A 72089-nucleotide genomic window follows, 5' to 3' on the forward strand; every position below is an offset into this window, starting at 1 on the left:
CCATCCCCACCATCAGGGGCCCTGGTGAAAAAGCAGACTTGGGCTTAGACTCTGCGCCCTGGGGAATCCTGTCCTGTAGACTGCTAGAGGCCGCGCTAGGTGGTTACTAACAGTCCAGCTCCACTGGAGCTCAAAAGAACAGAAGAGGCCAATAGTGCAGTATTTCAGGGATGTTTATTCTAGAAAGTAAGGCAAGTGAACATGGTAAAGAAATGTAGCAATACTGACCGAATCAAGATGGCCACCGGGGCCCCTCGTGGTGCCGGCGGCGTGGCGGAAACCTGCTGTAGCGATGCCCTGATGCGTTTCGAGCAATGGCTCGTAGTCATAGGGGTGCAGCTTACAACTGTTGATGCTACTCTATCCTTTAAATAAGGGAAATGGCGCATGCGTCGTTATTGCGCGCCATTTTCCCAATGCCGGATGTCTCCATCTTGGACTTATCTGTATCGAGTCAGATACGGTTTATGTATTAGCCTGCACATTTGTGAGGCGCCTGTTTTTTGCACATTATCACTCTATTATGTAATATATATGTATGTTTCATTGTATTTACTAGTGCTGCACCCTCTCTGTTAGTTATCTGTTCAAAGGTCTTATATGGTGCCTCTTTGGTGCATAGCTGCTTTTTATATTGTTCTAGCGCTCACTTATTACATTTTTTCACTTGTCTATACATTACCTATTTTTGTTGAGCAGATTTTTTCTTATATAGCCATAATGGTTGGCATATTTGAAATGAGGTCCACGAGACCTGTAATATCTGATGATGTATTTTTCATAGATCAAGAAGTCAATGATATAAAATGACTGTTTATGCAGCTCTGAAATTTGACCTCAACGGAAGTTAGAACCCTTTGGGACATCTCCTTTTTAGACAGATACACTAAAGAGAAGATGGTCCCTCGCTCTTTAAGATGGGATATTCCCCCGGAAACAGGGGATGTTAATAGCGCATCTGAATGGTTTCAGTACTTTAACCTAGCTGGTTTGGCCCTACTCAGATTTCTTATTACACGAAAAAGAAAGAAACTTACCCATTTAAATGCAGAGATTAACAAAATAAGAGAAAAACTTACCCCGTTTAAAGAGAAAGATAAATATAGGTTAGAATCTAACAAATTGAAAACCTTTTTGGAACATATAGAAAAAGAATAAAAACTTAAGAAACGGAAAAAATATACACGTGATCACAAGGACTATGCTGACAATAAAGTTTTTAAATGGCAAACAAATATAGAGGATACTATTGGTACTTCCTCCATATCTATGGATGCCACTCCATTTACACCCAAACCTTTTAAGAAACAGCACGGCTGGCAGAGCCGTAAGCAACGCCGTCCTAAGAATCAAAGCCATTTTCAGTCATCGGTAGGAACACAATCCAACCGTTTAGCTAATGTACATACTTCTAATTGGTTTGAATCATTACAGACCATGCCAGAAAATAATATTGGGTCCAGGAACTATGAATGGTACCTTAATCAGCGTTATAGGAATAACCAATTTAAGAAACCTTTCCAACATTATAACAATAGACCCCCCAATAATAACGATCAAGCTTATAACAATTATGATTCCCCTAGAAATAACCAAAGGGCACCACCGAGACAAGAATTTTGGAGGACACAAGGACCAAAAGTATCTTTTTTTTTTTTTTTTTTTAATAAATGTTTATTAATTTATCAACCAAATACAAATCACAATCACATTTCCTATTAAAAATACATCCAAACAATATCTTCCTATTAGCATAAATTATTTAAATCCCACACCTCATCCCTCCCTCCCCCCCTTTCCTCCCCCTCCCAGCCCCGCCCCTCCCCCCCACTCTGCGTTTTCTCTCTTCTCCTTTTCTATTATTTCTGAAGTCCATTTCAAGGGGTGTTACATCCTCATATATTTCACTTTTTCTCTATACTCTTCCCATTTTTTCCAGTTTGTGTTACACATCTCCATCTTATCTATATGCATATAATACAATCTTTCTGTCCCACAGATCTGATTCATTCTGCCCATCCAATCCTCCTCTGTTGGCACCTCCAGAACCTAGGTATCAAACTCTTCGCTGCACTCAAATAGTGCCATATCCCCAAAACCTTATATAATCTCACTGGAAGCTCTGTGATATGGAGAAGACATAACTCTGGGTCTAATCCAATATTAATTTTAGTAATTTTCCTTACCAAATAAACTATTTTCGCCAAAACACCTGTATTCTTGGACACTCCCACCATATATGATACCACGTGCCCACCTCTCCACAACCTCTCCAACACAATAGTGAAATCTCCCCATTCAGTTTATGCTCTATATTCGGTGTAATGTGCCATCTTACCAAACACTTATAATTTATTTCCACCTCCCGCATACTGGTATTTTCATGAATTAATCTAAACATTTTCCTTTGCTCCTTCTCGTCTATTTCCCTTCCCATATCTCTTTCCCATTTTTCTATATATATTAATTTTGTGTCAGTGTCTAATTCCATAAATATCTTATATATTTTTGCAATTCCGTGCTTCCCATCCCCCCATGCTTCTAACAATCTTTCCAATGGATTCCACTCTTTTCTGGTTCTCATAGGCTTTGGGAGACACCCAAAGAAATGTTTCAGTTGGTAGCATTGTAATCCGTCCATTCTATTGAAAAGTTCTCCCTTTGGGTGCGGGGCGCGTGTCCAAGATGGCGCCGGGTGCAGCCGTCTCCTCCTGAGCTCCGGCACCCTGATCCTCCATCCGCTGCCATCCTGGGAGCGGGGGCCACCCGTGACGAATCCCGGGTTGCCCGGGCCCTGTCTGACATCCGAGGAGGGGTGTCGAGCATCTCTGCCCCTTCTCCGAGCATCTGGGGCGCGGGGAAGTTTGAGGCCTACCGCGGCGTGTGAAGCCGCGGCCTTTCCTGAATCCGCGGCCGGGGCGGATCGCCACCGCGGCCGGATCGCCGCACCTTCACCCTGCCCGTTCGGCTCTGGATTCAGGTCAGCTGTTGGGACGGGCTGAGTGGGTCCCCCTGATCCTCCTGGTGGCCCTGTGGATTACACCATATCCCTGCAGGATCACAGGGAGACACTGGTGATCTGATTTGCTGCAGGAATAGAGCTGGAGGAGGGAAGGAATTCTTCTTAATAACCCCCTTCCCCAGTGGACAAATCAGGGGTGCCTGAGCTATATATATATATTCTGACAGCCTTTACTCAGCCTGCATACCCGGCCTGGGTACCATAATCATCTACATTTTACTGGTTGTGGCATTATGTTGAACCTTCTGTGAACACCTCCCCGGTGGGGGACACGTACGCGAGCCAGGAGGAAAATGCCAACATGACCTCTCTGTGCCGTGCCACCGAGCTATTTCTTTCGGCCATTGAGCTTTTACACCCTAACGTTTCACTTCAATAGTCTGAAGGTGCTTTGGAAACCTGTGGAACACTCCCGGCAATGCATCGCACTCCCCGCACTAAACTAAAACATCGGGCCCGACAACAATCCCCTCCACAGGGCCACATCGCTAAGCTGATACCTAGCCCGCCTGAGCCTGACGACAACACCCAGCTTCCGGGTGATCCTGAGTCTGACGGAGATAGCCAGCGGCAATTCCCAGCAGGGATGGCTGATTCCCTTGAACACAATCCCGAAGCCTTGCTACACAAATTCCGTGCTATAGTGCGAGAGGAGATTACAGCTGCCTCGCGCAAATTATCTTCTGACCTGGCGAGAGGCCTAAAGGAGTTGGGCCTGCGCACCCATCAGTTGGAACAACGTATGGATCTGGCGACTACAGTCTTGGAGGGTCATGAACAAGAAGTGAAGGATCTGCATGCTGAGCTGGACATTTTGAAAGATAAGTTGGAGGATGCTGAGAATAGAGCTCGCAGGGATAATCTCCGCATCCGTGGAATCCCCGAGGCAATTACCGATTTGCAGGGCACTGCTACTGCTCTTTTCCAGGAGTTGGCCCCTGAGATTCCCATGGAACGTTTGGAGTTTGACCGTATCCATAGAGCTCTAGCACCTAAGCCTACGGAGGGCCCTCCCAGAGACATTATTATCAAATTTCACTTTTATCGCACTAAAGAGCGTCTACTGCAGGCGGCTCGGAACCGTTCGGTTCTGGAATTTCAAGGTCACTCTGTTCATCTGTTCGCGGATCTGTCCCCAGTCACGATTGCCAAACGTCGTACCTTAAAACCCTATCTTCAAATTCTTCAATCGGCTGACATCAAGTACAGATGGGGCTTCCCTTTCAAGCTTTTATTCTCCTTTCAGGGTCGTCGATTCCAAGCCTCTTTGCCTGCGGATCTTCGGCGTCACTTTCGGGAGCTTAAACTGGAACTGCCACAATCCCAGAGTGAGGAGACTCCAATCCCTACGCATCTTCGAAATTGTCAGGTTTCGCGTAAATCTCCTTCTAGTCAAAATGGTCCACAGGCCCTCCAATCCCTATGGGCCCAACGTTTTCAGGAAGTCTCCGCAATTTGATGTTTAGAAGCTGGCCATCAGTATATAGCTTAGTCCCATGTGGATTTTTGCTGCAACCTTCTGGACTTGAGTCTGGATCTGTTCGGGGATTATATATCTCCGTGTGTTTTATCTCTTCCAATCCAGAGTAAATGTTTCTTTTCTCTGCACTGATTGGCTGAGATCTTTATAGTCCTGCGAGTTTAGGATTGCTTATTTAAGGGTGTATTAGCCTCAGTTGTTTGAATAATATTCTTGTATTTTATATCTAAGCCGAGTTGTTCTGGTGGATGGTCGTGTCCCCCACCGAGCTGGCTAGCGGTCTGGTCTTCTGTCCCGCCCGCTACCTAGCCTTTATGTGGGTGTTTTACCCACAATTGATAACTACATTGTTTGAATCAACCTCCATGCTTCACAGATATCTTGCTTGTATATCAGATGTCTTCTTGTCTTCTCTTTTCTTTTTCGTCTCTTTGTCCTTTGTCATGTGTGTTTTGTGTTTTTGTAAATTTTTTCCAGGGCTCCTGGGGACCGCAGTGGATTTACTCTTCCTTTTTTTAGATCACCATGTCGTTGAACCTGTTATCACTGAATGTCCAGGGGATGAACTCTCCACAGAAACGGGTAAAGATATTTAAGTTTCTCCGGGCTCGCCAAGTTGACATTGCTTGTTTGCAAGAAACTCACTTTTCCACTAATTCTGCCCCAAAATATTTTGATGCACGTTACCCTCAGATATTTCAAGCTAATGGCCCCACTAAACAGAGAGGCGTATTGGTCGCCTTTCATAGTAGAACTCCATTTGTCTGTGTGAGGCGTATTGCTGATCCCAATGGCAGATACCTTCTGCTCCAGGGCACGATTAATGGAATAGATGTTACCATACTGTCCTACTACGCTCCTAACGTTAACCCTGGGCCTTTTCTGTCACACCTATGTTCTCTTCTAGCTACACACCAACGGGGTACGCTTTTGATGGCAGGGGATTCTAACTTAGTGCTAAACCCTGCATTAGATAAATATCCAGTAGAGCGCTCTGACCCTTCTGCATCAGCGAAGTCCTTTGTACGCATGTTAAATACCCATGATCTGGTAGATTTATGGCGTGAATTTCATCCTTGTGGGAAAGACTACACTTATTATTCACACCCTCATCATTCTCATTCCAGAATTGACCATGCATTCGTTTCACGTAAGCACCTCCCTTTGGTTCGCTCTATTTCTATTCTAACGATCCCTTGGTCAGATCATGAGCCTATCTTGGTAGTCTGCCGATCTCTCCTATGTAGGCCGGCCTCTTCTTCCTGGATAATGAACGACTCCTTGCTTTCGCTGAAGGAGATTCAGACAGAGCTTCATCGTAAGTCTCAGGAATATTTCCAATTAAATTCGGGTTCTGTCTCTTCTTCAGTAACATTATGGGAAGCATACAAGGCGGTTCTTAGGGGCCATATTATCCACATAGCGTCGAGGCGAAAGAAGGAAAGGCAGTTTAAACAACGTCAGTTGGAATCGAAGTTAGCTTCTGTGTCGGCCCAATTTAAACAGTCACCTTCCCCGTCGAATCGTAGACTGTTGGATCAGGCTCGTTTAGAATTGGATCTGTGCTTAACAGATGAGGCTGAGCGCTCCTTACGTGGGACTCGCCAGAAATGGTATAGCAAAGCAAACAAACCAGACTCTATGTTGGCCCGTAGATTGCGTTCTTTCGCACAACATCCCAAACCGATATCTTTACGTACTCGTCACAATACCCTTACGAGTAACCCTGTGGCGGTCTTGGAGGAGTTCCGGCATCGGCTAGCTAAACTTTACTCTGATCCCACTCGGGCTGACCCTCAGTCCATTTCTGACTTTTTAGCTCGTCTGCCCCTGCCTACTTTAACGCCGGCCCATAAGGATTTGATGGACCGTAGTATCCAAGTATCTGAGGTTTTGCAATGCATAGCAGACCGGAAAACGGGCAAACGCCCAGGTCCTGACGGCTATACGGCACTATATTATAAGAAATTAGCTGATGTGCTCGCTCCCCACCTTGCCGCTATGTTTAACGCGGTGAAGGGAGGTTCAAATTTTTCCCGGACTCCTTGACTGCTAATGTGGTTATGATCCCTAAACCGGATCGAGATCACTCTTCTTGGGCAAATTATAGGCCTATTTCTCTTATCAATATCGACATGAAGATTCTTACTAAGATCTTGGCTACTCGATTGAATTCCTTCCTTTCTCGTCTGATCAAAAAGGACCAGTTGGGATTTGTTCCCCACAGGCAGGCTGGAGATGCTATCAGACGTATTTTACAATTACAACATTTGGCCCATACTCGTAAACTCGATATGATGCTGTTATCCTTAGACATCAATAAGGCCTTCGACACTTTATCCTGGCCGTATCTCCTATCGGTCCTTCACCGATTTGGCTTTGGCCCTTCCTTCCTACGATGGATCTCTTCACTATACACATCCACTCAAGCAAACATTAGATACTACGGATTTGAGTCTTCTACGTTCTCGATTGCCAGAGGCACTAGACAGGGTTGCCCGCTTTCCCCTTTACTTTTTATCTTAGCCTTGGAACCGTTGGCTGAAGCCATCCGTTTACATCCTGATATTAAGGGGATTGATGTGGCGGGCTCCCAGCATAAATTGTCTTTGTTTGCGGATGATATATTATTGTCAATCTCGAACCCGGGGATTACTTTGCCCAATTTGCTCGCAGTTCTCGATTCCTTTGCAACCCTTTCAGGTTTACATGTCAATCCAGCAAAATCAAGAGCTATGTCAATTACCCTCTCACCATCACTTTTGGCTACTTTGAAGCAAACGTTCCCTTTTCAATGGCTTTTGGCATTACCATATTTAGGAATTAAGCTTACCCCGACCTATGATGGACTGTATCAGGCTAACTTTCCCACTGTTTTTCATGAGCTGACTGAGCTATTGTCCTCTTGGTCTCATTTCCCGCTTTCATGGTTCGGCAGAATTAATGCAATCCGTATGACCTATCTCCCAAAACTTCTTTACCTATTTCGTGTTTTGCCAGTTCCAGTACCTTCGCATATATTGCGGATCCAACAACGAAAACTCCTGTCCTTTATTTGGAGCTCCTCACGACCCAGAATTAGCAAACATATCTTATTCGCGCGACGGAGTGCAGGCGGGTTATCTGTTCCGAATCTCCAGTCTTATTATTTGGCGGCTAACATTGCCCCCTTGGCTCATGTTCATGCATCTCATCACTTCCCTCTGTGGGCTGTTGTAGATATGATGGACTCTCACCCGATACCGCTCTCCTCCTTGCCATGGCTTCCTATCTCTCAACGTCCATCTACTCTTAGCCCAACGCTGACGCTTTCGCTACGTCTTTGGGACTCTATCAAATATTCCGCTGGCCTTATCTCTCCTCACCTGCCGCTGTTACGTCTATTGCATAACCCATTGTTCCTTCCGGGTAAGGATAATCCTAGACAGTTTGCATGGTGGCAGGCGCATGGTTTTTATGATGTTCACTCACTCCTATCTCCCACTAGAATAATTACCTTTGACGCTCTGCGCTCTTCTTATAATATCCCTCTTCGAGAACATTTTGGTTATCTTCAACTTCGTCACTTCCTAAATACACTAATACGTACGCATCCGGGACCTTATCGTCTGTCCCCCTTTGAAAGCCAGTGCAGACATAGACCTCACGCCCCAGGTTTGATCTCTTTGATTTATTCTTCCATTATATCTTATAGAACCCCTCCGGTTTGTTCCTATCATCAGCGTTGGCAGTCTGAATTAGGGGGGAGCCTGGATCAACAGGACTGGCAGAACATGACCCAAACATTATCTAAATGCAATAGGAATGTCATTATCCTTGAGAATGCCTACAAAATTCTATACCGATGGTATTATACGCCTGCCCGTCTAGCTAGTTTTATCCCTACATATTCCCCGGTCTGTTTTCGGGGTTGCCAGCAATTGGGCACCATGGCTCACATCTGGTGGACTTGCCCTAAAGTAAGCAGATTATGGATTAGGGTGTATGCCCTCCTCCGCACTATCCTTCACACAGACATTAAGCGTAACCCGTATGAAGCGCTTCTATTTAAACCACTGGAGGGTCTTCTCCATTCTGAATGGCAGCTGGCATCACACTTATTTATGGCAACTAAATTGACAATTGCAAGGGCTTGGAAGACTCCTGTCCTTAGTTTTGAGGCTGTCAAAAACCGGATGAACTTCATAATGGTTAATGAAAAATTGACGGCCATATTGTTGGATACCCATACAAAATTTTTGCAGATCTGGCGTCCCTGGTTGGATATAGCTCAACCCTCGAGATTTGACCAGTCTCTTCTGTCGATATGAGGATGGATTTTGCTGTGATCCCCTTGGAGCCCCAACCCCCCCCCCTTTTTTTTTTTTTTTTTCTCTGTTGTTGTTTGTACTGTCCGTGTCTCTCTACTGTTTGTCTTTTCTTACTCTGCTGTTCAATCTGTCCTTAAACATATTTTACGGATTGTGCTTGCTGCTTTCTGCGCTACGTCCGCAATACTATTTACGCAATTTAGATTTCTTTATACACTCTAGGATATGATCAGGTACAATTTTTTTTTGGAGAGGCCTCTTCTCGTGCCTCTCCCGTTTTCTATAATGTTGATATAGCAAAAATTTTCTTTAGAGTTTACATTATTATTGACCCGCAAAGGTTTGTTAAACATTCCCTTCTAACCCCTTCCCCCATCCTTTCCTACAGGGCTTTTATGTAAACTTTTCAGCTTATGCCTTTATTGATGCATGCCTTGAACCAGATTTTCGTCATTTAATATGATTTATAATTGTTGGTCATTGAATTTATGCTCAGAATGTCTGTTTATCTTTGCTTAATATTCAATAAAGCTCTTTGTAAAAGAAAACTTCTCCCTTTTTTTTTTCAGCTCTCTATATGATCCCAATTCCTCACCGACCATTATATCTCTCAATTGTGCCTCCTGTTTTATAACCCATTTCCCTGCGGTATTTTCCTGCCAGGGGCAAAATATTCTGTGTTCCTTAGTGGCATTAACTGTGAATTAAAAACCCATCCCTTTTGTTTGTGTAACATTTCCCAAACTCTTAAAACGTTAAAAGTGTACATACTTTTGTTAGCATCTAGTCCCCTATATTGTGCAGGCACCCATATAATCTTACTTAAATTTGTTCCACTCAGTGTATTTTCAGTTCTGACCCACCTTTTCTCTGGATTATGAGTCCAATCAAAAATTCTCGCTATTATCACCGCTTTATAATATCTCTTAAAATCTGGTACGCCTACACCACCTCTTTCTTTGCTTCTAGTCAACATTTCATAGCGTATTCTAGGTTTTTTATTCCTCCATATGTATCTTATTATAATTTTTTTAAGTTCTTTAAAATATGCTTCTGGAAGTTTGATTGGAATCATTTGAAATTTATATAATACTTTGGGCACAATTACCATTTTTATCAAGTTTATACGACCTATCCAGGACGGGATTCCACTCCCCATTCTCTTCAACTCCTCCTTAAGCTCGTTTAGTAGTGAAATATAATTAACTTTATACAGATTTTTTATTGAGGCTGACAGTTTTATCCCTAGGTATTTTAATTCTTTATTTCTCCAAACAAAGGGGAATTCGTCTTGTATTTTTTCTTTTTCACTATTTATAAGGTTTATATTTAAGATTTCAGTTTTTGTCGGGTTAATTTTTAAATTTGATAATTCCCCATATTCCTTCAATATCTTCATTAGATTTGGAAGTGACATCCTAGGGTTTCTAACATAGAACATCAAATCATCCGCATAAGCCGCCACCTTATGTTCTTTATCTCCTATCCATATTCCTTTTATATCTATGTTCTTCCTTATCGTAGACAACAATGGCTCCAATGATAAAACATACAACAGTGGGGATAATGGGCATCCCTGTCTTGTACCATTTGACATCCCGAAAAGCTCCGATCTTCCTCCATTAACCATGACAGCGGCAGTAGGCCCTCTATATAACCTTCCAATCCACTTTCTCATTCTATCTCCTAGCCCCAGCACCTCCAAGGTATCCATCATAAATCTCCAGCTCACTCTATCAAATGCTTTCTTGGCGTCAATTGACATCAGTACCATTGGGGTTTTACCTTTTTTACCTTCCTGTATAAGCAACAGTGATCTCCATCCGTTGTCTCTACCCTCTCTCCCCGGGACAAACCCTACCTGATCCCCATGTATCCACTCCGGCATCAAATCCTTCAGTCTATTTGCCAAAACCTTTGCATACAATTTAGTATCTATATTCAGCAGTGCTATTGGTCTATAACTTGCACACTGCGAGGGGTCTTTATCTTCCTTATGAATTAAAACTATATTAGCCTGTAAGGATTCTCCCATTATTTCCATCTCATCTCCCAAAGCATTCATATATATCTTCAATTTGGGTATTAACAATTCTTTATATTTTTTATAATATTTTACCGTATACCCATCTGGACCCGGGCTTTTCCCCACCACGGTACCTTTTAACGCTGTTTTTATTTCCTCTAACGTAATTTCTGCTTCTAGGGAGTTCAGTTGTATTTCACTTAATTTTGGTAAACCTGCCTCTTTTAAGTATGTTCTTCTTTTTTCTCTATTTACTGTTTCAGTTTTATTTAATGTATCCTGGGGTGTGATATTATATAACTCATTATAGTAATCCTTAAATACTCTAGCGATATCTTTAGTTGAGTGCACTAGTTCACCCTTGGAATTTCTTATTTTTTCTATATAGTTCCTACTTTTCTTTTTCCTTAGAGTTCTCATTAAATACTTTCCCGGCCTATCTCCCCATCTATACCTTTCACTTATTACTTTATTAAAGACTCTTCTTTTTTCCTCCTCCATTACATTCTCTAGTTCTTCTTTCTTCTTTATTATTTTCTGCATTATCTCTTTAGATGTTTCCCTTTTATGTGCCTGTTCAAGATCATATATTTCACTTAGCAGTCCATTAATCTTTTCCCTCCTTTCTTTTTTGCCCCTATTGCAATGAGTAGTCCTCTAATATAGGCTTTGTGGGCCTCCCACACCGTTGCAACCGACACATCCTCTGTATCATTCTCCTCAAAAAATAATTTCATTTCCATCTCGATCTTCCAATCGATCTCTTCGTCCAGAAGAAGTGCCTCATTCATCCGCCATACAAAACCTCCTCTCTCCTCTCTACCCCATCTTGACTTCATTGCAACAGGGGCATGATCTGACAAAGTACTTCCTACAATTTTTACTTCTACTACGGACTCTATGAATCGGTGTTCTACCAATATATAATCCAATCTAGAGTAAGTCTCATGTACATGTGAGAAAAAAGTATAGTCTCTATCTTTCATATTCCTGATTCTCCATATATCCACTAGTTGACACTCATGCATCAGTTTCTTTATTGATCTCAAGGACCTACTCTCCTTCCTCCTCACATAGGAAGTAGTATCCATCCGCAGGTCCATACAGACATTAAAGTCTCCAGCTATTATCAAACAACCCCTTTTTAAGTCCATCAGTCTCTTCAATACTCCCCTCAAGAATATCTCCAGTTTCTTATTTGGGCAATATATACTAGCTATTGTACACTCAATTCCCTGCAATTTACCCCTCAAGAACAAAAACCTTCCCTTTGGATCCATTATTCTCTTCTCCACCTCAAACCTTATATTCTTTGGGAAGCCTATAGCAACCCCTTTTGCTCTTTTAATTCGTGAGTCCGCATAATACCATGTCGGGAAATATCTAGTCTTCAGCCTGACCTTTGACTCCATCTCTAAGTGTGTCTCCTGTAAAAATACCACCGAAGATGTTCTATGTTGTAATTCTTTAAATAACCTAAATCTCTTCCCAGGACAACACAACCCCTTTACATTATAGGTTATAAACTGGACTTCTTCCATCTTACCCTACTCCTCTTAACTCCTTCTTTCTCCTGCCCTTCCTCTTCCTTTCTTCTCTTATCCCGCAGAGTGTTGTTACCCCACTACTCTTTTCCCTAACCATATCCCCCCACCCCTCTCCCGATAACCCCCTCAACCCCCCCTCCCCCCTCCACCCCCACCCTCCCTCCTCCCATTCCCTCCCCCATCCCTACTAGGCTTACTATTTGCCTTCTAATCATTTGTGGCCCTAATGCCACATTTGATTTTTGACCCTGGGGTTGAGCTCTGTCCATGTACGGCTCACCTTCCCTCCATTTCCCCCAATGTCCCCCTAACTATCAATTCTCTGTTTCTCCTTCTAACTAGCTGCCATTCCTCTTTTCCCATAGCACATATCCCTCCTTCTTCCTCCTCCCATCCTGGGATCTCTATTCTCTGGATATTGAGTTTATCAAAAAAGTCTCTCAGTTCCTCAGGAAATCTCAGATATGCAGTGAATCCATTCTTCCATCCAATTAAGCACATCAAGCTACTCCATCTATATTGTATATTCTGTTTTTTCATGTGTTCTAGTAGTGGTTTCAATAATCTCTTTCTCCACAATGTCTCAGCTGTCAGGTCTGCAAAAACTTGTATATTTTTTCCTCCATATATAAAACAGGTTCTTCCTTTTATCTTCTTCCATACCTCTTCTCTGTCTCCATATTTGTCGAATTGTACAACTATATCTCTCGGTCTCTCTTCCACCCGATCCCGTTGGAACCTTCCTATCCTGTATACATTGTCCAATTCAAATGTCTTGGTACTGGGTTTATACATAATGGAGTTTAAAATTTTACATGTTGTCCCTCTTAGATCTTCTTCTTGTGTGAGCTCCGGGACTCCTTTTAACCTAAGATTATTTTTCCTATGCATATTACCTTGTATCTCCAACTTATACAGCAGTTTTTTTGTTCTTTCCTAATCTCCATTATCTGATTTTTTAATTCCGGAATAGCTTGAGCATGTTTTTTAATTTTTTCTTCCATTTCTTCTACTCTGGATAATAAATGTCCCAAATCATTCCGAATAATCCCCATCTCTTGTTTAATAGACTTTTCCAAATATTTAAACATTTCTGCCATCTCCTTTTTATTTGGGATTTGTAGTTCTCCTTCATTTTTTCTTAGCTCTGTTCCCTCTGGTGTTTGTTGGCTATTATTATCCATTTCCACAGAAGACCTGATGCTCTTATCCAAACTGTTTTACATTATACTCCTTTCACATACCCCCTGAGATCTTTCTGGGGTCACATTTCCCTGGGACGTATAATTCCTAATCGTTCCAGATTGGGAGTGCTTAGGACCACTCCCTTTACTATTTTTACTCTTCATATTTCCTATAGATCCAGTCCCTCCTCTTTAAACTCTAGGGAATGTGCTATGATTAGTCCCTTGGGAAAGTTCAAATTTCTTCCACCCCCTTGGGAATACTCCTTTTCCTCTATATATTCCTCCCCTGCTTCAACATTAAAAAATCAATATACAGGGTCAATATACAGTCCAGCCACTCTCACTCACCCTCCTTCCGACTGCTTTTTCAGTGAGGCAGTTTTTCAGGTTCCTTGTCCGATGTTCAGGATTCACTCCTGTCTTTATTCCCTCTCTAGGGGGATTCCTCCGGGTCCCACTCTTCTTCCTTTACCCGCTCTCCTTTACAGGTGGCAGGCAGGGTGCTTTTCTGTCGAGCCGGCGTCTCCCCGACTCCTTAAGACGCCGGGCGGCTTTTTCCTTTCCCCCTCTACAGGGACCTGTTCCTGAGTATCCGTGCTCGCAGCCCATCAGCGAGAGAGCCGGCGCCCCCCTCCGCTCGGGAACGCCGGCCTCTCCCCCCCCAGCACTCCCCCGCGGGAGGCCGTGCGACCGCCCCGAGTCCCCCGGGCCCCAAGGAGCCCGCCGCCCCGGATGAAAAGCTCCAGCCATCCCACTGCAGCGGCCCCCAGAAGCTCTGTCCCCCCCACCCCCCCGGCAGGATCCCCCCACCCACAGGCAGGGCCCAACAGCATCCTCAGCAGCGTTTACAGGGCACATTGAGGGGAAGGTGGCTGCCTTGCGGAGAGTGCTCATATCACTCTCTCCCTTGCCGCCATGATCAGGCTCCTCCCTTGTCAGGACCAAGAGTATCTAATGACATTAACGGGCGGCACCAGTGTGCCTCACCGTATAGAACTCATTACCCTCCAATAAATAATTCAACATATCAGAATGAAGGTCGAAATACTGCCCTGGTTCATTTTTTAGGAGAAGGAAGCTCACGCAAGAGAAGCGTTCGAACAGAGGAAAAAAGGGGAGGGAAAAGGGTTAATAAACCCAAAAAAGAGGAAACTCAAAAGGTAAAGGCATTTTTAACCTTAGTGGGAAGATATTAACCTCCCAAGAGTTAGAGCTTTTAGACAAAGGGTTAAAATATGCACCCAGTAATAAGTTGGATAAATTCCGCACATATATTGACCTACATAACTTTGCTAGATCAGTATCTCTAAAGAAATATTTCATTATGAACCCTATCACTAGGTGTTACGGATCCGCCAGGTGGTACCTCTGGCAGCCCACTAGGCGGAATCACCCGGAGCGTGGAGTCTAAGTCCCAGTCTGCATTTTCACCAGGGCCCCTGATGGTGGGGATGGACTTGGAGCAGAACCAGGACCAGGTCACGACCTCCGAGCATTACCACCAGTGGCAGAGGGAGCCTCCGGGGGATGAGAGTAAACCAGAAGAGAGCCAGATGTGAGGAGGCCGGCAGGACCAGGCAGGATAAACCGGCGGTTGTCACCGTGGGGAATGGCGAGGTACAGAGACGGCAGGCAGAGAGTGGTCAGGTCACACGCAGGGTCAGTATCGAAGTCAGTCCGCCGAACGGTCAAACATGCCGGGGGTTCGGGATAGGAGAAGGCAGCGTAGTCAGGGGCAATCCGGGTCTAATATCACAGGGCACAGGAAACTTCAGATAACAGGTCAGACCTTGCGGCGATTTATGACAGTGCAGGGCATCTGTAAATATTGCGCCCTGCACTGTCATTGGCCGCCCAGGGCGCGCCCCCGGGCTGTCATTGGCCGCCCGAGGCACGCCCGCGGCTCCTACTGTGCATGAGCGGCATCCTGTCAGCCGCGGCCCGCCGGGACCTGGTGCTTGTGTCCCGGCGTGAGCCGCCGCTAGTGCGCGTGCGCCGGGGATGGAGCCGCGGTGGTCCCTGACATTGCTCCCCCCTATGGGCACCCTCCGGGAGCCCCACTGATCTCTCCACCGCGGGTGGCTACGAAAGAACTCCCGGATGAGCCTGGGAGCGTGAACATTCTGGATGGGTTCCCATGAGTTCTCCTCAGGACCATAACCCTTCCATTTTATCAAAAACTGCGTCTGGCCTCCCCTCCTTCGGCAACTGAGAATCGTTTCAACCTCGTACTCTTCTTGCTCACCTATGGTGACAGCCTCAGGGGGTCTTGGATTCTCGATCCGGGAAGGGGTCCGGCGCAGCTGGTTTCAGAAGAGACACATGAAACACCGGGTGAATCCTGAAAGTCTCCGGCAGCTCGAGTTCGTAAGCCACCTCGTTGATGACTCGCTTGATTTGGAACGGGCCAACAAATTTCGGTCCCAATTTCCTTGATGGACACTGCATCTTCAAGTTGGCAGTAGCCAACCAAACCCGATCTCCAGGTTGAAGCATCAGTTCCCCCCTTCTCTTCTTGTCAAATGCCTTCTTGCTGTCCTCCTGGGCTTTCGTGATGGCCTTTTGAACGGTTTTGTTATTGGTCGAAAGGAAATTTAGGATGTCTTGAGATGCCGGTACTGAGCTTTCTGGCATGAGATCAGGAAGAAATGTTGGATGGTAACCATAGTTGGTGAAGAACGGGGATTGCACCGTAGCGGAGTGGTTCGAGTTGTTGTAGGCAAACTGACGGTAACAGCGTCAGCCAGTCGTCCTGTAGGTAGGACGTGTAGCATCTGAGGTATTGCTCCAATACTTGGTTGGTCCTCTCTGTTTGCCCATTGGTCTGGGGATGGTAAGCGGACGAGAGTGACAACTTGATTCCCAATGCTTCACACAAGGCCTTCCAAAACCTTGAAGTGAACTGAGCTCCCCGATCTGATACTATATCCTCGGGAACTCCATGTAGTCTTACTATCTCTTTAATAAAAATTTGTGCAGTTTCCGGCGCTGATGGTGTCCTTTCCAGGGGTACAAAATGGGCCATCTTAGAGAAGCGATCGACAATCACAAATATGGCAGTGTGGCCTTGAGATGGTGGGAGTTCGACAATGAAGTCCATGGCTATCATTTGCCAGGCCCTCTTTGGAATTGGCAACGGGCGCAACAATCCCCAGGCCTTGCTTCTGGAGGGTTTATTCCTCTGGAAGTTAGCACAAGTCTGAATGTAGCGCTCGCAGTCCTTGACCATGTTTGGCCACCAGAACGAGCGCTGCAGAAGTTCCAGGGTCTTCGTAATTCCGAAATGGCCCGCCATCGGATGGTCGTGGCAGTGGCCCAGGACCACGGTTTGGACTCCTTCGGGTACTACAATCCGACCCTCCTTCCACAATAACCCTTTGCGGTTCAGGAGAGGCGTCCCAGGCGGCGCTGGTAGTCCCACGGAAGCGTCAAGAAGTTTGGAGCGTAGTTCCGTCTGTAGGACGAGGAAGTTTCCGGATGGTAAGATCGTGTCAGGTCTTGGTGTATCGTAGGGGTCCTCAAACATGCGGGATAGCGCGTCCGGCTTCGTGTTCTTAGAGCCAGGTCGATACGTGATGTGGAAGGTAAACCGGCAAAAGAAAAGAGCCCATCTCGCCTGGCGTGGCTTCAGTCGTCTGGCCGTCCTCAAATACTCCAAGTTTTTGTGATCGGTATATATCAGGATGGGGTGTGTAGCTCCTTCCAGCAGGTACCGCCATTCTTCCAGGGCGGTCTTTATGGCCAGGAGCTCCCGATCTCCGATGTCGTAGTTTCGCTCGGCAGGTGTCAATTTCCTGGAGAAGAACGCTACAGGATGTAGTAGCTCCTTGGTGCCATTCCTTTGGGACAGGACCGCTCCCACAGCGTTTTCTGAGGCGTCTACTTCCAAAACGTATGGGAGAGAAGAATCGGGGTGACTGAGGATCGGAGCAGAGGTAAAAAGTTTATTGAGTATTTCAAAAGAGGTTTGTGCTTCGGTAGACCACTTAAAGCGGATCCCCTGTTTATTCAGTTGCGTGATTGGGGAGACCAGACCAGAGAAGTTCTTGATAAACTTTCTATAAAAGTTCGCAAACCCGATAAAACGCTGAACGCCCTTCTTATCGGTGGGTATCGGCCAATCCAGGATTGCCGTGACTTTCCGGGGGTCCATCGCGACCCCCGCGGGGGAGAAAACCAGTCCCAGGAACGTGATCTTATGCTGTTCAAAACAGCATTTGTCTGCTTTGGCGTATAGCCTGTGTTGGCGTAAACGTTCCAACACCCGCATCACGTGATTTCGATGAGCCTCCAGTGAGGGAGAGAAGATAAGGATGTCGTCCAGATAGACAACCATGAAGACATCAAGGAAATCATGAAACACGTCGTTTATAAAATGTTGGAAGGTGGCCGGAGCGTTACAGAGCCCGAACGGCATGACCAGGTACTCAAAGTGTCCGAATCGTGTACGGAAAGCCGTCTTCCATTCATCACCTTCCCTGATACGAACTAGATTGTAGGCCCCCCGTAAGTCTAGCTTAGTGAAAACCATAGTGGACCTTAATCTCTGGAGGAGCTCGGGAACCAGGGGTAACGGGTAGCGTTTTTTCACCGTGATCCTATTCAGGTCGCGGTAGTCTATGCAGGGCCGCAGTGTCTTGTCCTTCTTCTCTACAAAGAATAACCCAGCCCCGGCTGGGGACGTGGAAGGGCGAATAAACCCCTTCCGAAGATTTTCGTCTATATACTCCCTCAAAACTCCTGACTCAAGCTCCGATAAAGGGAAAATATGGCCGAACGAAATTTCAGATCCGGGTAGGAGGTCTATGGGACAGTCATAAGATCGGTGTGGGGGAAGTGTGTCTGCTCCTCGCTTACTAAACACATCTAGAAAGTCGTGATAGGCCGGGGGAATAACCTGGGACAGGTCTGTATCACCATCCATGCATAGGAGTAATTGGGGGGCCACGGACCCTGAGACGTGGCAACGTTTCAGACAATATGAGGACCGAAACTGAACGTTTCCCTTCTCCCAGTCAATCTGGGGATTATGGGCTCGCAGCCAAGGAATCCCCAGAATGACTGGGAAAAGGGGGGATGCGATGGCGTCCAGATGGAGGAATTCTTGGTGATGGTCAGCCATCAAGGTGAAAATAGGGGGTGTCTCCTGATCCACCACTCACGATTTTAAGCTAGACCCATCTGCCAGGAAGATGTTCAGCCCCCTTTCCTTGGTCTGGAGAGGGATCCCTTGCTGGTGAGCAAACGTGAGATCGATAAAGCAGCTACATGCCCCCGAATCTATGATAGCTGTCACCGTCAAGGTTCTTCCGGGGAGCTGAAAAGACACAGGTATTGCCAGATAACTTGACTGATCACCCCTTTCTGCAGATGAAGGAAAAAAACTAGAAGTGGACTTACACTTTTTTGCAGGACAGGAGTGCACCCGGTGGCCTGCTTCTCCTCAGTACAGACAGAGGTTCTGTGATCGTCTTCTCTGGCGTTCTTCGGCCGATAATGTGGACCGGGCCAGTCCCAGTTGCATGGGTTCCGAGGTGTCCCCAGGTTCCGAGCTCCAGGTAGTGCTTCCTGGGGGCGGGAATAATCCCCTCGATGGTACCCAAGCCGCCCTTTGACCCTGGTTGCTCCGTTCAAGCCGGCGTTCTCTCAGTCTGCGGTCAATTTGTATGGCCAGCTCGATTAGCTTCTCTAGGGAGTCAGGTAGACCTACCCATGCTAACTCGTCTTTGAGTGACTCAGAAAGCCGATGCGAAATTGGTGACATAATGCCGCATCGTTCCATCAAGTGTCCCCCATCCAGCGCCTGAATTCAGACACGTACTCCTCGGCTGCCCGGCGACCCTGCCGCAGAGTGTACAGGGTAGTCTCTGTGGAAGCAGCTCACTGAGGGTTGTCATATAGAATAGTTATGGCTCTAAAAAATTCAGTCACGGAATCAAGATGGGGGTCGCGATTCTCCATCAGACGATGAGCCCAATCCTGGGGCTCATCCTGAAGGAGAGAGACTATAAACCCCACCTTGACGGTCTCGGTGGTGAACGTGCGGGGCTGCAAGTCAAAGAACAAGATGCACGCATTCCGGGCCCTGAAGCGGCTTCGGTCTCCACGGAAGCGTTCTGGTAAGGGAACGCGGGGTTCGGGAGTAGGGGGTGCGGCCCCTGCTCCGGGAGCTGGGGTAGCAGGTGATTCCCCAGGAGAAGCTGCGGGACTCGGGCTCTGTGCCGGGGATGTAAGAGTGACTAACGTCTCCATGCGGTCCTCAAGATGGGTGCAACGAGTATGAAACGTCTGGACTGCTTGGGTTAGGGTTGCCAGATGCTGGCAGATATCCTCCAGGGAGGCCGGGCCTCTTCCTGACTCTGTCATGGCCGCAAGGTACTGTTACGGATCCGCCAGGTGGTACCTCTGGCAGCCCACTAGGCGGAATCACCCGGAGCGTGGAGTCTAAGTCCCGGTTTGCGTTTTCACCAGGGCCCCTGATGGTGGGGATGGACTTGGAGCAGAACCAGGACCAGGTCACGACCTCCGAGCATTACCACCAGTGGCAGAGGGAGCCTCCGGGGATGAGAGTAAACCAGAAGAGAGCCAGATGTGAGGAGGCCAGCAGGACCAGGCAGGATAAACCGGCGGTTGTCACCGTGGGGAATGGCGAGGTACAGAGACGGCAGGCAGAGAGTGGTCAGGTCACACGCAGGGTCAGTATCGAAGTCAGTCCGCAGAATGGTCAAACAAGCTGGGGGTCGGGATAGGAGAAGGCAGCGTAGTCAGGGGCAATCCGGGTCTAATATCACAGGGCACAGGAAACTTCAGATAACAGGTCAGACCTTGCGTCGATTTATGACAGTGCAGGGCATCTTTAAATATCGCGCCCTGCACTGTCATTGGCCGCCCAGGACGCGCCCCCGGGCTGTCATTGGCCGCCCGAGGCGCGCCCGCGGCTCCTACTGTGCATGTGCGGCATCCTGTCAGCCGCGGCCCGCCGGGACCTGGTGCTTGTGTCCAGGCGTGAGCCGCCGCTAGTGCGCGTGCGCCGGGGACGGAGCCGCGGCGGTCCCTGACACTAGGAATATATCAGATGGGACCACTCACTCTAATTTAAGAAATGCATCTTTATTCAATCTCCCTCCCCAATCACAAAGTTATATTAATGCCTTTAAGGAGACGACACTTAAAGACCTGGCGGCTGTTAAGATAAAAAATTACAGAGACCACCAAGGCTCCTCTAAGGCTATAGACTCCCTCTTGGAGCGAAAGGACTTAGTTATAAGGCCTGCAGACAAGGGGGGCGGAGAGGTGCTTTTGAGTAAAGATGATTATACCAAGGAGGTTCACAATATCCTTGGCGATAGAGATACATATTGTCCTCTACCCAAAAATCTTCTGATTGCTTATAAAAAATCCCTCAAAAGTATCTACTAAAGGTTACCATGACAACATAATAAATAAGAAAGAGAGAGAATTCTTATGCCCTTCGGCTCCTAGATTACCCATAATGTACACTCTCCCAAAAATACATAAAAATTCAGGGAACCCTGCTGGCAGACCTATCATTAGCGGGATTGGATCTCTGTGCTCAAGAGCCGGAGAATACATTGACTATTTCCTACAGCCATTAGTACAAAACACACCCTCTTACTTGAGGGATACCAAACAAGTGTTACAGGATATTAGAAGCCTTTCAACTGATGAGGACACTTTTTTAGTCACTGCCGATGTGGCATCTCTTTATACTAGTATTGATCACTTTGAGGGTATGCAGGTCATTAAATTTTATCTTAATGAATCCACTTTACCTGTTTTACATCAAAATTTTATCCTTACGCTTTTAGACTTTGCCATGACCAGAAATTATTTTTGGTTTGATGGCACTTTTTATTTACAAACAAGGGGCGTGGCTATGAGAGCTAAATTTGCTCCCAGTCTGGCCAACCTGTTTATGGCCAGATGGGAGGAGGATATTATTTACGCCAGGGAGTGGCCAGAACTGTATTTTTACAAACGGTATATAGATGATATTTTGCTTGTCTGGAAAGGTGATGAGCAAACATTAACTTTTTTGGGACTCTCAATAATAACACCCTAAACATTAAGCTAATGTTTGAATATAGCATAACCAGTGCAAATTTTTTAGATCTAACACTGATGAATTCAAATGGCACTGTTGCAACTTCATCCTTCTTTAAAGCAACAGACCGTAATAGTTACATTCCCATAGGAAGCTGCCATTATCCTTTATGGCTTTCTAATATACCCAAAGGCCAATTCCTCAGAATAAGAAGAAATTGTACCTCCCTGTATACTTACATAACCCAAGCCTCTGTCCTTAAAAAACGATTCATGGAAAAAGGTTATGAAGAATTGTATCTTACCCAGACCATGCAGGAGATAGCTAATATGGACAGAGAATCTTTATTGGCTGACAATACATCACAAAAGCCAGCTAAAATTTGTCCCTTTGTCACCACGTTCTCTAGACAGTGCAAAACGTTTTCCAGGATAATAAATCGGAATTGGAAAATCCTGAAAGCGGATCCAGTTTTAACTGAGATCCTACCGGATAAACCTGAGATCATTTACAAAAGAGCCCAATCTCTTAGAAACCTTATAGCCCCTAACATTACCGACCCACCTAAACAAGTCTCTTTCTTTGGCAATATGGTTGTTTTTTCCCATGCAATAAGTGCATCATATGCACATGCAATGGGAGAAGGAAAAAGAAAGTCGTAAACTTCATGTCGACTACCACTGGCAAGACTTTTAAGATTAAGAATTTTTTATCTTGCCACAGTAGACATGTTGTTTATCTTTTACAATGCCCTTGCAACAAGCAGTATATTGGACGTACTACAAGGAGATTGAAATATAGATTACAAGAACACGTTAGTAATATCAAGAAAGGCTACAAGGAACATTCACTCTCCATGCATTACAGAATACATCACAATAGGGATCCATCTTCATTGATTTTTGTGGGGATTGATGTAGTACAAGCCCATTGGAGAGGCACCAATAAAAGAAGAGCGGTGTCACAGATGGAAACCAACTGGATTTTCCAGATGGACTGTATGCACCCAAAAGGGACTCAACATAGAAGTGGACATCAACTGCTTTATTGATAACAGTTGAGTGGTTTACGTAGTTTTTAGCTTATATATTCCATACTGATTTTGTTTCTGGCCTTGGCGAAGTCTATATTTATATATACCATTTTATATATATTTTTGAATAATTTTATATTATTATTTTATATGCTTAAGGAAACGGTTATTGATTCACATTACGGATTCTACTTTAAGTGTGATTTTATATTATCTATTAGTTATACATTATGTGATGCGTAACAGTATCTGCACTTTTTAGGAGCAGACATTCATATTTGCATGAATTAATTCAGTTTTATATATTATATATGGATTGTGACAGTAGGCAGGTGAAATCACCTGGTTGCGTCCTGGATGGACGATACATTTGTCCGAGGTTCAGGCTTTATGGGGATTTGTTCCACTAGAGGGAAGTGCTGAGTCCTTCTGCATGGAGGTAATGAGCCCAGCTGAAGGTAGTGGGCTCATTAAGACCTGTATAAAACTTCCCAGAGTGCTTAGGGAGTTGCTCCAACCTGGAACCAGATCTGTGTCTGAACTGACTGGGGAGCTGACATCTTATCTGTGTGCAGGGAGACCAAAGCCTGTGTGGCTAGCCTCCAAGTATTAGCAACTAGGTATAGCAGCAGGCTGTACCTAGTGGGTAGCTAGGGAAAGCTGTTGTTGCAGTAAGTAGCAAAGTTGGCCAGGATTTATTTTGATGTTTCTTTTTGGTTTACCATTTTTCTGTAAATATTGTAAATAAATTGCACCTGTTTGTTTTCACCTCCACTGTTGTTGTGCTGTGCCTGTCTTTTTGTGTTGTGCACCCATCCAGGGGGGTCACACACACCCGCTGCCGAGCTAACCCCGTTACATATGGTGGAGAATGCGGGCAGTTCGTGGTAAATAAAGGCCAGCATGGAGGAGATAATAAGACAGTTGGCTCTGGCAAATGCCAATCAACAGCAGGCAAATGCCAATCAGCAACAGACTAATGCAAGTCTCCAGCAGAGCATTGCAGCCCAGCAGAAAGCCCTGGAGGCCGTCATGAAGCAGCTCCAGCAGAGGCAGCAGACTGAGGCTGGTGATGATTCTGGTAAAACACCATCATTTTTTGTGGGCCGTTTATTGCCAAAAATGACTGGAGATGATGATCCGGAGGTGTTTCTAACCACCTTTGAAAGGACTGCTGAAAGGGAAAAGTGGCCTAAAGAACAGTGGGCTGGATTGATGGCCCCATTATTAACTGGAGAGTCGCAAAAAGCTTACTATGACCTGGAGCCGGACCAGGCCAAAAACTATGATGTGCTAAAAGCGGAAATTTTGGCCCGGTTGGGTGTTACCCTCGCTGTCCGTGCTCAGCGGGTACATAACTGGACTTTTCGGCTTGGGAAACCTCCCAGGTCACAGATGTATGATCTCATTCACCTGAGCAGGAAGTGGCTGCAGCCAGAGACTTTGACCGCCCCAAAAATTGTGGAACGTGTCGTCATGGATCGGTTCCTAAGGTCTCTGCCTAATGCTATTCAAAAGTGGGTCAGCCATGGAGACCCAGAGACCGCAGACAAGCTGGTGGATCTAGTGGAGAGATACTTGGCTACGGAGAACCTGACCTCCTCTTCCAGAGGCTCACGGACTTTCCACCCTAAGACCAGACCATCCCCAGCGGCGGGTAAGATGATTCCAAGGGGTGAGGGTGGAGAGAGTGAGAGGGTGGGAGTATTACCCAATGTCTGGCAAGAGCGGCCAGGAAGGCCAAGGCCGCAAGAAGCGGTGAAAAAAATTATTTGTTACCGCTGCCGGCAAGAGGGACATATTGCAGCCAATTGCCCAGTGGTGGATGAGCCTATGCAGTGTGACTTTCTGAGCAATAGACGTCAGTCGCTGTTTGCGACAGTGGTATGCACGGCCAGCCCGGGCACTGAGAAACATTTGTGCAAGATGACTGTTAATGGAAATAATGTGGTGGGGTTGCTGGATTCAGGTAGCCTGGTAACCTTGATAAGAGAGGATATGGTCACTACAAAGGTCTCGGGGTATAAAAAGGTGGCAGTGATGTGTGTGCATGGGGACACTAGGGAGTATCCCGTGGCTACTGTGTTTTTTGAGACCCCCAAAGGTAACCTGTCTCATCAGGTAGGATTGGTGCCTCACTTACCACATGATGCCATTGTGGGGAGAGATTTTCCAAAATTCTGGGAACTCTGGGATTGTCCTGACCCCCCCACTGTCTCCCCTGCAGACCAGGAAGGGGAATCCCAGAAAGCGTCTGAGTGTGGTGAGGTCTCTCCCAAGTTCCCCTTGCCGGTACTCGCTGGGGAGACCCAAGGAGCTGGGGAGGAGCCCGCCTCTTCAGATGAAAATCTGCCGATTGTGGAGTTCTCAGACTTAGAGGTGCATAGGGAAAATTTTGCCACTGAACAGCTGAAAGACCCCACGCTGATAAAAGCAAGGGAAAATGTATTAAAAGTAGATGGCGAACTAGTGAGCCCTGAGAAAACTGCTGCTTGTCCATACTTCCTTGTGGAAAGGGACCTACTCTATCGAGTTGCTCAAGGGGCAGAGGACACCATTGAGCAACTGGTGGTGCCCAGACCTTACAGGAAGTTGGTGTTGGAGTTGGCCCATGGACACATCCTTGGGGGTCATTTGGGGGCGGAGAAAACACGGGAAAGAGTATTGCAGCGCTTCTATTGGCCTGGGGTCATTAAGGAGGTAGAAAATTACTGTTCCTCTTGCCCTGTGTGTCAGAAGTCAGCCCCTATGCCCCATTTCCGTAGTCCACTGGTACCTCTTCCCATCATTGAGGTCCCCTTTGAAAGGATTGCCATGGATTTGGTAGGTCTGCTGGTGAAATCAGCTAGGGGGCATCAGTAAATCTTGGTCATACTCAACTATGCCACCCGCTATCCAGAAGCAATTCCACTCGGAAATACCTCTGCCAAGACAATAGCTAAGGAGCTATTCCTCGTGTTCACCCGAGTGGGTATTTCGAAGGAACTGCTTACGGACCAGGGAACCCCCTTTATGTCCCGGGTGATGAAAGAGCTGTGCAAACTGTTCAAGGTAAAACAGTTGCGCACCTCTGTGTATCATCCCCAAACTGACGGGTTGGTGGAAAGGTTCAACAAAACCCTGAAACAAATGCTAAGGAAGGTGGTAGATAAGGATGGAAAGGGTTGGGATTATTTAGTACCCTATTTGATGTTTGCCATCCGGGAGGTACCCCAGTCCTCTACAGGGTTTTCACCATTTGAGTTGCTCTATGGGAGACACGCCCATATCGCCAAGGAAACTTGGGAAAGTGAGAGTTCTCCCCACCGGAGTGTGATTGAGCACGTCGCCCAAATGCAAGATAGAATTGTTCAGGTCATGCCTATCGTAAAGGAACATTTGGCCCAAGCACAGTTAGCGCAGCAGAGGGTGTACAATCGGGGGGCCCAGACCAGGTCGTTTGCTGAAGGAGATAGAGTGCTAGTGCTAATCCCTACGGTTGAAAGCAAATTCCTGGCCAAATGGCATGGCCCATACGAGGTGATTGAGAGAGTGAGTGAGGTGAATTACAGGGTCAGACAACCAGGAAGGCGGAAACCTGAGCAGATCTACCACATCAATCTGTTAAAGGCCTGGAGGGACAGGGAATCCCTAGTTGCTGAGGTTTTGTCACCAGCGCCATCTAACTGCTTGGTTCCGGAGGTTGGGATAGCAGTCACGCTGTCTACAACTCAAAAACAGGAGGCTAAAGAGTTTGTGCTCCGCAACACAGATGTTTTTTCGGAGCTGCCGGGACAAACCTCGCGGGTGGAGCATGACATTATCACCCCACCGGGTGAAAGGGTAAAACTGAAACCCTATAGAATCCCAGAGGCTCGACGGGAGGCAATACGCGGGGAAGTACAGAGAATGCTAGATTTGGGGGTGATAGAGGAGTCCCAAAGTGACTGGTCCAGCCCCATAGTGTTGGTGCCCAAACCAGATGGGAGCTAGCGATTTTGTAACAACTTTCGACAGTTGAATAAAGATACAAAATTTGACACCTACCCCATGCCAAGGATAGAACTAATCGACCGACTGGGAGCAGCCCGGTACATGACAACGCTAGACTTGACAAAAGGTTATTGGCAAATTCCCCTAGCTAAGTCAGCAAAGAAGACTGCATTTGTAACCCCGGAAGGGTCATTCCAGTATAAAAGAAGGGGCAAGTCTGGTGCCAGCAGCAGCGGTGGGAGGTTGTGTGTCTGCTAAGCTCCTGGACTACCGTGTAGGCCTCTGCAGCCTGGGACTCAAGTGACCTGCCCAGCCCAGGCAGGGATGGAGGATCCTGGGCTTGGGTCCAGCCATGGGAGACCCCCGGAGGGGCCTAGTACCGGTCCGGATGTGTCTGCGGTGGAGGACCTGGGAATGGCCCCCAGGAAGGGGGAAGTTTACAGCTCCTACAGGGAGAGAGTGGCTGCCCGTGTACGGGCAATTGAGAAGGAGGAGGCGGTGTTGGCAAAGATGAATATGGAGCTGCGGCGGCTGAGGTCTTCCCGTGACCGTGCTGGTGGTTCCCGGCGGCAGGCCCTGAGAATCGAGGTTGAGGTCATGGTGCAGAAGGTGGCCCTCCAGGGCAAACATGTTGCAGCTCTGAAAAAGAAAAGTGGTATTCTTGGTGAGAAGTATACTAACGAGGCCCGCTTCAGGGCGGCAAGATTCAAGAGTGTTGAGCAGGCGAGAGGACCTGTGGATGATGTTTCTTCCATGGAGGACTTCCCGGAGGCACTGTTGGAGAAGAGAGGTGAGCCGGCTGAGCAGGCTGAGTTGCTACCCAAAATGGCGCCGGTTGATGTAGGAGACGCCGTCCAGGCATGCAGCCAGGAGTCCCTCCCCCCTGATCAGCAGGCAGCTGATTGGGGGACCCGGGTGGAGCAGGAGGAGTCGGTGGGAGTGTTGCAGTTCCAGGCGGAAGTGGGAGCGGACCTGAGGCCGGACCACTTCCGGTTCACGGCGGAAGTCTCTGATGAGGATGATGTAGCTATGGATACTGTTTCCCGCGGGCCGGTAAAGTCGGTGTTGCGGGAGAGGGCGGCATATGTGAAGCTCAGAAGGATCCCGGAGGACTTGCTGGGGAAGGCGGTGGTGGAGCCCGCCGAGGATGTTGTTTGGGACTCTGCTGCATCTCGCAGTGAGGATGTTGGTGGTGGTGAGGTGGTGCAATGCCCCTTGGGGTCACAGGTGTCTGCTGGAGTGGCGGGCGGAAGTGTGGTGGGCCCTGAGGTTTCCCATGCTGTGTCCCGGCCGCAGTCGGCCCTGGTGGAGGTGGGAGGGGCTTCTGAGGTGCTGTTGTCTGTACCTGATCCCCTGGGTGTTGCTAGGAAGGTCTCTGGTGAGGGTCCCCAACGGCGGGCCCCGGTGGGTGGTTCAGGTGCTGTGGCCCCAGTTGTCATGCAGCCTGGTGGGCTGACTGGGGATGGTGGCCCGGGGGCGGGTCCCTCTGTTGCTAGACCCAGCTTGAGTTATTCTGCAGTGGTGAGGGGGGGACAGGAGCAGACCAGGCCCTTGTTAAGGTCTAGGGCGGGGAACCTACCGACCTCTGCTGCCTGGCGGAATGTAGTCCAACTGAAATGGACTGGGGTGGGCCCCCTGCTGGGGCGCAGAGAGGTTATTGACAGAATCCTAGAAATGGGATTTAAAGCAACTGATATCTTTGCTTTTATTGCCCCGGTGGGAACCGGGGAGTATGACCTCTCTTTCATGAGGCCTGACCTGCTCGATCTCTTCTGGCAAAAGTATGAGTCTATTTATGTTCGTAGCCCTGCTTGGGAAGGTTTGTCCACTAAGTTATTGTCCAGACAGAATGTGGTTAAGAAAATCAAAATTTTGGTCAGGAATGACTGGGGAGGTATTGTGAAGTTTTGGGTTCCCTTTCTAAAGTCCTGGACAAGAGGAAGATATGGACGGGGGGTTGGACGGCCACTGTGAGGTTGAAGGTAGAGGGGAATGTGCTGCAGCACATCCCCTCCTCTGCCTTCTTGGGTAGGGATCGTTTGATAATCTTTTACCCAGGGCAGCCGCGGGTGTGCCACAGGTGTGGGGGCAAGGGGCACTTTGCGGCCACCTGCCCGGTCATCAGGTGCTCGCTTTGCCAGGAGGTGGGGCACCTTGCCAGGGATTGTAATGTTATTCGTTGCAACCTGTGTGGGGTGCTGGGCCACTCTTATAATGATTGCCCGGAGGCACTGCATAATTTGCCAGAGGGGGAGTTGGAGGCAGAGTTGGACCGCATGGATGCGGAGGAGGCGGAGCTTGTGGCAGAGGGATCTAGGTTGCCCACTGTGGAGGCCCCGGGGGGTGTGAGGGGAGGAGTAGCGGTGGAGGCTCCAGTGGTGCCGACTTCTCTGGGTGGGAGTGTGGTAGTAGGGGGCAAGGGGAGTCCTGGGGTCAAATCTGGTCTGGTATTGCGGAGGGGGAGTGGGCTGGTGGAGGCTGCCAAGGGGGCTGGTGTGGTGGAGGCGGGGCCTAGGTTGTCTGTTTTGGCCCCTCCGGTTCTTTTGCCTGCTAGGCGTAGCGGAGGGAGTAAGGAGAGTGGTTCCCAGGGTGCCCAGGGGGAGGTGCAGGTAGGGCAGGGTAGTGCCCATGGGAAGGGAGAATGGTCAGTGGTGGGAGGGAAGAGTAGGACGGTCCTGTCGTCTGCAGGGTCGGTCTCCTCCCTGGAGGTGGAGGAGTTTCCTCTGCAAAACATGTTTGGGTCTCTATCTGGGGAGGAGGGGGATTCGAGTGGTCACACCTCTCCGATGGAGGAAGGGAAGTTGGGGGGGTCTCAGGGTGGTGTGGTGGACCCCCCCAAGAAGACTAAGCGGAAGGTGAGGAAGCGCCTTACTTAATTACCTTGATGGCAGTTCCCGCTCCGATTAAGGTGGCGACCATTAATGTTGCCAGCCTGAAGTCTGTGAGGGCTAAGGAGAGGGCCTTATTTTTGCTCAGCGGGATTGCAGCTTATATTTTGTTTTTGCGGGAGACCAGATTGTCCAGCTTGGCCGACATACATCTGGCTAAACGGGAGTGGAGGTGTGGTCCCTCGTACTGGTCTCTTGTGGCCGAGCCTTACAGCGGAGTTGCGGTGCTTTTTACCGGCATGGTAACGTGCCGGCGGGTAATTGAGGTGGAGATCGGAAGATGTCTGGTTATGGACGTCCTTTTGAAGGGGCAAGAGCTGAGGCTTATTAATGTTTATGGGCCTCAGACTAAGTGGGATCGGAAGTGCCTCTTTTTTCGTCCCGACGAGTTGTCTTTGGAGGTGATTTTAACACCATCACTAGGCCCAAGCACAGGAAAGGCTCCAATGACAGGTTGGGATATGATAGTATTTTTTTAAACGCGATATTTAGGGAAGCAGGTCTGGTGGATGCACTGATTAAGAGCAGCCCGGACAGCACGGGATTCACTTTTAGGCGAGGTAGAAGTGAGAGTAGGATAGACAGGTTTTTTTTGGGAGAGAACTCTGCCTTCTCGGCGCCTGAGTGTCGGGCGGTGGAGTGTTTGGATCACCTTATGTTAACTTTGTCTCTGAATATTTCAGATGCTCCACTGAAGGGGAAGGGTGTCTGGAGGCTGAATTCGTCCCTGCTGGAATGCGAGAAGGTGAGACGATCCTTTGAGGATTTTTTTCAGGCTCAGGAAACCGTCCTGGAGTTCTGCAACAGCGAGTCTGAGTGGTGGGAGCTCACCAAGGTGCGGATTGGTGGGTTTTTCAAAGCCTTAGGTAAGAAGAAACAGTTTGATAGATATGTTGCCTGCCAACGCTTAAGGAGGAAGCTGGATCGTCTGGTCTCTGAGGGTGGAGATTCTGGGGCAATCTCGGAGGTTAAGCTTCTTCTCCGGAAACATCAATATGATCGGCATGCCTCTTTGGTTCTGGAAAGGGACTACGGGAAGTACCATTCGCCCGACCCTTATCAGAATTGCAAACAAGGTGTAGCGCTTAAAACGATCGGTGGCTTGAGAGATAGTACGGGATCCCTTACTAAGTCCAGGGAGGGGATTCTGGATGTCAAGGTCCTACCTTTTCCCTGAGGTTATGTTACTCCATGTGCTGGCGTCCATCTTGGATTCTGCTGTGCATGGTGGGAATCCTTTTATGCCTTCAGGTCTCTGAGGTCCATCCCCCAGAGGGGCGTGGCTGATGACATATAAGCCTGTGGCCCGCACATGCTCTTTGCACTTGTGTCTTGTGTCTTGGTGTTGCTATTACTCTGTTCTGACTCTCGTGACTCTCCTGGTATCTGATTCGGCTTGTGACTTGACTATTCTTTGTATTCTCCTTTGATCTGACCCTAAGTTGCTGAACCCGGCTCGTGACCTGTGATTCTCGTCTGCTGTCCTGTACTGTTTTGTCCTGTTGTTATTGACCTCGGCCTGTCTGACTACTCTTTTGTCTCTTCCACCAGCTACACGCCATTGGCGGCGGTCATTACCGCAGCTGAGGTGTCTCGGGGGCCGCGACCTGGTTCCTGGCTGCGTCAAGTCCATCCCCACCATCAGGGGCCCTGGTGAAGGGCAGCCTGGGACTTAGACTCCGCGCCCTGAGGGACTTTGGTCTGTGGGTGGTGGTTGTCGTCAGCCAGTGCGTTACATTGTTAGGCCTGCCTGTCCATTCCTCGGCTCCTGCCCTGACATTACACAAGTGCCATGAACCCTGACGGTGCAGGCACGCCTTCGCTCCCAACGCTAGTCGCCAGACTCGATCAACAGGATCACCTGTTGGATCAGTTCGCTCAGGCGTTGCAAACTCTGCTTGCACGCACTGCACACCTTGCTCCTGGTGCTATTAGGCCGGTAGTCACTCCGGTGGTCTCTCCCGCTGCTTCTCCGCCTATTGCGTCTACCACCTCGGCGGCTACATCAGCAGCACCCAGAGGTATGACTGGTTCTGCCCCTCTTCCACAGCGCTTTGGGGGTGAGCCGAGTCAGTGTCGTGGGTTCCTCAACCAGGTGGGTATTTATTTTGAATTAATACCCCACGCCTTTCCGTCTGAGAGGTCAAAGGTTGGGTTCCTAATTTCACTACTCTCAGACAAGGCCTTGGCCTGGGCAAATCCCTTATGGGAGAGGAACGACCCGGTGATTCAAGATTTTTCCGGTTTTGTCGATGCCTTCCATAGGGTATTCGACGTAGCGGCTCGTTCCGCCTCGGCGGCCAAGCTGCTCATGACCATGCATCAGGGTTCACGGACCGTGGCCGAGTACGCCATAGAGTTTCGTACCCTGGCGGCAGAGGTCGGTTGGAACAATGAGGCTCTGGTGGCTGCGTTTTCCCATGGTCTTTCTGACACATTGAAGGACGAGATTGCAGCTAAGGAACTGCCTGTGGTGTTGGAGGAGCTCATCTCTTTCCTGATCCTGATTGACACCAGGCTCAGGGAGAGGCCTTCACTCAAGGAACGCCTGCGGAGGCCTTCCAATCGACTGGCACCTGTGTTTTCTGTCCCACCCATTCCTCCCTCTCCTCCCACGCCTCCTGGGGATAGATTGTCTGGTGGTGAGCCCATGCAGCTGGGGTTTGCTCGCCTTTCCGAGGGAGAGCGGGCCGCTCGGCGTCAGGAGGGTCGCTGCCTGTACTGTGGTCTTGGTGGGCACTTTCGGCAGTCCTGTCCGGTCCGTCCGGGAAACGCTCGCACCTGAGATCCTGTCGGGGACAGATCTTGGGTGGAGTCTCCTTGTCCCCGGCGTTCCGCAGAGATAAGCCACTGATCACCGTTGTCCTCTCTTGGGCGGAGGGCTCGGTGACGGCCCAGGCGTTGGTAGATTCTGGGGCCGGCGGGTTGTTTATGGACAGCTCGTTTGCTGCCCAGCACTCCATTCCCCTGCAGGCTCGAGTTACCCCATTGGTTCTCGAGGCGATAGATGGCAGGCCCCTGCAACCACCGCAGGTTACCCACGAGACTATGCCAGTTGAAGTAGCTATTGGGGCTGTTCACAGGGAGTTGGCCTGTTTCCAGGTGATTTCTTCTCCGCACTATTCGGTGGTTTTGGGGTATCCCTGGCTCCAATCCAACCTTCAATTGGCAAACAGCCGAGATTCTCTCGTGGTCTCCACAGTGTGGGGCCGGGTGCATCCGTGGGCCGGTTAAGGTGTTGTGTGCCTCCTCGGACTCTGCGTTGCCCACTGATTATGCGGAGTACCAGGACGTGTTTGATAAGGTACGCGCTGGTGCCTTACCTGCTCATCGTCCTTACGACTGCGCCATATCCTTGCAACCCGGTGCCACTCCTCCGCGTGGCAGGGTGTATCCTCTCTCGGTTGCAGAGAATAAGGCCATGGAGGAGTACGTTGCGGATGCGCTTTCCCGGGGGCACATTCGTAAGTCTACTTCCCCAGCAGGAGCGGGCTTTTTCTTTGTAAAGAAGAAGGGTGGTGAATTGAGGCCTTGCATTGATTATAGGGGTCTTAATCGAATCACCACTAAGAATGCCTACCCGATTCCCTTGATTACTGAGTTGTTCGACCGCCTTAAGGGTGCAACAGTCTTTACCAAACTTGACCTTAGGGCGGCGTACAACCTCGTACGGATCAAACAGGGGGATGAGTGGAAGACCGCGTTTAACACCAGAACCGGTCACTACGAATACCTGGTGATGCCCTTCGGGTTGTGTAACGCGCCCGCAGTTTTTCAGGAATTCATAAATGATGTCCTTCGTGACTTGTTGCAGCAGTGCGTGGTAGTTTACTTGGATGACATCCTGGTTTACTCTGCTCCCATGGAGTCCCATATCCAGGATGTCAAGCAGGTGCTGCAACGATTACGTGAGAACGAACTTTTTTGCAAACTTGAGAAGTGCGAATTCCATCGATCCCAAGTTGCCTTTTTAGGCTACATCATTTCTGCGGAGGGATTCTCAATGGACCCTCAGAAGGTTTCGGCGGTTCTGCAGTGGCCTCGTCCCAATGGTCTTCGGCCCATTCAGCGCTTTTTGGGTTTTGCCAACTACTATCGGAAGTTCATCAGGAACTTCTCCACGCTGGCAAAGCCTCTCTCAGACCTAACCAAGAAGGGCAGTAATCCTCACGAGTGGCCATCCGAGGCCATCGTAGCTTTCGAGGCTCTGAAATCCGCCTTCGCGTCGGCTCCGATCCTGTCTCATCCCAATCCTGGATTGCCCTTCATCCTTGAGGTTGATGCATCCGAGACGGGAGTAGGCGCTCTCCTATCTCAACGTCGGTCGCCCGATGGACCCCTACTTCCCTGTGGGTTCTACTCCAGGAAGCTTTCCTCTGCAGAGTGCAAATACCAGATTGGAGATAGGGAGTTGTTGGCAATCATTCTGGCTCTCAAGGAATGGAGGCTCCTGCTCGAGGGCTCCGCAGTTCCGGTCCTCATTCTTTCCGATCATAAGAACCTGACTTATCTTTCGGAGGCCAAAAGATTGACACCCCGCCAGGCCAGATGGGCTCTGTTCTTGTCACGCTTCAACTATGTGGTTTCATATTTGCCTGGTTCCAAGAATGTCAGGGCTGATGCGTTATCACGGCAATACTCTGAGTTGTCCAGGGAAGACTCTGAGCCAATCTCAGTTATTCCTCCAGATCAGATCCTGGCTGCCATTCGCACCAGTCTGACCTCTCCTCTTGGGGAGCAGATTTTGGCGGCTCAATCTGATGCTCCTCCCGGGAAGCCGGAGGGTAGATGTTTTGTACCCGAGGAATTGCGCACCCGCCTGCTGCGTACCTACCATAACGCCAAAACTTCCGGGCATCCGGGGAAGAACCAGCTGTGTTGGGTCGTCTCTCGCTTATTCTGGTGGCCAACCCTCCGTGCCGACATTGCCTCTTATGTAGCGGCATGTTCGATCTGTGCCCAGAATAAGTCTCCACGGCATCTCCCTTTGGGTCTTCTGCAACCCATTCCCAATGGGGAGCGTCCTTGGTCACACCTGGGCATGGACTTTATTGTAGACCTCCCGGTGTCTCGGGGTCATACGGTCATCCTCATGATCGTCGATCGGTTTTCCAAGATGTGCCATTGCATTCCACTCAGGAAATTACCAACAGCGCAAGAACTGGCCACGGTCTTTTCCAGGGAGATTTTTCGCCTGCATGGGTTGCCTAAGGTGATTGTCTCGGACCGCGGGAGTCAGTTCGTGTCCAGATTCTGGCGCGCCTTCTGCTCCCAGTTGGGTATTAGTCTCTCCTTTTCCTCAGCCTACCACCCGCAGTCCAATGGGGCTGCGGAGCGTTCCAATCAAGCCTTAGAACAATTCCTTCGGTGTTATATTTCAGACCATCAGGACGATTGGGCCGATCTCCTGCTTTGGGCAGAGTTTGCCAGGAACTCGGCGGTCAACTCCTCCTCCGGGATGTCTCCCTTCATGGCCAACTATGGGTTCCAACCCGCGGTATTACCTGAGAGGTTCTCACCACAGGACATTCCGGCTGTGGAGAACCATCTTGCTGCCCTGCGTTCTTCATGGGGGGCAGATCCAGAGGGCCTTGAGGGACTCAGCTCAGCGCCAGAAGTTCCAGGCTGATCGCAGATGGTTGCCCGCTCCTTCATACCAGGTCGGCGATCGTGTGTGGTTGTCTACTCGCAACCTCAATCTTCGGGTGCCCACACCCAAACTAGCTCCCCATTTTGTCGGTCCTTTCCGCATTCTCCGCAAAGTGAATCCGGTGGCTTATGCCCTTGCCCTTCCGTCTGGGATGCGGATCTCCAATATCTTTCATGTTTCCCTGTTGAAACCTCTGATCTGCAATCGCTTCACTACCTCTCTGCCTCGGCCCCGTCCTGTCCGGGTTGACGGTCATGAGGAGTATGAGGTGAGCCGGATCCTGGACTCTCGATTGGTGCACGGTCGATTACAGTTCCTGGTTCATTGGCGCGGTTATGGTCCTGAGGAGCGTTCCTGGGTTCCTTCCGCGGATGTCCATGCTCCTGCCCTCCTCCGCGCTTTTCATACCCGCTTTCCTCAGAAACCTTTTGTTGAGCCGCGGAGGGGGAGGGGCCCTTGAGGAGGAGGTACTGTCAAGGTCCTACCTTTTCCCTGAGGTTATGTTACCCCATGTGCTGGCGTCCATCTTGGATTCTGCTGTGCATGGTGGGAATCCTTTTATGCCTTCAGGTCTCTGAGGTCCATCCCCCAGAGGGGCGTGGCTGATGACATATAAGCCTGTGGCCCGCACATGCTCTTTGCACTTGTGTCTTGTGTCTTTGTGTTGCTATTACTCTGTTCTGACTCTCGTGACTCTCCTGGTATCTGATTCGGCTTGTGACTTGACTATTCTTTGTATTCTCCTTTGATCTGACCCTCTGTTGCTGAACCCGGCTCGTGACCTGTGATTCTCGTCTGCTGTCCTGTACTGTTTTGTCCTGTTGTTATTGACCTCGGCCTGTCTGACTACTCTTTTGTCTCTTCCACCAGCTACACGCCATTGGCGGCGGCCATTACCGCAGCTGAGGTGTCTCGGGGGCCGCGACCTGGTTCCTGGCTGCGTCAAGTCCATCCCCACCATCAGGGGCCCTGGTGAAGGGCAGCCTGAGACTTAGACTCCGCGCCCTGAGGGACTTTGGTCTGTGGGTGGTGGTTGTCGTCAGCCAGTGCGTTACATTGTTAGGCCTGCCTGTCCGTTCCTCGGCTCCTGCCCTGACACTGGAGGTCTCGAGGGCCTTTTTTTAGGATCTTTTAGGGGAGAGGCGCCTCGACCGGGCAAAGATGATCAGCTTCCTGGAGGGTACGCCAGGGATCTCGAGTTTGACGGGCAAGATCACTGTTGAAGAGGTGACCAAAGCCATTGATGACCTGTCTGTTAAGAAGACACCTGGGCCGGATGGTTTGACGGCTGAATTTTATAAAACGTTTAAATCTAGCTTGGCGCCTCATCTGGTGGAGGTATTTAATAGCTGTCTTGAGGAAGGTTCCCTTCCTCCCTCCATGAGAACTTCAGCGGTGATCTTGTTGTCAAAAGGGAAGGACCCGTCAACCATTGAGAATTGGCACCACATTAGCCTTCTCAACGTTGATAGGAAGATTCTGGCGAAGATTCTTTTCTGGCGTTTATCGTCAGTGGCGGAGGGGTTGCTTTCACCGCATCAGCACTGCTCGGTACAGGGCAGGAGTACGCTCTCAGCGGTGTTAGCTGTCCGGGAGGTCCTGGAACGTTGCAGAGCTGGTGGCGAGGGAAGGTACTTGCTGACGTTGGATCAAGCCAAGGCTTTTGATCGGGTTGATCATGTGTACCTGTGGTCTCTCCTTGACCGTTACGGCCTGGAACGGAGGTTTATTGGATGGTTACAAACTTTGTATAGAGGGGCGGAGAGTTTCATGCTAGTTAACGGTTGGGTTGGACGGCCTTTCGGGGTTGGTTCGGGGATGCGTCAGGGGTGTCCGCTGAGTCCCTTGTTGTATGCTTTCGCCATCGACCCCTTCGTCAGGAGGCTAGATGGTGGGGCGTTGGCGGGGGTACCGGTGGGCACAACTGGCGAGCCGCCCTTGAAGGTTGTGGCTTATGCCGATGATGTTTCTGTTTTCATCTCTGGAGTGGAGGAGGCGCAGGTGGTGACTTCAGAGATGGAGCAGTATGCGGAGGCATCGGGTTTCAAGATCAACCGGTACAAGTGTGAGGTTTTCTGGATGGGTAAGGGGGGTGAGAACTTCTTGCTCCCGGACACCTTCCCGGTGCCCCAGTCATCGGTAAAAGTATTAGGCATCACTTTTGGCCCTGGCGATTATGGCCAGTCAAATTGGGAGTCCAGGCTGTCGGATGCCGAGGTAAAGATGAGATGCTGGAAGGGGTGGCGGCTCTCCTTGAGGGAAAGGGTCGACCTGATAAAAACTTACTTGATTCCAGTTCTTTTGTACGTCAGTTACGTCTGCCTTTTGCTGGAATCTCTCTATGCAAGGGTCTATAGCTGTTTTTTCCAGTTGTTGTGGGGAAACAGGCTAAACCTCGTGAGGCGGAACGTTACCTACCTTTCCAGGCGGGAGGGTGGCTTAGGGATGGTCAAGCCGGTTGTTTTCTTCTCCGTTATGTTTCTGAAACATAATTTTGGTACGATGCTGAGTGCGGAGCCGCCTGGTTGGGTAGGTTTTTTCCTGGTTTGGTTTAGGCCCTTTCTTAACTGTTGGATGAGTGGCGGGCTGGTGAAAAGCCTGAGAGTCAAGCACGGTGAGCTCCCGGCCTATGTTGCTCCGAGCCTGAAAATCCTGCGGCGGTGGCATGTGACGGCGGAGGTCAGGTCGCTTCCTGGGAAGTCTCTCAGGGAGAGGATCGTGGCCACCGTTTTCCATGCGCCGCTGGCCTTGAGGGATTGCCCGGGCCATAGTTTGGAATATTAGGAATATCAAAAAAGGATACAAATATCACAGTCTTTCTCACCATTTTAGAATTTATCATAATAGGGATCCATCGTGTTTAAAATTCTGCGGGATTGATCGAATTCTTTCCCCTTGGAGAGGAGGAGATATGGTGAAGAGTATCTCACAGGATGAAACAAAATGGATCTTCCAATTGGGATCTTTATACCCTAAAGGGTTGAACTCGGACATAGATATTAATTGTTTTTTGTCTAACTGGTAATAGTATAATTATTTTTATAGAGATATTAATTTTTTATGTGTGTCTTATAATTACTAAAAAAATTTTTTATTTTTTTATATGTCTTTTTATATAGTTTTTTCATTTTGATTATTTGTATTCATTTTTATTTTCATTTACTTCTATTTTTATTTTTTTCATTTATTTCTATTTTTATTTTCATTTATTTTTTATTATTATTTTTTATATATATTTTTTTTTACATTTTTTTTATTTTGAATTTTAATTTTATTTTTATATTTATTTTTATTTTTTATATATATATTTTTTATATATATAATTATTTTAATTTTATTATTTTATTTTTATTTTCATTTTTATTCTTATTTTTATTTTTATTATTTTGCAGGGATGTCATTCATTACTCATTTAATAAAGAAAGTTGTTTCGTAATATGCAGGCAATTTTTAATATATATTTTGTCCCACTAAGGAAATGTATTATTATATATTTTTTTATTGGGAGTAAATCAATTAGTGATTGGAATATTTTAAAAAGTTTTTTTGAGCTTTGTAGGTATATGCCTCGTTTGTAAAGGACTCTCACGTCACACAACAGGAGGAGTGGTTTTTGATAATCCTGGGGATGAGTCTTGACCAATTGTAAAGGAGGGGTGGGTCCCTTTTGGGTATTTAAGGGAGCTTCAGACAGGAAATGGACGTCTTGAGAACGCCCAATGGGAGGGGTGAAACGCGTTGACGCATTTCCGGTCTTTACCCTGTACGTCTGACGTCACTTCCGGTGAGTGGAACGCACGCTGAGCGGTGCGTTCCAGCGGCCATCTTTTGGGATCTGTGCATGTTTGTTCTCTGTGGAGCTTCTGCTGTATCCTTGAGCTGTGATGTGAGATTCCTGCGGAGGTTGTCTGACATTCATTGTCCATCTGGAAGAAGCTTGTTCTAATAAATATGCCTTTTTAAAGTGATTTAAATGTGAGTGGCGTTAATCCTTGATTTTATTTAAAAACGGTAATTTGCAATATCACACTATTTGAGATTTTCTCTCCCCGGTTGTATGGTGGAGCCTATACTGATGGTGAGGATTCCTATAGAGTGGATACGAAAGAGGGTTTAGGATCCCATAAAAATTCCTAAAAGGCGTTTCAGTCACCTAAATCTGGTGAGTGTATTTGATGTTGGTTTGCACGGGTGGAAGGTGAAAGTTTCTTTGTATTAGAAGAATTTTTGATCTTTTTGCACAAACTTTTTGTGACTCACGGACATTTTTTTTGTCTATTATCATGATGGACTTTCACTACTAATATAATTTTCATTATATATTATGCACTTTATATATTGATTTGATTTAGAGGTCTATGTTTGCGCTGTTTATTTATATTTATCACATTTTGTGTTCATCACATTGCACAGCAGCAGGATAGATCCTGTAGTAGTTTTTTTCATTGGCGCAGGAAGAATTTTTAGTTAATAGTTTATTAAAGGTTAAACAATACACAAACGCTGTGCAAACAAACCAAACCTAAACTAATATAAATATGTACAACGAAGTGCAAACAAAACCCAAACTTTAACTGATATAAATATGTATGGAGCACAAACGTATTCAGGCAGGCCAGGTCGATAGCTACCGGGCAGACAAGGTACAAGGAGCAGGCAGAAGAGTGGTCAGGAATAGCCGGGGTCGGTACAGGCAGAGTTCAAGCAGTGTCAGAGTCCAGCAGGAGCGTCAGGCAGGCAGGATACAGGGCACAAGGGAGCAATACACCAAGGCAATGACTGTAGGCCTGGCCATTGCTTTAATACACCTCCTGCAATCAGCCTCAGGTGATGGCCTGATTGCAGGAGTGAGACACTGGCTGCTGAGAGCACCCGCTGGCCAGCACTGGTACTGTAGCCCACAAGACATGTAAGCCCCAGCACTACCAGGGATAAGACCATTCCTGACAAACAGTTTTTAGTACTGTATTCCCCTTTACTCACTCCAACAGCTACATACAAGGTTATGTAGGGAGGAGAAGCTAGAGGTGAAGTGTTTGCACCAGCACAGAGTAATTTGACATTCTCAGAAGTGAACGGGGCTGTGACATGAAAGGAGAGAACGGGCTGCCCTAGGTAATTGTCATTGCTGGGCTCCTGCTACTTACTGAACAGCTCTTTTCTTTCAGTGCTCAGAAGCTGCTCAGCTATCGGTTAATTACCAGCCACTTGTCTCCACAGTGACTCACCTGAATACAATTACCTGCCTCATTAGTCCAGCCTACAGCCAGCCCTTTTTGCTTTTTAACAGCTTAGCTCATTTCCTTCTTGCCCTTGCATGGTCTATGATCTCCAGTATGTTCCTGCCTGTGTTCCTGTGTACAACTCAGTTTGGCTGACTTCTTTTCCAATTCCTGTTTCTGATTTTTGGCTCCTCACTTCTGGCTTGCTGACCCTGGATCATCTGATTACCCGCTCTGGCATCCAAAACCTGGCTTCTGTTTTGACTATATTTCTGAACTGTGTTATTTTTCTAATTCATTAAAGGTGTGATTTTAACTCCACTTTCTGTCTACTCCTGGTTCCTGACAGTAATTGTGTCTTTCTAGCGTAGTCCATTTTCTAAATAAGTTTGAAGGCACATTGTAAGTGAAGAAAAATATAATTTACAAACAGGAAAAAAAACACTACAAATAAGCATTTAAAATATTTTATAATTATGTGCTATATAAGCAACCATTTTTACTGAATGAATAGGATTCATTCAGTGTTTACTATTGTGGTTATATGTGATTGGCCACATCTAATCACATGATGCAGATGGGCTGTGATTGACCGTGTCTGTACCATGTGATCACTGTTACCAATCACTAAGATAAACAAAATAGTAAACAATGGATGACATGAATGAACGCCATCCAATGTGTACAATTGTCATGTTATCTGCTGTGATTCGTCACAGCAATCACATGGTACCTGCAGTGGGTGACGCCCCAGTTCTTGGGACACGTGCGAGGCATGTTCCAGGAGGACATCATATGATGTCCACCTGGAACAACGAATGTCCTGCACAGTGGTCATTTGACAATAAGCTGGGCGGGAAGTGGGTAAAGTATATGCTAAATACAGTCGGCACTGTCCCTTTACAGGTGCTGCTGGAGTGACTTGCCATCTGTATACTGACCACTATGGTACCAAACCTCTTGTATTTTTTTTAATGAATATGAGGTGTTTTCTGATTGTACAAGGCAAAGAGGAGGGGTAGATGATGTCACAATCACCTCTTCATCCAACCAGGGAATTCTTTGCAGTCACTGCAAAAATACAATGCATTAGCTGAAAGGTGGGGGTATGGGAGCAAGCAACTTCTTGCTCCTCCAGCTGCACCTGGATGTTGGCCCACTGGATGTGACACATATATAATTATATGTAACCAACCTGACCCAATGTAAGTTTAAAAAATACAGTTGCAAAAAAGTATGTGAACCCCTTGGAATTATGTGGAGTTTTGCATGAATTGGACATAAAATATGCTCTGAACGTCATCTAAGTCACAACAATAGAAGAACACAGTCTGCTGAACATAATACTACACAAACTTTATATGTTGCCATGGTTTAATTGCACATAACATGTAAACATTCACAGTGCAGGGAGGAAAAAGTATGTGAGGCCCTAGCTTAATGACTTCTCCCAGACCTAATTGGAGCCAGGAGTGAGCCAACCTTGACTCCAGTCAGTGTGATAATATTGGATGTGTTGCTGAAAGCTGTCCTGCCCTTAAAAAACACACACCTGTTTTGGGTTTACTGGTTTCAAGAAGCACTGTCTGATGTGAACCATGCCTCGCAGAAAAGAGCTCTCAGAAGACGTACGATCAAGAATTGTTGACTTGCATGAAGCTGGAAAGGGTTACAAAAGTATCGCCAAAAGCCTTGATGTTCATGTGTCCACGGTAAGACAGACTGTCTACAAATGGAGAAAGTTTAGCACTGTTGCTACTCTCCCTAGGCGTGGTCGTCCTGTAAAAATGACTGCAAGAGCACAGCGCAGAATGCTGCATGAGGTAAAGAAGAATCCCAGAGTGTCAGCTAAAGACCTACAGAAATCTCTGCACATGCTAACATTTTTGTTGACACATCTACAATAAAAAAAACATTAAACAAGAATGGAGTACATGGGAGGACACCACGGAGGAAGCCATTGCTGTCCAAAAAGAATATTGCAGCACGTTTGAAGTTTTCAAAAAAGCACCTGGATGTTCCACAGCACTACTGGCAAAATATACTGTGGACAGATGAAACCAAGATTGAGTTGTTTGGGAAGAACACACAACACTATGTGTGGAGAAAAAAAGGCACAGCACACCAACATCAAAACCTCATCCCCACTGTAAAACATGGTGGAGGGAGCATCATGGTTTGGGGCTGCTTTGCTGCCTCAGGGCCTGGACGGATTGTCGTCATTGATGGGAAAATGAATTCCAGAGTTTATCAAGACATTTTGCAGGAAAACGTACGACCATCTGTCCGCCAACTGAAGCTCTGCAGAGGATGGGTGATGCAACAGGACAATGACCCAAAGCATACAAGTAATTCAACAAAACAATGGCTGCAACAGCACAGAATACGCCTTCTGGAGTGGCCCAGTCAGAGTCCTGACCTCAACCCGACTGAAATGCTGTGGCATGACCTTAAGAGCGATTCACACCAGACATCCCAAGAATATTGCTACACTGAAACAGTTTTGTGAAGAGGAGTGGTCCAAAATTACTCCAGATCGTTGTGCAGGTCTGATCTGCAACTACAGGAAACGTTTGGTTGAGGTTATTGCTGCCAAAGGAGGGTCAACCAGTTATTAAGTCCAAAGGTTCACATACTTTTTCCTCCCTGCACTGTGAATGTTTACATGTTATGTGCAATTAAACCATGGCAACATCTAATGTTTGTGTAGTATTATGTTCAGCAGACTGTGTTCTTCTATTGTTGTGACTTGAATGACGTTCAGAGCACATTTTATGCCCAATTCATGCAAAACTCCACGTAATCCCAAGGAGTTCACATACTTTTTCTTGCAACTGTAGATAATTCCCTGTATGGGTGATCAGCTGCAAGTGGAGAGCTTGCAGAGAAGTGATCCAAAAGTGTGACTTAGGGCTTCCTGTCCATGTAAGTAGTCACAGTCCAATAAACAACAAAAAAGTGAATTTCTCTCCAAGCAAGTTAAGAGGCCACATTGGTTCTGCTTAGACCTGTTCCCTTACAGCCTGCATGAAGTCTTTCTCTAACACACACTCACTGTTCATCCTATGGAAAGACAAATTATATCCCAGGTGAAGGAAAAGGTGTGACCAGTGCCTACCCCCCTGTATACTGCTAGAGATATATCACTGCCACCAGATTATCTTTCAAACACTGCAACCTTGGTGACAGGTAAATTCCATCCATGACTCTTCCCTGGACTGACAGGGGCTGTTTGTTACATGCCCACCCCCTCTGTTTGAATCTGTGGGTTCAAACATCAGCTACCAACACAAGAGTTCTAGAGAGGGCATCTGCATTTGTTTTATTACAACCTGCCCAGTGCTCCACTTTAAAGGATAAGTCCACCTTCTGGAACATGTTACCTGTTCCACCCAGCAGCTGCAGCCTCTCCCCTCCTCACAGTGACAGTGAGCGGGGATCTTCTCTCCGCACTCGCTGTCACCATTTATGCCACCAGTTTTCTGTGAATGACTTGAACTACAAGTACCATCAGCCAGCTGAAGGCTTGTAGTTCTGAATGGACTGCAGGGTCGCTGATGAGCAGCCCCATAGCTCATTCACAAGTCCTGCAGCTTGTAAACAGAAAGGGACCCAAAGGGGGTGCCAGACTAAGTGTAGCAATATGGAGTAATGGATACATTAAAAGGCAATTGGCAACTTACATTTAAAAGAAGAAAACTGGCATATCTGTATGTAATACGGCTGCGGTGGCTGGCTCTCTCAAAGTCATCTGCTGGGTCCTGGGATGTAAGATGCTCCTACCGCTGGCAGGCCCAGGAATGGATGGCAGAGTACCAGTGGAAAGCAGCGATAAGCAACATATATCGTGGAAGCCACCGGGCCAGAAGTCCAATTGGCCAGTGGCATCCATGACTTCCTGCTGATGCCACTTTCTGAAAGGGCAATTTCTGGAACAATTCATCTTTCAAATAAAAAACTGATCACGGAATTATTCTGTCAACAGAAATCTGCAATGCACTGTTTAGGAGACCAATCATGATCATAATGGAATCAATCATATTCATATCACTGCCATTTTAAAGGCATTTTCATTACATTTTCACCCAACAACTTCTCTCTTTTTGGCTGCTTGAAGCCAGGCATTGAATGAAAAAATTAGTGGTGCACCGAAATGAAAATTCTGAACCAAAACCGATTTAGGATGCACTTGGCTGAAAACCAAAACTGTAATGGACAGGTTTTTTTCCAAATATATTTTTTATATATAATTGTATTATATTCGACTTTTTAATTAAGATCATGAATTTAAATTAATATGAATTTAAAAAGAAATAATAATAATAGAAAATAGCTTTTATTGAAAGTAACACAAAAATTGGACAGAAAATACAATTAAATAAATATAAAATTAAATAGATTCATTTTTGCATTGAAGTCAATAGGGAGCATTGTAGCATTGAAGTCAATGGGAATCAATTTTGCATTGAAGTCAATGGGACACAATTTTTGCATTGAAGTCAATTATCACTATCTAATAAATAAAAAAAACAATGTGCGCTATCAAACTAGTGAATAAGCTAATAAATTAGAGCTGCTGCAATAACACTTAAAAGGTGATCCCACACTTAAAACATACATAAATAGTGTTGTGCTCATAAAGAAATAACAGTCCATAAACAGCTGAATGTTTTTTACCTTTGTGCATTCTCTGCATGAAGGTAAAAATCTTCTGTGTAATACAAAAAATAAAAAACAATGTGCACTATCAAACTAGTGAATAAACTAATAAAATCAAGCCACTGAAATAACACTTAAAAGGGGATCCCACACTTAAAACATAAAACATACATAAATAGTGTTGCACTAACTCATATAGACATAATAGTCCATAAACAGATTCAAACGTGATAGTTCAATCAAAATTTGAAATATAAATATACATGTAGAGTGCTTGAATGGTGAAAATCAAATAAGGTGCTTGAATGGTGAAGAATCACAAAGATGTACTCCGAATAAATAAAGTCTATTTGAAAAACACAGTGCTCCACCTTAACTCAATGTTCCTCCACCTAAAAATATATATGGATGGCCGCTCACCTCCTACTGTGGACCCATAGATTAATACAGGTCAACCAGGCATGGTAATTCCAAAACGATGCTCTAGATGGCAGCAGAGAGCTGATGACAGGCACCCCTTCAATAACAGTATAAGGGCTCATGTTCACCATTCAAGCACCTTATTTGATTTTCACCATTCAAGCACTTTATATGTCTATTTATATTTTATATTTTGATTGAACTATCACATTTGAATCTGTTTATGGACTAATATGTCTATATGAATTAGTGCAGCACTATTTATGTATGTATCTGCCCCTTTTTTTCTATTGGCAAAATGGCAATAACCCTATTTTCTGCTGATTATTTTTGGCAGCTTATATATCACTATTGTAAAATGTGGAGCTGCGCTAATAAACTATATGTGAACCCCAATACTTCATAGGTGAACAATATCCCCTTACAATCAATAATAGATAACTAAGTCAAATAAGACATAAACCCCACAACCTCTCCACCCCCTCTCCTAAGTAAGATAATCCACAAATATACACAATATTAATACACATATAATAAATGCCGTGAAACTGAGAAAACTCCTAAACGACAACACCAGTGAAAAAATAGTGACTTAAACGCATGTAAACTTTACGTGCCCTGGACAAACTGGTGTGAAAGAAATAATAGTGATCCCACTGGGGGATAAAGACAAAGTGAATCAGTGAAACCACTCCTTGTGGTAAACCTACAAAAAAAAGAGAGAAATCAAATGAATAAACGCATGTATAAGCTCAATATAACTTGTGAATGAAAACAATGGCAGTGATCCCAATATGGGATAAAAAGAATTGGTGAAACCACAAATGTGGTAATTAAGAAAGAAAAAAAATCAGGTTCAACGCCTGTAAATCACTAACAATCACTATATACACAATAGTGACCCCCTACTAGGGATGGGTGAACACCACAAAAAAAATTAAAAATAGGCTAAATGCCTATAGACTGATACATAACTCCAAATGGGGGTTCTAAATAAGCTTGAAAAATAAGTGACTTCAAACAATGCTTCACACTTTCCGTATATCCACAAACATAAATAAACAGTGGATAATCCACCCACCAACATAAACAAAAAACCAGACCCCAAAAATAATAATTATCGTGACCTAAAAAGTGAAAAAATTAAGTGTCCAAAATATAGAAAAGTGTCCAGAACCATCCAAATGGTGGAGGTGTTCTGTAGTCCTGTAATCACCAAAATGTGCAACAGGATACTATGAATCCCACTCTAGGTGCAATGGCCCCTCACCTCCATGCGGTTACCCTGCAAGGTCAAAACGCTTTAAACAATCAAACACCACCGGTTGGGAACCCGGACTCCCTCCAACGGATGTCAGGTCCACCGCCGTGTCAGTTCCCTCTCTGGTAACCAAGGTCCCGCATACAGCCTCCTCTCGGTGGTCCTAGAAGTGTTAGCTCATTTGACTAGAAATTACAAGCCTTTAGTACCTATCCACATGCTGTGGGTGTACTAATACATTGACCTCAATAGGAGTTCCAAGATGGCGTCCGCACCGGAAGTTGCATCAGCACGCCGGACATTGTGTCACCACGAGCCCACGCGTATCGTCACGATGTCATGTGACTTCATCAGGGTAAAGTGATTGGTGACTGGTGCTGTCTATTATAGGGAGGCCATCCATCAATCAATTGGAGTGGAGGCGGGCTAAACGGTGGCCATTTTGCTGAAGACTGAAGCCAAGGACATATATTTCCCAGACCTCTCCTCACTAAAACTCCAGAATTAAAAAGGGGAATGTAATACTCGATCTCTACTCTTCCCTAAATCGTGGCATTATAACTAATATTCCCACAGATAAAGTGTAAATGCATGCTGAGCGGAATAGCCACATAACAAATCCTATAAGTATCAAAATCTTGTTAATGGAACCGTTGCACGCTATAATGTGGGACTACAAGTACAAAAACAACCCACAGATAAACACAGGTAATAAAACTTAATTGTGCGGTCAAAAATTTCAGGTGAGAGCACAAGTGGTGTCAGTGTTGGTGAAGGCACATTGGGTATGTCAAAAGGAAGATTTGAATGGCACAAGTCATTATATATTGAAAGAATCACGATATGGAGATGGACTTTATTGTTCTTTATGTACATTGTTTATTATTATATTTATATTAATTTTATATTTTTTTCACATTGGGTTTTTTTTGCTATTTATATTTAGCATTGGTTAACATTAAGAGAAATGCGGCACAATCGTATGTTTTCAAGAAATATTTTAAAATTGTAATCTGAAAATGTAAAATGCAGGAATGCTAGCTGCACCCATAACAAACATTAAAGTGATTCTAAAGGCTCACTTTTTATTTAATTTTTTATAAGAAACATGTCATACGTACCTGCTCTGTGCAATGTTTTCCTCTTCTTGAGTCCCCTGCCAGTGCTCCTGGCCCCTCCAGCCAGCTGAGTGCGTGCTCACTCCCAATCCGGCTCAGTGTCCAAAAGACACAGAATGCGGCTCGGTCCCGCCTCCCTGCTCACCCCTCAGCTGGCTGTGATTGACAGCAGCAAAAGCCAATGGCTCCAGCTGCTGTGTCTGTACCAGTGAGGAGAGACAGAGCCGCTGCTCTCATGCACATCGTTGGATCAAGATTGGGCTCAGGTAAGTATTTGGGGGGGGGACTGCTTGCAGAAGGTTTTCTTACCTTAATACAGAGAACCACTTTAAGCAGAATTCAGTAGGCATGTTCCAGATATTGGAAACTGGACTGAGCTCTTTAGAAGTTTTCTAAATATGTATTAAATATTTACTGGTGAAGTGTAAACACCATCCATAAATGATGATTCTCAGACTAGCATTTACAAGCTAGGGTTAAAAAAATACCCATGTGTACATAGCCATAGCGCCTGTTATTATGCATTAGGTCAAATGTCTGTATGGCTTAATTTTTACAGGATATAATCTGTATTACCTCTTCTAGCTTCATTTTCATCTGTCTTTTGACTGAATCATCAGCCTGTAAGTACAAAAAGGTACATCAATATCTGAATTGTATCAATTATGTATATGTCTTCACAAGTAGTAAATTTTATTTAGCCTACCATTTCTGGTTTTACTGCTTGAAAAATCTGCCGGTTCAAGGTTTATAGGTGACAATGTACTAGAACTAAAAGAAAACCCATTTTAAACATTTAAAATGATTTCAAGTACAATATCAGTGGTACATAGATGCTGTATATATTAATAATTATATCTTTTTATCTCATTAAAGAACTAGTGGATTAGTGCTAAACCATTGTGGTTGTATTGTGTGACACATTGGAGCTACCACTAACACATTATTTATCAACTATAAACACTTCTATGCCTGCTATATCAAACTATTTATGAGGTTCCCTTTTCTGGCGTAATACTTGCTTCCTCAATGAACGAGGGTACACATGCCCACATACCAAAGCCAATGGGACCCAACGAGTTAACCTAATTTTATAATTAGGATTTGTATAGGCAAAAACTGGGGAGCTTGTGATCAAATTTTCCTAAAGAAAGAGATCGAGCACATATTATCCATTTCTTCTTCAAAATCAATGACATAAGAGAGGATAAAGCACCTCTTATTGTGTTATCAAAGTCACGCCAATTTGTATCAGTAATGGTATATATCAGGGATCAAAATGTAACAACAATATACTGCTTGTATTAAGAGACTATTATAACATGTCCCTGTCCTCATCATAGTAAATCATATATCCACGATAAGTATAAATAGTCATAGTGTTTTCAGCTTCACTGTTCAGCAATGTTATCTCTTCAAACAATCATTCTCATTGTTCACTATAAGCATGTACATATACATTCATTCATGGAAGACGCTATTCCCCAATTCGTCCCTGACTGGAGACTGCTGCTATAAGCTATTTCTAAAAGTGAAGGGGGGGGATTGGCTTTCTAGCTCTATACACTGTATCTCAGAGTTCGCCCATACCCATAACTCCTAATGCCTCTATCCAGGAAGGAATCATGCATAAGTAGGCATATTGATGTTATCTTGATTCCAATCAATATAAAAGGATAGGCAGAGGTTGCTTGATCTCAGTCCTATAAATAAGTATAAAGTGCTCTAAATCATATACAAAATAAGAGTGCTCAAACCCCAAAAAAAGAAAAAATGACCTCAACATGTTTCACTCCTACAATGGAGCTTCGTCAGGAGTAAATATATGTGCACCCCATACTGTGTCAAGCAAAAGCACAAGGTTCAGTAACAGGAATGGACTCACCACTGGTGGTGCTGTGGCTCACTTGCTCTGTGGGCTGCAGTACCAGTTCCTACCAGAGGGTGCTTTCAGCAGCCAGGGTCTTACTCCTGCAATCAAGCCATCACTTGAGGCTGATTGCAGGAGGTCTATTTAAGCAGGACCAGGTCTGCAATCAGTGCCTTGGTGTTTTCCCATGAGCCCCTGTATCTTGTTCCCTGGGCATCTGTTCCTGAGAGAAGTTACCTTGTTGCCGACCCTGCCTGATCCTGATTCCTGTTGACCATCTCCTGCTCCGACTCCTGGCTCGTCCCTGATTATTCTTCTGCCTACTTTTATGCTGTTTGACCTCCTGTTGCTGTACCTTGGCTCGTGACCCGTTTACTCTTTGCCTGCAGCTGTAAGGGACCGCCCGGCGGTACCACTAGCACTCCACTGATCGGTCGTCCCCAGCTTACGGAGTCTAAGCCACCGGGGTACTTGTTCACCAGAGCCCGTGATGGTGGGGATGGACTTGGAGTACCCCGGGACCAGGTCGTGACTACTGAGGACACCAGTCAGTGGTAGGGGTATTCGCCAGGGGCTCCCACGGGAGAGAGCCAGGTATGAGGAGGTCTGGAGACCCCGTTGAGAGGGATGGATGGATGGATGGCTGAGCAAGTGCAAGGTCAGACAAGCCGGGTCGGTAACTATGGGGACGGTGCGGTACAGAGCAGCGGGCAAAGAATAGTCGGGTCACACACCAGGTCAGCAACAGCAGGTCAGATCCAATAGAGGGCATTCAGGAGAGAGGTCAGGCAAGCAAGGGTCAAAACAGGAGAAAGCAGCAAGGTCAGTGCACAATCCGGGTCAGCAACTTACTATAACAGGTTCACAGGATACAAGGAGACCAGAAGGCACTGAATTACAGCTCAGGGCCGTTTAAATATCCCGCCCTGCGCTGTCATTGGTGCCAGGCGCGCGCCCGCGGTCTCTACTGCGCATGCGCGAACTTGATTGCCGCGGTCGGCCAGGTCCCGGCGCCCGCGTCCCTGCACAGGGCGGTGCACTGCGCCTAGCCCAGCGCCACGGCGATCCCCGACATTGCCCCCCTGCTACGGGCAACCTCCGTATGCCCACCCGATCTCTCCACCACGGGTGATCGCGAAGAAACACCCGGACTAGTCTGGGTGCGTGGACATTATGAGCCGGTTCCCAGGAATTTTCCTCTGGACCATAGCCCTTCCACTTAATTAGGAATTGGGTCTGGCCCCCCCTTCTTCGGCACTTAAGGATTGTTTCCACCTCAAATTCCTCTTGTCCTTCGACAGTTATGGCCTCCGGGGGTCTGGATTCTCGTTCTGGGAAGGCATCTGGGATCACTGGTTTCAGCAAGGACACGTGGAAGACCGGATGAATTTTGAATGTGTCAGGAAGAATAAGCTCATATGCTACCTCGTTGACCATCCGCTTTACCCGAAAAGGCCCCACAAATTTAGGTCCCAATTTTTTCAAGGGACAGAGCATCTTTAAATTGGTTGTGGCCAACCACACCTTCTGCCCAGGCCGCAACGCCAGATCCCCTCTTCGTTTCTTGTTAAATGCATTCTTATTGTCCTCTTGGGCCCGAGCGATGGCTTCCTGGAGTACTTTGTTGTTAGCGGAGAAGAAGGTTAATGCATCCTGTGTTGCCGGAACTGGGCATTCAGAGACCAAATCAGGGAGAAAGACAGGGTGAAACCCATAATTAGAAAAGAATGGGGACTGCCCCATTGCAGAATGGCTTGCGTTGTTATAAGCGAACTCCGCCAAGGGTAAGAGTGGCAACCAATCATTCTGCAGGAAAGACGTGTAGCGACGCAAGTATTGCTCCAGGGTCTGGTTAGTCCTCTCGGTCTGACCGTTGGTCTGAGGGTGGAACGCAGAGGAGAGGGACAACTTGATGTCCAGGGCTTTGCACAGAGCCCTCCAAAATTTAGACGTAAATTGGACCCCTCGATCAGAGACAATGTCCTCAGGTACTCCATGTAGTCTAACGATCTCCCGGATAAATATTCGCGCCGTCTCGGCTGCTGACGGAGTCTTCCTTAGTGGTACGAAGTGAGCCATCTTGGATAAGCGATCAACGACCACAAGAATTGCTGTGTGGTCTTGCGACGGTGGGAGCTCGACTATGAAGTCCATCGCGATCCTCTGCCAAGGCCGTTCGGGAATCGGCAAGGCCGCAACAGCCCCCAAGCTTTGCTCCTCGATGGTTTGCTCTTCTGGCAGATGGTACAGGATCTCACATAGCGCTTGCAATCCTTAGCCATGTTTGGCCACCAAAAAGAGCGCCGGAGAAGCTCCAGAGTCTTGACTGGGCCAAAGTGTCCTGCCAGCGGGTGATCATGGCAATGCCCCAAAACCAGGGTCCGGACTTCCTCAGGTACCATGATTAAATCTTCCTTCCATAGGAGTCCCCCCTTGTTCTGGAGGGATTCCCCAACTGGGGTTGACGTGGCCGTAGATGCTTCCATTAGCTTGGAGCGAAGGTCCGTCTGGAGCGCCAAGAAGTTCCCCGAAGACAGGATAGTGTCGGGTACCAGCTCTTCTTCGGAGTCCTCATACATACGGGATAACGCATTGGGCTTCGTATTTTTAGATCCGGGCCTGTAAGTAATATGAAAGTTAAACTTGGAGAAGAACAAGGCCCATCTCGCCTGTCGTGGGCGTAAACGCTTGGCGGTCCTCAGATACTCGATTCTTATGATCTGTGAAAATCAAGATGGGGTGTGAGGCACCTTCCAGCAGGTACCTCCATTCCTCTAACGCTGCTTTGATAGCCAACAGCTCTCGATCGCCGATATCATAATTCTTCTCAGCTGGGGTGAGTTTCCTCGAGAAGAATGCTACGGGATGGAGTAATTCTTTGGTGCCCTTCCACTGGGACAGGATGGATCCTACCGCATTCTCTGATGCATCTACCTCCAAGATGTAGGGCAGGGCCGCGTCCGGAGGCCCAGGATGGGTGCCGAGGTGAATAGCTTTTTCAGAGCTTCGAAGGCTTCCTGAGCCTCCGGTGTCCATTTCAACCGGGTTCCAAGTTTGGTTAATTGAGTAATGGGGGAGACCAGACCCGAGAAGTTCTTGATGAACTTTCGATAAAAGTTTGCGAACCCAATAAACCGTTGGATGCTTTTTTTGTCCGTGGGTTCAGGCCAATCTAAAATTGCAGAGACCTTCTGGGGGTCCATCGCGACCCCCGCGGTGGAGATAATCAGACCTAGAAACGTAATGCTGGATTGCTCGAAGCAACATTTATCCGCCTTGGCATATAACCCATGCTGCCGCAACCGCCCCAACACCTTTGCCACAGGCATCCTATGATCCTCCAGGGAGGGTGAAAAAATCAGTATGTCGTCCAGATAGACAATAACAAAGATATCCAAAAAATCCCTGAAGATGTCGTTCACGAAATGTTGGAAGGTGGCTGGTGCATTGCACAGCCCAAATGGCATGACCAAGTATTCAAAATGGCCAAACCGGGTACGGAATGCCGTTTTCCACTCATCCCCCTCTCTTATGCGTACCAGGTTATAGGCCCCCCTTAAATCAAGTTTTGTGAATATAACCGCAGCCTTTAGGCTCTGAAACAATTCTGGTACCAATGGCAATGGGTAACGATTTTTGATCGTGACCCTGTTCAGCTCCCGGTAGTCAATACATGGTCTCAGGGTTTTGTCCTTTTTTTCCACGAAGAAGATTCCCGCTCCTGCTGGAGAAGTGGAGGGACGGATGAATCCTTTCTGGAGGCTGTCCTCAATATATTCTTTTAGGGCCCCCAATTCAAGCTCAGATAGGGGGAAAATTCACCCAAAAGGAATCTCAGAGCCCGGTAACAGGTCTATTGGACAGTCATACGGGCGGTGGGGGGGCAGGGTATCGGCTCCCCGTTTACTGAATACATCCAGGAACCCATGATAGGCTGCGGGAATAACCTGTTTCAAATCAGAGTCTCCTTCGGAGCATAGGAGAACCCGGGGCCCCGCGGGGCCTGAAGTGTGACAATGTTCCCGACACTATGGGGAAGGGAACAAGATTGACCCGGTTTCCCAGTCAATTTGGGGGTTATGGGCCCGTAACCATGGGAGCCCCAAAATGACTGGAAAAAGAGGTGACGCAATAGCATCCAGGCGGAGAAATTCCTGGTGTTGATTGGCAATGGTAGTGGCAATGGGGGGAGTTTCCTGATTAACTACCCCCGATTTTATCTGGGAACCATCGGCCAAAAATATGTTGAAGCCCTTCTTTCTGTGTTGGAGGGGAATACCCTGCTGGTGAGCAAAATCTAAATCCAGGAAACAGCTGCATGCCCCCGAATCAACTATGGCTGTCACCTCCACGGTCCTTTCTGGAAGCTGAAAGGAGAGGGGCACCACTAAGTATTGAGAAGGACAGGTATTGCTAATAGACAAAGAAGAAGAAGAGGTGCACTTACTCATTTTCTGAGGACAGGATCGCACCATATGACCAGCTTCACCGCAGTAAAGGCAGAGGTTCTGGGCTCGTCTGCGCCGGCGTTCCTCCGGTGGTAATTTAGGCCGCGCCAGGCCTAGCTGCATAGGTTCCGGAACATCTCCTGGTGGTAGATTCTGGATGCTTGGTCGGGTTGATTGGCTGGGGCCTTGGAATGGACCCCAGGTATTTCCGCGACCCTGGCCGGACCTCTCTAGCCTGCGTTCCCGCAGTCTTCGGTCAATTTTAATTGTCAGGGAAATAAGGTCTTCTAGAGATTCGGGAACCTCCACCCGGGCCAGCTCATCTTTCAAGGGATCGGACAGCCCCATACGGAACTGGTGCAGCAGAGCAAACTCGTTCCAGCGTGTGTCCCCCATCCACCGCCTGAAATCAGAGGCGTACTCCTCTGCAGCCCGCCGGCCCTGTCGGAGCGTATATAAGGTCGCTTCGGCAGAGGCTGCCCGCTGTGGGTCATCATACAAGATGGCCATCGCTTCAAAAAAACTACTGACCGATCCCAGATGAGGATCATTGTTTCCCCTTAACCGGTGGGCCCAATCCTGGGGTTCACCCTGCAATAGTGAAATGACGAATCCTACTTTCACATTTTCGGTCAGAAAGGTACGGGGTTGTAGCTCAAAGAACAGGAGACAGGAATCACGGAATGACCGGAAGCATGTGCGGTCCCCGTGGAAACTTTCCGGTAAGGGTACTCGGGGTTCCGCCATAGGGAGCGGGGCGGAAGCCCCTGAAGCTGGCTCCTGAGCTACCATGGCCGGGGGTGCAGAAACCGGGGCCTGTGGGGCAGGGTCAGATATAGAGCAAGTCTGGAAGCGATTCTCCAGCTGCATACATCTCTCCTGCAGGGCCGTTACGGCCTGCGTCAAATTAGCTAGGTGCCTGCAAATTTCCTCTAGCGGGGAGGGCCCTCCTCTAGGCTCAGTCATGGCCTTCTGGTACTGTAAGGGACCGCCCGGCGGTACCACTAGCACTCCACTGATCGGTCGTCCCCAGCGTACGGAGTCTAAGCCCCAGAGTACTTGTTCACCAGAGCCCCTGATGGTGGGGATGGACTTGGAGTACCCCGGGACCAGGTCGTGACTACTGAGGACACCCGTCAGTGGTAGGGGTATTCTCCAGGGGCTCCCACGGGAGAGAGCCAGGTATGAGGAGGTCTGGAGACCCCGTTGAGAGGGATGGATGGATGGCTGAGCAAGTACAAGGTCAGACAAGCCGGGTCGGTAACTATGGGGACGGTGCGGTACAGAGCAGCGGGCAAAGAATAGTCGGGTCACACGCCAGGTCAGCAACTGCAGGTCAGATCCAATAGGGGGCATTCAGGAGAGAGGTCAGGCAAGCAAGGGTCAAAACAGGAGAAAGCAGCAAGGTCAGTGCACAATCCGGGTCAGCAACTTACTATAACAGGTTCACAGGTTCACAGGATACAAGGAGACCAGAAGGCACTGAATGACAGCTCAGGGCCGTTTAAATATCCCGCCCTGCGCTGTCATTGGTGCCAGGCGCGCGCCCGCGGTCTCTACTGCGCATGCACGAACTTGATTGCCGCGGTCGGCCAGGTCCCGGCACCCGCGTCCCTGCACAGGGCGGTGCACTGCACCTGCGTCGAGCCCAGCGCCGCGGCGATCCCCGACAGCAGCTCTGTACTGATCTGCCTCCACCGTTACCAACCCGGCTTGTCTGACTACGCTACACTCCATACTGTCATCCATCCATCCCGCACGGATCTAGTCACTACTGTCCGAACCTGCCAGCCCCTTCACATCAGGCTTTCCCCCCCCGATACATACCCTCGGCAGACCCCTCTACCACAGTTGGGTGCACTCAGGGGCCGCGACCTGGTCTCAGTCCTGCGCCAAGTCCATCCCCACCATCAGGGGCTCTGGTGAAAAGGCAGACTGGGGCTTAGACTCCGTGCCCTGGGGAATCCCGTTCTGTGGGTCACTAGAGATCCCCCCGGGCGGTGCCTGACAGTACCTTACGGCCTGCCTGACCATTCCACCTCTCCAGCCCTGACTACGCCTCTGTTCCTGAAGCCTGCTACTTCCTTGTGTCAGTCCACACATTTCTGGTCATACCCAGATCCCTGACATTCAAACTTGGACTGTTTGTATGGGACTTCTGTTTATATTCTCCCCTTTCAAAGATGGCCACTGGTGAGAATAAAAATACTTTGATAAATTGTGGAGGTACGTGGATGCCAAGGTCATGGTGTGAGTCTATGCCTCTTTGCCTATGTGAGATCATATCTCTGATTGGCACTAATGCTGTAGTGATATTCAGTGTTGTTAGTGTCATTTCATCTTCTTTCCACAAGATCGTGCTGCGTATCACTTCTACGCATGCACGACGTCATTACGCAGTGACGTCATGACGTACGGACGCAGCGTGATGACATAATCGTATCATTTGACGACGCGGACATCTTTGAAAGCAAATCTTTGAGCACTCTTATTTTGTATATGATTTAGAGCACTTTATACTTATTTATAGGACTGAGATCAAGCAACCTCTGGCTATCCTTTGATATCGATTGGGATCAAGATAACATCAATATGCCTACTTATGCATGATTTCTTCCTGGATAGAGGCATTAGGAGTTATGGGTATGGGCGAACTCTGAGATACAGTGTATAGAGCTAGAAAGCCAATCCCCCCTTTCCCTTTTAGAAATAGCTTATAGCAGCAGTCTCCAGTCAGGGACAAATTGGGGAATAGTCTCTTCCATGAATGAATGTATATGTACTTGCTTATAGTGAACAATGAGAATGGTTGTTTGAAGAGATAACATTGCTGAACAGTGAAGCTGAAAACGCTGATGGGTAAATAATATATTTAATTCAGCTCACCTAAAAATATGACTAACTATATTGCGGTTACATTTTGATCCCTGATATAAACCATGACTAATGCACCATAGATAGGCTTGTCCACTCCGACTTCCACCTTTACTTAACCATACCACTCCACACCCCCTTAACCGACTAAACTTTACAAAAAACATGACACCATTTTGGAGTAAATGGCCAACATGGCCTTTTATTAACAACTTCACATTTTAACATACATCAACCGTTCCTTAACAGAAACCAAATAATTGTTGTTGGTCTTCAAAGGCACCCACAAACGATCCAAAATGCACCTGCGGACAACCCTATACACCAGGCCTTCAGCCGCAACCAACCAGCTCGGAGACAACCATACCGTCCGCAGTGCAGCACCACCACCTTCCAGTTAAACCTTGGTTAACTGGGAATATCCACCGGGCCCCCCATACCACGGATGGGGTCCCACACCATTGTTTTACCTTCCAAGATGAGAACCGCCTCCAAAGACCAACAACCGCCACAGCACGCTGGGTAAGCCCTTACCCATGCGTGCCACGCCACAAACGAACCGCCCGTAGTATGCCGTCCTGCAGCTCCAGGGCCCACAAATCCGTGCCCACCGCATTCAAATGCACTCCATCACTGCAAAGATACCGCCAAGTATCCACCTCCAACTCCACATGCCGGACCACCAACCCTCCATTGCGACTAAAAAAGCGCCCCACCTCCCGGTTGACCTTAATCCTGGCCTTGTTGAGCCGCTCCACCGACCGCGCCAAGCGCCAAGAAGTGCGGGCGACCATGTCAGACCACACCACCACCATCCCCGGAAACTCCCGCCGCAACTGAAGAAAATCCAGCTTGACATCGCGAACCAGCTCCCGCATGGACCTACCCCCCAAATCGTTGCCACCCGCATGAATCACCAACACATCCGGTGGCCTATCCAGCCGCGCAAAACGCCGCACCTCGGGCACGACACGACTCCACAACATGCCCGGCACGCCTAACCAGCGGACACAAACCTCCCTTCTATCGAACCCCAGCTGCCTGCCATTGGGCCGAACATCAGCCCGCCTGGCCCCCCAAAACACATACGAGTGACCCAGGATCCACACCAGGCACACCTCTCCACCTGAAAGAAAAGAAACAATACCGCCAGAACAATACAGCACATGGACAGAACCGCAACTACCACCCACAACCCAAACAAACCAAAACATAGGACCGCCCACTAAGCCCGCAACAAATGCGGCCGAACGTACAGGCGAAATCTCTGGGAATCCCACCTACCAATGCGCTTCACCACATCATCCGACAACCCCCACCTGGCCGCCTCCGTAGCAGCCCCGATCCGAAACGAGTGCGAAGCATACAAAGACGCATCCAAACCAGCAGCCGTCAAACACCGGCGAAAAACAGCCACAAATTGAAAACGCGTTAAAGGGGATCCATCAATGTGCCGGAAAAAGGACCCCCGGCCCCCAGGGCGACGGGACAAAAATTCCCGAACCGCCCGAACCGGGCACACCAGTGAACCCGGAAGAGCGAAAAAACGCACTTTCGCACCCCTGCCCAATTGATCCGTCTTAGACCGACGGACAAGCACCTCCACCCAATCACCGGAGCACACAACCTCCTCCACCAACAACCCCCCAAGAACCGACTTGGACGGACTAACGAGCTCCCCAATCCGCAACGCCCCAAAAAAGGCCACCGCAAAGGCAGCCCAAAATAAAACCACCTCAAAATCCGAAGAACACACAGTCCGCAAATGCTCAAACAAAGACCCCAACAACTCGAACGACACCGGATGACGAGAATCCCTACAACGATGAGCCCTCCGATAACCCCGCAGAGCCATGCGAACCCAAAACTCCTTAGTGAAATCCCAACACCCTTGTAACTGAAAGAAAAATGCCAATCCCGCCAGTCGGCGATCCACCGCGGACGCCGACACCCCCCGCTCCAAACTCCGCGCCAAGAAGTACAACACTGCCACACGCACCTCCGGCCCCCAGGGATCAATAGCGGCCAAGCGCAACAGATCCAACCACTCCCGCCAGACCGCAGAGTAAGCGGACCAAGTCGCCTCACTCACCGACCGCCGGATCCAGCCCGCAACGACTCCAAGGCAATCTCCCACAGCCTGTCGGGACAAGGAACCCCGTGTTGCTCCGCCGCCGGCGCCAACTCTCGGAAATTGTCCCACTGAAAACGAGACAAAGCGTCAGCTAAGGTGTTGTCAACCCCAGGGAGATGTACCGCATGGAGAAAAACATTCAGCTGCAAGCAACGCAACACCAAGTGGCGAAGCAGGGCCACCACCGGTCGGGAAGAAGCCGAGACCCTATTGATGACCTGAACCACCCCCAAATTGTCACAGTGAAAACGCACCTTCTGATTCCGAAAATTTTCCTCCCAAACCTCAAACGCCAACACCACTGGAAAAAGCTCCAACAGCGCCAAGTTACTGAGAAAACCCGCCTCCCGCCAGGAAGCCGGCCACGAGGCCGCACTCCACCGACCCTGGAAAAAGGCCACGTATCCCGCAGAAGCCGCCGCGTCCGTGAACAGTTCCAAGTCAAAAATTACTAACCGGGCCAGACATCCAAAGTGCCCGCCCGTTGAAAGAATCCAAAAAGGTGTGCCACAACTGCAAATCCTCCCGATGCTCCCGAGTCAGCCGAATGAAATGAAAAGGGGAGGCAATGCCCGCCGTCGCCGCCGCCAACCGGCGGCAGAACACCCGACCCATCGGCAGGATCCGACAAGCGAAATTAAGTTTTCCCAACAAGGACTGCAAGGGCCGCAGCTGAATTTTTCGCTTCCCCTGAACCGCGCGAATTTCACCCTGGAGGGCCAACAGCTTCTCCACAGGCAGTCGGCACTCCATTGCGCCAGAATCCAAAACGATGCCTAAGAAAGTCATCACCGAAGCCGGACCCTCCGTCTTATCAGCCGCCAAAGGAATCCCGAAACGTTCAGCAACGTAGCAAGCAAGACTGCGCACAACCCGGAAGCCGGCGGACCCACGCAGAGAAAATCATCCAAATAATGGATGACCGAATTCACCCCCGCAACATCCCGAACCACCCACTCCACGAACGAACTGAACTTTTCAAACAACGCACAAGAGATAGAACACCCCATGGGCAAACACCTATCAACATAAAACGCGCCCTGCCAACGGCAACCCAAAAAACGAAAACTGTCCGGATGAACCGGCAACAGCCAGAACGCCGACTCAATGTCGGACTTCGCCATGAGTGCACCGCGCCCATACCGACGAACCCAGAACACTGCCGCATCAAAGGACGTGTAAGACACCGAACACGACTGTGGATCTATAGCGTCATTCACCGACCCCCCCTTAGGGAAGGACAGGTGATGAATTAACCGAAACGCATTCGGCTCTTTCTTAGGCACCACCCCCAAGGGAGAAACTACCAGATCCGCAAACGGAGCACAAGCAAACGGACCACCCATACGACCTAACCCCACTTCCTTCCGCAACTTAGCCAAAACCACCTCAGCATTCTGCAAGGCCGAACGCAAATTCCGAGCTAATGGGGGGACCAAAGTCAAAGTACAGGGGATGCGAAAACCCTCCGAAAAACCTGCCGCCAGCAGGACCGCCGCAGCCCGATCAGGATACCTCATTAAGAAAGGCCCCATCCTTTCCACTCGCACCGGCGTCGTCCCTCTTACCCGCAGGCTCTCCGGGAGGGCCTCTACCCCGCCTGAAGCAGCGTGAGAAAGGGTGGGATCCACCGCACCCGGAACACTCGTGCCTAAACCGACAGGACCCGCCAAAACGACAAGTGCCCTCTTGGAACTGCCAGCAAAACCCCTACGCTTGGCCGCCGATTGTCCCGGGGAAAATGAACCACCGGCCCCGCCCTGAAAAAACGGACCAGGGGGCCTTGGCGGCGCCATGAGCCGCATCCAGAGGCCAATGTCCTTATGGTCCCAACGCAACGACGGGCGAACTGCTCGCCGCTGCCTAAACTGCTCATCATACCGAAGCCACGCAGACCCGCCGTAAACCCTGTGAGCCTCACCAATGGCATCCAGGTAACAGAACAACGCCGAGCAATGTTCCGGAGCTTTCTCCCCAATGACACTGGCAAATCCGCAGAAGGAACCGCAGAGCCCATAACCCCAGACTCCGCGGTAACCACCCCCGTCCCAGAACTAAGCGGAGAAGAGACCCCCAGGCCCTGCACCACCCCGCTGTCCCGTCCAGGAACCGCGAGCCCGTCCCCACCGGCCGGCGGGAGCCACGCAGAGGCAGGCCCAGGGGTCCCAACACCGGCCCACTCCAGCCTCCGCAGCAAGTCCCGCAAACCGGAAATCACCTCCCCAAGACCCCCACCTAAACCGGACAGGGGAACACCGCCAAGAACGCCGCCGAGGCTGCACCCACCGTATCGGCCCGACCGCCCCCCAGCAGATCCCGCAACGCAGAAGAAAGGGAGACAGACACAGGAACAGGTAACTCTCCAGGCTGCCCAGGAGACGCCCCATCAGCCGCGCGCTCTCGCTCCACCGATGAAGAGCGGCGAGCCGTCGCCCCCGCATCGGGTTCCGACAGCTCGCCCTCCGACCTCTCGTCCACCGCTCGACGTCCGGATGGCCTCCCGGTCCCAGGAGCCACGGGTCCCTCAGGGCTGTGCCGCTCCAGACTCCGCCTCTGGGCACCAGCCACGCCTGTCGCCATCCCTGGGCTCTGTCCTGCAGCACTCCCAGCTGCACTCCGCCCAGCGCCGCACCTCTTCCGTCTTCCTGGAGCCCCAGCTCCCGACTGTCCAGGGGGCCCACCAGCCGCATCAGGGGACAGCCCGGCAGCCGCAGCCGAACGCCTCCCACGCTGAGCTCCCTCCCTGACAGACCCCCTGCCAGCGGAGGAGCCGGGACCAGCGCTCACTCTGCCTCCTCTGCGCTGAGCAGGCGGGGGGAGGGGCTACCTCGTGAAACCCCGCCCCCCGAGCTCCCTCTATGTCCTCCGTGCCGTGCAGGCGGGGGGGGGAGGGGCCACCCAGCAAAACCCCGCCCCCCGAGCTCCCTCCGGTTTCTCCTTGCCGTGCGGGCTGGGGGGAGGGGCCACTCAGAGAAACCCCGCCCGCCGAGCTCCCCCTGCGCACTCCTCGCCGTGCGGGCGGGGGAGAGGGGCCACGCAGAGAAACCCCGCCCGCTGATCTCCCTCTGTTTCCTCCTTGCAGTGCGGGCGGGGGGAGGGGCCACTCAGAGAAACCCCGCCCGCCGAGCTCCCGCTGTGTTCTCCTCGCCGTGCGGGCGGGGGGGGGGGGGGGGGGGGAGCCACGCAGAGAAACCCCGCCCGCTGAGCTCCGCCATCGCCGGGGATTCCTCCCGGCACCTCCGCTAGCAGAGGCAAGTAAGCGCCCTGCCAGCGCGGGGCCAGAGGGTCCCGAGGGGGGCTCCCATCGCGGTGCCGAGCTCCAACAGGGGGCGGGGCCGGACTAAACGCTCCGGAGGCCTAGACCTCCGAGCACGTGGGCGCACCCGCCCCCCTGCAGCTGGTGCCAAGCCCGGGTCTCCCAACAGCTCAGAGCCCCGGCCCTGCAACCAGCCCGTCCCTCTTTCCTCCGCAGCCACCCGCAGCTGCCCCAAAAGGTCCTCCATACCGCACCGGCCTGAAAGGGGGAAAAAATAACAGGACCCAGCTCACATGAAGCTCCGGTCCACGCACCACGCTCTGGTCCCTCAAGCTCTGTTCCTTGCCACGTCCAGCTCCACTGACGCCCCTTCCGCAGAACCCCCCACCCTAAGGTACCACAAACCCCTCCTACACTCCACATCTGCCAATGCTATAATTCCCCAATCAATCCCCACCCCCTGGAGCTAAATTTAACCCTTTCCGTTCCCTACACCACTCTGGGCCTAGTCATGTATGCCCTGCGCTATTTCCATTCTTCCCTATTCGCTACGGGCATTTCTTTACTGATAAAAATTGGTGTGGCTTTGATAACACAATAAGGTGTGGTTTATCCTCTCTTATGATATGGCTTTTGAAGAAGGAATGGACAATATATGCTTGATCTCTTTCTTTAGGAAAACCCCAGGTTCTTGCCTATAAAAATCCTAATTATCAAATTAGGTTAACCCATTTGGGTCCCATTGGCTTTGGTACGTGGGCATGCGTACCCCCATTCACTAACACATGCAACTAAAATAATCAATAAATAGTAATATGACTGATATCTGCAGTTGCACGTTGGTAATTTGTGCAATATTAAAATTATAAGTCCATAAAAGAAACTCAGCTCAAACAATGTCCATAGATTCATAAAGTGCAGTAATCTAAAGTGCAGGATGTGAGCATGAAATTAATCACACAGGGGAATCCACCACCTCGGGCATATAGGTATATCACATCTGGAGGCAAAGAGGTAGCCAGGGGGTTAAACGAACTGCTCCATCAGAGGCATAGTTGGAAGAGGAACCCTTGTCCTAGGGAAGATAGTGTGTATCTGAAAGTTGCGCCAGTACACTTGCCCACATAGAGACAAGTCCCGCAGGGAGTCCTCAGCCAATGATCATCAGCCCCCAGTAGTAGCTGCAGTCAGACAGATACACCATGAAGACGAGGTAGAGACATTCCACTAGGATCCAGCTGTGGTTAGTGGCCAAAGCATCACCCCTTCTGAGGATGCACTTTGTGTGCGAAACATGTTAAGGAGGAGCCATACACGCCTGAGACGTCACGCCACCGGATCAAGGAGTTCCGGTGGCCCCCATAACTATCCAGCTGGTCAGTTTTTCTAAATGGTTTATGAACGGTTTTGCTGCATGCTTTGTCTACATTTCATTGGCGATAGCCTCCATTTGCTTTTATGTATGTTTATCACTTTTAACCATTAATTAAATAATTTATATTTTGACCTACTACACTATGGCCACTATTCTCTGCTCCACATCGAGCATTTAACCCCCCAGGACCATATGGTGACCACCCTGAGGCCCAGAGGAGAGTGACTCATTTAAGCTGACCCCCATCGCAGCTTCCACCAGTAGAGAAGATCTCTCGAGGCACCAGTATTGTGGGACAGCCTGTCCAGTGTGAACTGCACCTTCCACAGGACAAGAGGGTTCCTATTATATACCGACTTAAAACTTCATATCTAAAAGGATTTAAAAAAATCATGAGGCAGCACAGAAACATCCTCGCTAATGAGAATACGTGTGCAGAGGTGCGTAGACCCCACTACATACCTACAAATGAAGCAGACTACTCAAAGACTTGTAGTAAGAGCCAGGGGCGGACTAAACTCATGGGGCCCCCGGGCAATAGGGGGATCATGGGGCCCCTGTGTCCTTGCCCAAACTCAAAAAAGCCTATGAAAAAGGTACCAGGGGCATCTCATGGGGCCCCCTACTGACCCTGGGCCCTCGGGCAGTGCCCGAGTTTCCAAATGGTTAGTCCTCCCCTGGTATGAGCCAATCCAGTCAGGAAATATCCGAAAAATGTCAGTAAAATTTCAGATAAGAAAGGGTGCTTCAAATGTCATAAGTGTAACATATGCAGTATTTTAAGATGTGGTTAAACATTTTCTCATCCACTTACTGGGAGAAAACATCTTATTGAAGAATATTTTAATTGTGATGACAATTTTTGTGTATATCTTTTAAAATGTCTTTGTTCTCTAAATTACGTAAGATGGCCTCCTAAATCTAGGTTTCAGAACCACGGGAGCAACGTACAGGTGCCTCTGGAAAATCAGCATCTGCAAAAAACCCATCAACCAAGATATATCAGTTGCTGTTCACTTTGTGTATGAACAACACCAAACTCAAGGGGAATAGTCATAGCTCAGGTTCTTGTATAGTCGCCCGATCACTTCCATCTGACAGCCAGTTTGTCAGGTTTACACACATCATGTGTTAAAACTTCACTGCTGTCAAGGTATGATATACTGTATTTTTCGCTACATAAGACTCTTTTTCCCCCAAAAAAATGGTGGAAAATGTCTGAGCGTTTTATGGAGTGAATATGGAGCGCGCCCCCCCCCCCCGTGTTAGAATACCGGGCCGGCCACTCGGCTCTTCTCTGCAGACCGCCAGTGGTCCTAACTGTTTCTCAGTCCAGTGGTATTTTCAGTCTTTTCTCCCCGGCACCGGCATGGGCACCCAGATGTGACAGCTTGCGGCCTCACAGCCGGGTGCCCACTGCACATGCGCAAGAAGAGCTGTACTTTATGAATGGCCCTGTAATCTTACGGGACCTGTCACGTGTCCCAAAAGATTATGGGAAGGGAGGGGGAAGGACAACTCCGCAGAAGTGGGAGCAGGTACCTGTCAAATTCATTTACCCACTCCCCCCACTACACTCCCCAAAGGTCTGCAGTGTCTGGTCTTCTGTACCAGGGGTGGACTGACGACTCATGAGGCCCCCGGGCAATAGGGGATCATGGGGCGCCTGTGTCCTTTCCCAAACTCAAAAAAGCCTATGAAAAAGGTACCAGGGGCACCTCATGGGGCCCCCTACTGACCCCGGGCCCTCGGGCAGCGAGTTTCCAAATGGTCAGTCCGCCTCTGTTCTGTACTATGTCCGCAGTCTCCGGTCTTCTGTACTGTGTCCGCAGTCTCCGGTCTTCTGTACTGTGTCCGCAGTCTCCGGTCTTCTGTACTGTGTCCGCAGTCTCCGGTCTTCTGTACTGTGTCCGCAGTCTCCGGTCTTCTGTACTGTGTCCGCAGTCTCCGGTCTTCTGTACTGTGTCCGCAGTCTCCGGTCTTCTGTACTGTGTCCGCAGTCTCCGGTCTTCTGTACTGTGTCCGCAGTCTCCGGTCTTCTGTACTGTGTCCGCAGTCTCCGGTCTTCTGTACTGTGTCCGCAGTCTCCGGTCTTCTGTACTGTGTCCGCAGTCTCCGGTCTTCTGTACTGTGTCCGCAGTCTCCGGTCTTCTGTACTGTGTCCGCAGTCTCCGGTCTTCTGTACTGTGTCCGCAGTCTCCGGTCTTCTGTACTGTGTCCGCAGTCTCCGGTCTTCTGTACTGTGTCCGCAGTCTCCGGTCTTCTGTACTGTGTCCGCAGTCTCCGGTCTTCTGTACTGTGTCCGCAGTCTCCGGTCTTCTGTACTGTGTCCGCAGTCTCCGGTCGGTCATCTTCTGTATTATGTCCACAGTCTGTGGTCGGTCATCTTCTGTACTATGTCCACAGTCTCTGGTCATATCCTGTACTATGTCTTCAGTCTCTGGTCGGTCATCTCATGTGCTATGTCCTCAGTCTCTGATCATCTCCTGTGCTATGTCCGCAGTCTCTGGTCATGCCCTGTACTGTGTCCGCAGTCCCTGGTCATGCCCTGTACTGTGTCCGCAGTCTATGGTCATCTCCTGTACTATGTCCACGGTCTCTGATCATCTCCTGTACTATATCCGCAGTCTCTGGTCATCTCCTGTACTGTGTCCGCAGTCTCTGGTCATCTTTTGTACTGTGTCCGCAGTCTCTGGTTATTTCCTGTACTATGTCCGCAGTCTCTGGTCATCTCCTGTACTATGTCTGCAGTCTCTGGTCATGCCCTGTACTATGTCCGTGCTCTCTGGTCATCTTCTGTACTATGTCCGCAGTCTCTGGTCATCCCCTGTACTGTGTCCGCAGTCTCTGGTCATCTCTTGTACTATGTCTGCAGTCCATTGGTTCGGAATATTTTTTTTCCTGTTTTCCTCCTCTAAAATCTAGGTGCCTCTTATGGTCAGGTGTGTCTTATGGAGCGAAAACTATGGTACATCACTGACAGCAAAACATTTAAACATCCAAATCATGCTGCTTTGTGACCTTTTCTTTTGATAAGGCGCACTATAGATTTTTACATAAGAGTTTGTATACAATGTATATATATATATATAAAAATGTGCTACAGCAGACGGGAGCTTGTGTAACCCCTCCCCCCCAACTACTGCTGACGTATGACATAGGTTGTGGGTGAAAAAGGGTTAAACATTCAAAGCATTCTGATTCTCACCTTTTGTTCTGGTAAGGCAGGCTACAGAGTTTACCTGAGGATGTTTAAATGACTACCCCTCCACGTCCCAATCTTACTGCATAGCGAAGAAGAGCACACAGATCCAGTTATGACAAGTATATACTTAAAAAAGAAAGATTTGCTTGTTAGTTTATGTTGATCAGGGCAGGGGGCAATTGAATATATAATATGAACACATTACAATTCAGTTTTTTTATATACAAAGCAAGCATACTTACAACGGTGCAAAAGAAGTATGGTCATATAATGCCATTTTAACATCTCTACCCCAGTTAATTGACAACAATTCACACCTTTACTCATGAAAATCAAGGAATTAATATCCAATCAGGATTCCTGGCTACAACAATGGGGTTATGTAAGGAGGACAGGATGGCACCACAACTTTCAAACCTCCCATGCTGCTTTGGACAACCAATCTTAACATGCTGCATGTGATTGGATTTGGCGTTCTTTGGTGTGAATGTACATAATGAAGTATCTTCCTGACACTCATTGGAACTGAAAAAGTGGCTTAGTAAGTTTGGAAATGTCTTTAAAATTCCAGAACAAGTCTAGATGAATGTGACTACTACTGCTACTGAATAGAAAGATAACAACCGTACTCCAATCGTAGCTCTTCTTGCTGTATGTATCTTTGTGAGCAAGCTGGGATCTGTGAAAAACATTAACCGCTCCCTCCCCCTTCCCCGCCCTATAGCAGAAATACTGCTACAGGGCAGCAGGGGGTGTGCAAAATCACATATATATTCACATGATTTTGCATTTCCGGGTAGGGGTCGTGTGCCAGCTGTGCGTGCCCTACCTGTGCTGCCATTCGTGGCCTCGGCTGCCAACCACCGGGTCCCGGCTGGTTATTCCCTGCCGGGACCCGACGGGGGAGAAACCAGTGTATAAACAACACAGATCTCTCCCCATTCAGCTCCTGCACACTGCTTTATATGGCTCTGCATAGCACAACCATACAAAGCAGTGTGCTTACAGTGTAAAGCACACACATACAACATAGTAAAACAGCACACAGGTAACCCTTCGATCAACCCAGATGTTAACCCTTTCCTGCCAAGTGCCATTAGTACAGTGTCAGTGCTTTTTATTAGCACTGATTACAGTATTGGTTTCACTGGGGATGTCAGTGACACCAAGTCAGTTCCCCCCAGTGTCAGAATGCCCCCCGCAGTTCCGCTGTCCCGCTATAAGTCGCTGATTGCCGCCATTACTAGTAACAAACTAAAATTTTAAAAATTCCAGTATATATACCACCATTTGTAAATGTTATAACCTCCACGTAAACCAATTAATTTACACGTATAGGGACATGTAGAAGAATACATTTTGGCCTAAATTTATGACGAAATTAGATTTTTTAAATTTTTTTATTGGACATGTTTAATAGCAAAAAGTCAAAAATATTGTTTTTTTTCTCAAACTTGTCAGTGTTTTCTTGTTTATAGCGCAAAAAATAAAAAACACAGAGGCAATCAATTACCACCAAAAGAAAGCTCTATTTGTGGGAAAAAAAGGATGTAAATTTAATTTGTATGCAGAGTTGCATGACCGCGCAATTGTCAGTTAAAATAACCCAGCGCTGTAATGCCAAAAATGGCCTGGTAAGGAAAGGAGGTAAATCCTCAGGAGGGCAAATGGTTTAACCTCTTTGCGCCGGCACCTCCCGACCCTTTAAGGGTTTCAGAAGCCGGGGGGCCGGGTGGGGTTTTAAGGTCATGTGACCGCTGTGATTTGCCGTCACGGCGGTCACATGATCAGGAAAGGTCCCGATCGAAAGAGGAGATTGAGACCTTTCCGTGAGTATGGGACATGCGTGCTGGGAGCGCGCAGGGCTCGCTCTCAGCACATATGTTTTTGGTAATTGCACGCAAATGTGCGGCCGCTCAGCGTCAAGGCCCAGACATCGGGAGGCCGCACATTTGCATGCGGCCGGTGTGAAGAGGTTAAGAAACGTTGTTTTTCGGGTGGAGACATGATGTATGCAGTCACTTTGCTGAACTAAGATTGGAGAGCTAAGATTGGGGTGCAGCTGTTATCTTTCATCCTTTGATGTAGAGAGGAGAAGGACTATGGGAGCCTGCACCCAGATTGTCCATGCATGGTAAGGGGAGCAAGTCTTGAGTGGTGGTATGAATCTGGACTGCTTGCAAGTGCAGGTAACTTATGCCCTGTAGACCAATGTGAAAGTGAAAGAATTCTCTTGTATACTCTTCCTTGAAGCTATTCTAAAGCTGACCTTTATCTTACACATACTGTATGTTGGAATGTGATGGAAACACCTTGTAGTGCTATGGTGCTGGAACTCAGAATTTCATGATCAGATCTTAACCTCTTCAGCACCAACCATTGTAAGGCAAGTGGCTATCTTTACATGTCTTCTTTGTGCTCATTTGCCTCTTAAGGCTTGTGAGCACAGTCATTGGAGAGTGCAAATCACAGAAAAAAGCTACAGAATCATTGAAAATGCCTTTGTACCAAGTGGTTGCTGTGATCAATCGCAGTGATCACAACTGTAAACAATGCCTGTGATCACACTTGTCAATGGCAAGTGTTCATCACAGGCAGAAAGCACAGAGCAAATGAGAATGGCTTTATACCTTGTGATGGTTGTGACCCATTGCAGTGATCCCAAGTGGCCCACTGGCTGTGATGAGCAGACAGCTCTCCTTTCCCATACCTTCCAACTTTACATCTTGAGAATGAGGGACACTTTAGGAAGAGGTTGACCTGCGACATGACAAAAAGTGGGTGTGGTTAAATTACATGAAATATTGGGTGTGGCTTAAACTATATTTTTTACTTTTTGTTATTAAACATGTCCAATAAAAAAAATTAAAAAAATCAAATTTCGTCATAAATTTGGACCAAAATATATTTTCCTACATATCTTTGCTAAAAAAAAAATCCCAATACATGTAAATTAATTTCTTTTATAGCGTTTACAAATGGCGGTATATATACTGGAATTTGTTTTCCCTACTAGTTATAGTGGGACAGCGGGGGGCATTCTGACACTGGGGGGGAACTGACTTGGTGTAACTGACATCCCCAGTGACACCAATACAGTGATCAGTGCTAATAAACAGCATTGACACTGTACTAATGGCACTGGGCAGCAAGGGGTTAACATCTGGGGCGATCAAAGGGTTAATTGTGTGCTGTGTGTGTTTTACTGTATGCTGTGTGGATGCTTTACACTGTAAGCACACGGCTTTGTATGGCTGTGCTATGCAGAGCCATACAAAGCCGTGTGCAGGAGCTGACAGGGAAGATATTTGTGTTTATACACAGGTCTCTCCCCCATTGGTGATACTCGGCGATCAACGGGTGCCGGTGAGTAATCACTGGCCGGCACCCGGTGATTGACAGACAAGGCAGTGAATGGCAGCGTGCGCCCCCTATTTGGAACTGCAAAATCAATCTGCACACCCATGCCGCCCTGTAGCCGTATTTCTGCTATAGGGCAACGCAGAAGTGGTTAATAGTCTGATTAGAAACAAAAAAATAAACACAACTGGGGACTTATCTCAAATTTAATTCACACACTGTATACACTGTCCCCTCCCTGTACACACTACCCCCACCCTGTACACACTACCCCCCATCTCTGTATAAATTGTCCCCTCCCTGTGCACACATTGTCCCCCTCCCTGTACACACTGCTCCCCATCTCTTTATACATTGTCCCCGTCCCAATCTTACTGCATAGCAAAGAAGAGCACACAGATCCAGTTATGACAAGTATATACTTAAAAAAAGAAAGATTTGCTTCAAATATGTTAGTTTATGTTGATCAGGGCAGGGGGCAATTGAACATCTAATATGAACACATTACAATTCAGTTTTTTTATATACAAAGCAAGCATACTTACAATGGTGCAAAAGAGGTATGGCCATATAATGCCATTTTAACATCTCTACCCCAGTTAATTGACAACAATTCACACCTGGAAATCAAGCAATTAATATCCAATCAGGATTCCTGGCAACAACAATGGGGTTATGTAAGGAGGACAGGATGGTGTGACGATTGCGACGTCAGACCCCCGCCCTTCTCACCAAACTCGTGACCAAAGGACTAGTCAATCTAAAACCGCGATGTCACGTGCGTAGCAATGCCACGCCCAGCTGCACCCTGCACAACGATTTTCCAGCTCACTGGACCACAAATCGATGTACCGGCAGCCTGAGCGCGATTGTTACTGGGTCAGGTTAATTACGCAATTAACTCTTCACACTGCCACCACCTTTTTTGTACAGAGAAAGAGGAAACTCGGCAATATCAGCAATAACACTGTGATGGTTAGATAATCGTCTGTATACCACTGTCACCGCAGACAGGTTAAACAGAGGGTTAAACACACACAGTAGCGTTCTTCAGCGGCATGAATTCGTAAGTTGCATTAAGGAACTTTAGAAACAGTTCAACACTTTCAGAAAGTAAGATTTATTACTAAAAGGTCAAAAGGGTGCAATAAAAATATTTACAGAAAAAAGATGTAGCCAACATATATTGTAACGGGGTTAGCTCGGCAGCGGGTGTGTGTGTGACCCCCCTGGATGGGTGCACAACACAAAAAGACAGGCACAGCACAACAACAGTGGAGGAGAAAACAAACAGGTGCAATTTATTTACAATATTTACAGAAAAAATGGTAAACCAAAAAGAAACATCAAAATAAATCCTGGCCAACTTGGCTACTTACTGCAACAACAGCTTTCCCTAGCTACCCACTAGGTACAGCCTGCTGCTATACCTAGTTGCTAGTACTTGGAGGCTAGCCACACAGGCTTTGGTCTCTCTGCACACAGATAACAGGTCAGCTCCCCAGACAGTTCAGGCACAGATCTGGTTCCAGGTTGGAGCCACTCCCTAAGCACTCTGGGAAGCTTTATACAGGTGTTAATGAGCCCACTACCTTCAGCTGGGCTCATTACCTCAGTGCTGAAGGACTCAGCACTTCCCTCTAGTGGTACAAATCCCCATAAAGCCTGAACCTCGGACTAATATATCGTCCATCCAGGACGCAACCA

Source organism: Staurois parvus, unplaced genomic scaffold, assembly GCF_062004578.1.
Source record: "Staurois parvus isolate SC_StPar_1 unplaced genomic scaffold, SC_StPar_1.0 ptg000386l, whole genome shotgun sequence".
Lineage (NCBI taxonomy): Eukaryota > Metazoa > Chordata > Amphibia > Anura > Ranidae > Staurois > Staurois parvus.